At 40.2% G+C, this 72,089-nt stretch overlaps 1 protein-coding gene across 1 annotated transcript; it reads left to right on the plus strand.

The window, feature by feature from the left end:
- Positions 1–7,915: 7,915 nt before the first annotated feature.
- BPNT2 (3'(2'), 5'-bisphosphate nucleotidase 2) lies at positions 7,916–22,731 on the plus strand (the record flags this gene model as incomplete). Its single annotated transcript, XM_079533593.1, has 5 exons — positions 7,916–8,296; positions 17,792–17,951; positions 18,850–18,945; positions 20,771–20,932; positions 22,296–22,731. The coding sequence occupies 5 exons, from the start codon at positions 7,916–7,918 to the stop codon at positions 22,565–22,567; spliced, it is 1,071 nt and encodes a 356-aa protein (XP_079389719.1). The 3' UTR covers positions 22,568–22,731.
- Between the last annotated feature and the right edge of the window lie 49,358 nt (positions 22,732–72,089).

Genomic DNA, 72,089 nt, shown 5'->3' on the forward strand with positions numbered 1-72,089 from the left:
ATCTGGGGGTCTTCCCAAATGGAGGAGTACTCCAAACTAGACTGAATGAGAACCAGACCTTTTCTAGTGAAGGCAAAGTTAATCCTATTAAGCTCTGTGTAATTCTTATAAAAGCTGTAGTTCGTGTGTAACTAGGAAGCAAGCAAGTGAAAACAGATTTCTCACATCCTGAGGAAACTTTCATGATGAGCAAAGCCAATAGGCATAAGACCCATTGCCCTCAGCAAGTTAGAAATGAAACACAGGTATTTTACCTGTGATAATTATGGGGACAAAAGAGTGGATGTGAGCACAGTGAGGCAGTGAGTGGTGCATTTCAGCAGTGGCAACACTGATAGTGGGTCACCTCTGCTGGTGCAGATTTCTACAAGTGCATTTTCATATATAGATAATTGATATCATATATTGGCCGATTAATGGTTGTTGAGATCAGTGAAACCAAGTAGTTACCAGTACATCTGGATTCCCAAAAACAACTTAGTAAGGACTCCCATTTCACTTTCCTCTAAATCTCAAAAATAAACTGTTGGCCATTTTTAGAGTATCAGTTATAAAAGTTTGTAAGTATTAAATTGTACTGAGTATTAAAAGATATAGGTTGAGAATAATTTTGAAACAACTGCTTGTAAATCATAAACTTTTAACAGAGCTCTCACCAATAAAAGACAATCATTATATTTCAACATTTATTATCCAAATAAAACCATCACCTCAGTACAACTGAGTAAAGTTCCCCCAAGCAGGTGTTATTCATGATTTTTTTTTTTTTTTAAATGAGTAGACCAATAAAATTCCTCATTGCCACAAACTGGAGAGCTGCTTAGGGAATAACAGAGCTTGTTCAAGCTCCTCAAATGTTCAAAGCAGAATTTCCCTTAAATTCTGGTCTCTGACACACTCAGAAAAAGTTCCTAGGCAAAATGCGCTGAGAGCCTTTGGGGCAGAATCCTGCCCTCTTCTTTGCAGCGGGGTATCCACAGTGAGGAGGCACTCACCACTAAGGTTTGTCTCATCATGCATAAAACACAAGTATTCCAAAGCCAGATGTTCATTTTGATGGCTGAGGCCAAGACTTCAAGACTGTCCTTTTCAAATAGATTAAATGCAGAAAGATCTAGATTTTACTCTCTTTGGGGTAACCATCTTCAGGTGTTCAAAGACAAATACGGGGATTTTTATTAAGGGTATCAGAATTCTTTTTTGAAGCTGCAATAGGAAGCACAGAAGATAGTTTCAAAGTACGGGACTTTGGAGGTGTACTTAGGAGCCTCAAAATGTTGCTGACCTTACTCCAAGCCCATGGCACAACACAGAGATCCTCAGGGCACAGCAAATCCATTTTACCATCCGAAAGAGCAGTGTAGCTCTCAGCTTGCTTGCCATGCCACATGTTTGTTTTGCCAGGCTAGCTTGCAGATGGATGAGTTCCCTGGTCCGGGTCCACATGTGACTTCACTTAGTGTGTTGGGAGTACACAGCTGGAGACAGCACAGTGCAGAGAGAGCAGACAGTTTTGGACTTGCATCAAGTTGAAAAGCTCGCATGGGCAGCACCAAACAGTGTCATAATAATGCTTTAGTCTTGGGTCTGTTCACTGTCCTAGTTTGCATAGGAACTCCAAAGATAGCTCTGCTGATGTAACTGCGGGAAGGAGTTTGGGGTTCACAAATGAGCAGTCATGGGCAAGAACTCAAAGGCCAAAAACCACGTCAGCTGTGATTCTCCCTGAACTACCGAGCAATCAATAGCATTCAGGATCATTTCTGAACCTGCAGCAGTGCTGGAAGTGGGTTATGTGCATTCTTCCTTAGAGTGCATAGGAAATGTGTGAACAAACTTCACGGCCTTGAGAGGTGCCTCTGTAAAGCAGCATGATGTTAAAATGAAGCTCTGCCTGGCTGAGGGGATTTTACCACCACAGTTCATTCTGGAAGAATCTGCTGAAATCCACCAGCAATTAAACCCCTTAGGTGATGCAGAAGTACAATAGTTTTAAAGAAGTCTCTCCGTAAAGCTGTGAAATGTGGTATTTCATTGCCTTGCACTTATATAGTCACCTCTTCCTTTGTAAATTGAATGAATATTTCACTTTAATGGATACTTCCAATTCACATGTAAATAATACTCTAATTTGGTAGCATTTATACTCACTTCACAGACTTGAAGATTTTGCATTTCAGACTAGAAATGACTATTAGGTCACTTCATATCATCTCTTTATCTTGGATCCCTAAAATTTACTCCACAGTATGCCAAGTAATTAACTTGATCAGGGTACAGCTTGTGTTTGGCAGCTGCCACAAATTCCCTTAATATTCCTGCAGTTCAGTGTCTTCCCTGCTGTTTTATCATCGTCACAATGGTGTCCTGACTGTCATCAGAAGACTTCTCTGAATTTCCTGATTTTCATAAAGCTTACTCTCAGGCTGTTCTGTACTGCTTCAGTGAACTTTGCTAGAGCGCAGGGCATCCAGCAGCAAAACCACATCTAACTCTCAAACTGTTCAGAATCCAAACAAAAGGATTTCTCTGTATAACATCAAAAATTGGCAGTTACAAGCATTTAAGCTTTTTGCACCAAGATCAAATATAAAAAAATCTCCTTCTCCATATTTCCAGTGGTCACAGTCTTCTCCCTACCCTGTATCTCCAGCTGTATCTATGAAGCCTCTTTTTATGTTACACATGAGCTTTTCCAGACAAGCTTTTTCTCATAGTTCTCTAAAGTTTCCACACAAATTTAGGGTTTTTCCTTCTAAACTTCTTCATTTCTCAGTTATTCAGAAGATATTTCTGCAGTTAACTTTTTAAAGACTTTTTCATTTCCTTGGGCATATAATTTTTGCAGCCTAGCTGTTAAGCTTCATACCTCACTGGCCTATTAACAAGACAGCAAAATTCTACCCTTTCCCTTTACTCTAAACCAGGTCTGACTGTACCATAAAGACAGCATAAGTTCTTGCAGCAGCACATTAAAACTTTTATAGTCAGATGAGGCAAACTGCTGATCTAATTTATAAGCACTGTGTCCATTAACATTTTTTCTGAGCATTTGGGCAAAGTGGCTTTTATTTAGATCAAGCAGGAATTTCCCAGACCATTCAAAAGGTCTTTGCAGACCCCTTATTCCCTTCCATTCCTTGGTCCTGGGGTCTCTCTTCCTGGAGCCTTACCACTGTCACCAGTGCATTGGATTTTGCATGCTGCTTTGCATCTCTCTTTTGCATCAGACATCCTCTCTTAGACTGGGATCTTCTGCTTTCTCTTAGGCCCTGCTGCATTTCATAATTGCCACCATGCCAGAACTAAGCCATAGCACAGAACTGGACTTCTGTAAGCAACATTCCCTGAATGCAGCTCAGAGCACTGAGATGCACACAGGGTAGAACAATCTCCTGGCAATCAGACAGCAAGAAGCTTTGCTGCATTGTTGCTGGCTGAGCATCTCAGTACCAGTGCTAAGTGGACCTGGAGCAATGCAAGGAGATAGGCACTGAGCAGCATGCACTGGAGGACTATGAATGTTAATTACAGCTCCAATTCTGGTAGTGTGGTCTGTTGCAAGCTGCAGGAGTTGGATCCTGTCCTGGTGAGGAACAGAGATGCAATTCCCGCATGCAGCACAGGCTTCTTCTTCATTTGAATTTGGGTCCATTTCTTCTCCACTCACCTGAGAACTGAGCTATGGGAACTAGGAACTCTTCAGTTCCTCAAGTCAATTCCAAGATCAAGACCAGTTAAGAAATTCATTCTAGGGGACTTTTCTTAACAAAGTCATCTCCTCTTCTTGTCTTCTGGGTAGGCAGCCATGCCTTGGGCGTTTAACCAATGCAGCAACTAGTGTGCTTCACCCCCAGCAGTGCCCAGCATTGTTGTCATCACTATGCTACAAACTCCTCCCACATTTAAAAATGGACCCATTTAACCTGAACCATAAACATTTTATTGTCAACTATGAAAAACTGAGCCCCTGTGCTCACAGAGATAAAGAAAGCTTGTCTAACCCACAGACAAACATAATGGATAAAACTGAGCAAGACATCACACAACCCATCCCTCTTAATGGACTACAGTTGCACATTTGATCTCACCTAACATATTATGATCTATGAAACCATACTGTACCTTGATTGATATTGTATTTCCTGATATAGCAGACTTCCTTGCAGAGTGACTGTGGGTAACTCCTTAAGCCAAGGCAGTCACTCTACCTGTCCTGATAAGTCATGAGCTGCAGCAACCAGGGAACTTGGTTGAGCAAGAGTGGGCAGCAAAAGTGCAGAAGCATTAGCTCATTTCTATTTGGGATACACTCTAAAACAGAGACGTATGTCCATATTCTTTGCCCTGTTTGTTTCACCTTTGTGCTTCAAACACTTTGCAGTGTTCTAGTTTTATTTTAAATGCTACTTTAAATAAACACCTTAAAATTAAAATTAAATCTAAAAATCCTCAAGTTTAGTACATCCCTGCACAATGCTCCCGAGGTTCTCATCTCACAGAGACAACCAGGATATAAGAAAAACTAGAACTGGGGCTGCGACTGTAAACAAGATTGGATGATATGGTGTTACAACCAAAATTACCTGGCAAGAGCAGGAAATGTAAGCAGAAAAGAGATGGAAAGAAGGAAGAAATTGCTTACAGAAAGTCAGCAGTGACTAGTCAGAGCTCCCCATATACACTGCACCTGGGTGATGCCCTCATATGAGACTGAGCCTTCTGCTAAGACTGCAGCTGTCACAGTGCCCACATGAACATAGGTACTCTCTGATTTACATAAGGTTGTTATGGACAAAAAGGATGCTAGCATATTGCCTACTGGTTAGGTGATTACATTCAGCAATAGACATGGTGAATGCTGAAAGCCAGCAGTTAGTACATACAGTACCACTGAAATAAAGAGCACTTTGTGCACTGTTCACTTCACAGCTTACATTAGCATCAGTATTTGCAAGCTATATTTACCACAGCCATAGAAATCTTTGCGGAAAGTAATAAATCCCTTATTTTTCAATGTCTCTGAAAGGTCTTTGCAAACTTCAGTGGCTTAAAAAGCTGAATATTTTACTGTCTTTCCATTAAACAAGAAACCAGCTCAGAAAGCAGCAATTAAAAAATAAAAATAAAAATAAAAATGTCAGGTTCTTTCCTCCCCCTAGATTTCCTCCACCCGTGGCTTGAAGTTCCAGTTCACGGAGCATATGAACAGTTCCTGACAGCATCGTAGGGCACAGCTGCCTTTTGCATTGGCCAGCATTTTTAAAAGGGACACAAATTATAAGGGCTGCTCTGAAAGTAATGTGCTCTATTTTATTATGTTGGCCAGCAGTATCAGAGACAGCTGTTGGTGGTATGGCAGAAGAAGTTGAACCTTCCCACCAATATTTGGTTACATTTTCTTGCCAGTGACAGATGGCAGCAGAACAGTCTGACAAAATGGGATCTGATGTGGAAGTACATATGAAACAAAGGTGTGACACTGAATTCCTTTGCACAGAAAGAATGTCACTTGCTGACATTCATCAATGCTTGCTGAACATTTATGGAGACCAACTAGTGGAAGTGAGCGCAATCAGACAGTGGGTGGTGCGTTTCAGCAGAGGTGACAGCAGATTACATCCAAATAACTGTGTACCAAACTGTGTATTGGTTTCAGTGCATTGGTAACAATGATGACAATGTTGGAATATCACAAAGTTTGCACCAAGTGGGTCCCATGAGTGCTCCCATAGGAACAGAAAAAACAGCATATGCAAGTTTGTCAGGATCTGTTCCAAAAATATAGAGCTGAAGGGAATAGTTTCCTGGATTGTATCATCACTGATGATGAGACATGGTGGTATCACTACATGCCTGAGTCTAAATGGCAGCCCATGGACCAGCAACATGTGAATTCCCCATCTAAGAGAAAGTTCAAGACACAGCCCTCACTGGGTAGTGATGTGTGTTGTCTTTTGGGATAGAAAATGGGTGGACATTCTGGACTTCCTGGAACAAATCATCAACTTTGAAGCTACATTGCAACACTAACTAAGCTTGAAGGCTTGAACTTCCAGGCCAGAGAAGAAGACAGCTTTTCCCTTGTAACACTGTAATATCAGACCTGGTACCAGTTCAAAGACCATGGAGCATATTGCCAATCTTGGCTGTGCTATACTACCACATCCACTCAGTAACCTGTATTTAGTGCCTTCTAACTTCTGTATGTTCAGTTCAGTGAAAGATGGACGGAGTGGACAACATTTTCCTAGCAATGACACCATCACAGCAGCTGTGATAGTGGTCACCTCCACTGGTGCAGATTTTTACAAGTGTGGCCTACAGGATCTTGTTCATCGCCAGTGAAAGTGCATAGTTAATGGTGGTGCCTACATAGAAAAATAGTGTTTTGTAGCTGAGAATTTGTTGTATTAAAAATGTACTCTTTGTACCTGTTGTATTTTCCATAGGAGGCATTACTTTTGAAGCAATTTATGTAAACGCCCACCTACGCTGGTCTCATGTTCATTGCATACACAAGTTTACTCTTTCCTAATACTCACTGTTGCTGTAGATATTGGCATTCATTATTACTGTATGAAATTAGAATCACAGAATCACCAAGGTTGGAAAAGACCCACAGGATTACCCAGTCCATCCACCTACCAATAGTTCTCACTAAACCATGTCCCTCAACACAATGTCCAAACGTTCCTTGAACACCTCCAGGGTTGGTGACTTCACCACTTCCCCGAGCAGCCCATTTGAGTGCCTGACCACTCTTTCAGAGTAGTATTTCCTAATGTCCAGTCTGAATGCTGAATCGTGAATTCAAAAAAAAGGCAAATGAACAGGGCATTCTTTCAAGCTGTTCTGTTAGAGAACCAACTGCACAGGAAAAAAAAAATCTTAAAGAAAAATAGGAAAATGTGGACACTCCAGTTATTGCCTAGTAACCTAGAAAGTTAAATACCAGCATTACTAAGAGTAAAATCCAGCTCTTTTGAATCTCATTTAAAATGTAATGCTTTCTTTGGTTTGTAGCCCCTGCACAGCAGCACTTTGGATACAGTGCAACACATAGTATGCAACCACATAATTGAAGGTGCTGTTGAAACGGAAGAGTTAAGGGGGAGATGATTCAGCACCTTTAGCTTGCAAGGGTAATCTTACAGTGGGGCTAAGCTTTCACGTTGTTAATTCAGGTCAGATATTAGGAAATGTTTGTTCACAGAAAGGGTGGTGAGGCACTGGCACAGGCTGCCCAGGGGAGTGGCGGAGTCACCGCCCCTGGAGGTGTTCAAGAAACGTGTAGATATGGCACCTAGGGACATGGACACTTCTTTCCAGAAAGGGTTGTTAAGCACTGGAATAGGCTCCGCAGCGAGGTGGTTGAGTCACCATCCCTGGATGTGTTTAAAAACCGTTTGGATGTGGTGTCAGGGACATGATGTAGCAGAGGGTTGTTAGTTAGGGTAGTATGGTTAGGTTGTGGTTGGACTTGATGATCTTTAAGGTCTTTTCCAATCTGAGCAATTCTATGATTCTATGGTTACCAGGTACGGTGGTGTTGAGCTGATGGCCGGACCGGACAAAGTCAGAGGTCTTTTCCAACCTCAGTGATTCTATGATTCCAAAAGCTTAACACCTCCAAGAAACACAAATCGGTACGAGCATAGCTGCACAACACACCCCACCGCTCCCTCCTCTCGACCCCCCCCAGGCGATCCCACAGCAAAACCCCAGCCCCGGCCGGCCGCCGAGACATGCTCAGTGCTCACGACGGCGCCCCGCCCCCCCCCTGACCCGGATACAGACAGGCTCCGCTCCGCCCCAGCCCGCTGGGAGCTGGAGCCGGCCGGCCCCGCCGCGGCGGAGCGAACCGAGCCATGGGGCCGCAGTGAGTGCCCGGTACCGCCCTCTGCGCCCGGCCATGGCGCCCATGGGGATCCGCCTCTCCCCGCTCGGCATGGCCGTGTTCTGCCTGCTGGGGCTGGGTGTCCTCTACCATCTCTACTCCGGATTCCTGGCCGGCCGCTTCGCCTTCTTCATGCTGAGCGAGCCGGCGGCGGGCGGACCCGAGGGATCCCGCGGTTCGGCGGCCAACGTGGACCTGAGGGAGCTGCTGGCCGTGTCCGTGCTGGCGGCCGTGCGGGGCGGCGTGGAGGTGCGGCGGGTCCGCGATGGCAACGTGCTCAACGAAAAGGCCAAGGGGAAGACACGGGAGGGGGCCGAGGAGAAGCTGACGAGCGGCGACCTGCTGTCCAACCGCCGCATGTTCCACCTGCTGAGGGCCGCCTTCCCCGCCGTGCAGGTAGGTGGGTGCTGCGTGCAGCCGCCTCTCGGGGAGCGACACGTGTCGGCGTCCGGCTGGGGACGGGGCGAAGGAAACGCGCTTCTTTTCGTGGTTGCCTTTGTGGCGGTGCCACCTCATCGTCAGTGGGAGGAAGGGGTTGGGAGGGTGAGGAGATCCAAGCCATTCTAGCTCCTGTGACTCCGTAAGCAGGCATTTAGTCAGTTTTCAGTGCCTGGTTAGAGGGTCCTTTGGGTGTGTGTCTCTTCGTAAAGTGCTGTACGGACCACATTCACTGTGAAACCATCAGATTGATGGATCGTTGATGTGGAGTTGTTAAGTTCTTCATCTTTCTCTACAAGAGTATTGGCACGCCTTCAGGCCGTGCTCTGAAGGTGAATGGTTTGTCTGTCAGCGACAAGCTGCCTTAAGAAACTCTGTGTTGAAGGAAAAGTCCCGGATTGTTATGGTGTGACTGCGTGGCTGCTGAAAGTAACGCATTTTGACCCCTCTGTAGGAGGAGGGATTGCCTTTGTGTAGGTATAAAGGCTTTCTGTGTTAACTGAAGGCTGGGGATTTGCTTTGGGATTAGAGCTTGGTGCAGTGCTTGCTCTGTGTGTGGCTGCCTGTGTGTGCCCCTCTCAGGTGACGGTTTGACATGGGTCTTTTCTCCTTGAAGGACATGAATACTTAGCTTTCCATGCTTGAAAACAGTGTTTTGCTGTATTTTCCAAGTAGACAGCATTTTCTGTTATCCTTCAAAAACTGATGGTACTCCCTAAAGCACAGATATGTTCACAAATTCTGAAATCAATCACGTTTATATACATCCCAGAACCAGGTAAAATTCAGGTGTATGACTTTATCTTCTCCCCGGTTCTCTACTCTGTTAGATTGAATGAGCTTGAGAGTTTAAGAGGATGAGGAATAGTGAGTTTGACAAATCCTTCAGCTGATTTAATGTTTCTAACTCTGACAAGTCATCTCTGGGATATTTGAAGTATATGATCTGAATGATAACACCTTCTTTCATTAGGTATGTAAGAAATATCTACCAAACTGTGTATGTTGGTAAAACATGCTGTCTCAGGCTGTAGCATGCTGAAGTGGTGAGGCTCTGGCACAGAGGGGTACATTGTGGATGCCCCATCCCTGAAGGTGTATAACGCCAATTTGGATGGGGCTCTGAGCAACCTGATCTGGTGCCTGATTTAGTGGTTGGCAACCCTGTGCACAGCAGGACGATTGGAACTGAATGATCTTTGAGGTCCCTTCCAACTCAAGCCTTTTCTTTTCTTTTTTTTTTTTTTTTTTAAACTATTTGCATGTTACAGTACAAAATTTTCAGGTGTGAAGACAAGATCATCTTCATCAGTAATTCTGTTATGTACCTCTTGCATCCTCTATTTTAAATTCCTACTGTTTACGGAGCAGAACTGTAATTTGTGTTGATAACGATATGAAGTTTTTCTGAGACATCTTTCATGTGAAGCAATAAGGCCGCAGCCTTATCTCCAAGTACAGACGGACACTCCAGCATAAAGAATGTTGCTCAAGTAAAATAGAAACCCTTCTCTATTTTTGCTCGAGAAGACAGTGGTAACAAAAGAACTGTCACACAAAAACTGAAAGAATTCAGCAAAGTTTGTGAGTAAAGCAAAATACTGATTTACTTGCATCATGGAAGCCCTAAGCTTAACGGGTATCTCAGCGTTAAGCTCATGATAAATTGTGGCTTTCCAATGTTTAAAAATAACTACGGGGAGAAGTCATTTGACTGAAATAAACCGAAGTCAGTGAGCAGTCGTGGATGTCCTGTATCATGCTGCTTGGCAGAGCACAAAATGTGCAGTCTGTCTGAAGTAGAACTTCTTCTAGGGAGTGGTTATTAAGAGAATGTAGGAAGAGCTAGACCTTCACATGTGGAAGCTGAAATAAATCTGGGTGGATTCTCACAATTCATTTAGTTGTGATTTGAAAATATATGTATATATATGTATCAAAATTTGAGGGGAAGAAGAGGGGAAAAATGATTAATACATAAAGAAAATGTTTTGCAAGTAATGCTGTTTTCATTTACAGTGTAACTCCACTGCTTACATTACCAGTTTTGTTTGATACAAATGTATGTATTTGCATTTAAAACCTGTTGCAGCAGGGTTGGATGAAACGGAAGAGCAACAGATCAATTCAGTTTTATGACTGCATAGGAAATGGAACAGTACTGTGTATTGTTGCTATACCCCCCCAACAAAAGGCACGGGCGGGTGGCAAGTCCTTTCTAACTCAGATATTGGCCAGGGTTGTCTCAGTGCAGTCAAGTGCAAGCAGTGAAAATTTGCATCTCCTATGAAGCTTGTGTGCAGGTGGCTTCAAAATGCATTTCATGGTCAAATATGCACAATGGTTTATCTTGATAAAATCTTCAACTGCAGCCACAGGCTTGAGATTTATCCTCAGCAGTGTTGTCTTCTTCTATTTGCTTGTCATGCTAAGAAGTACTCAGGGGTCTGATCCAGCTAAAATCATCTCTTCTGATTCTTTCTACTTTACCTATTTACCTTTTCTGGGTTACTTCACTGTTTGGTTTTTGGGTTGTTTCTCCATGCAGCTCAACTTACTCCTTGCCCAGCATTTGTGAAATAAGGACTGGCTTTGGGAACTGGGTGAAGGCTTTAAAGTGATGCTCAAGCCAGCCCTGATAAAGGATGGAGCGAGTGAGAGGAGAACCTATGATTCCAAATCCAGTTGGAAACTGCCAAGAATCCTGGATATGCTCTGCCTGGAAGATCTGCTCTGTTTGAACAGATGACTTGTTCAGGAGTTTCATTAGCATTACCCGCTACAAGAATTTATCTGAGCACTACATGTCAGGGTATTCTGTTTTAACAGTGCTGCCTGTGTGGAAGTTGGTGTTGGAAACTTGATATCTGAATGCATCCAAGGTGAAAAGTGTAAAATAAGTAACACTTTAAGAATACTTAAATGCTTCACTTTGCATTGCGGCCCTACTGACAGACTGCATCAACACATCAGAAGGAACAGTGTACTTGCACAAAGGGGTGGGAATGATTTACTAGGGAGGTGCATTCTCCTTAAATGTGAGCTTTGGCCAAAGTCCTGTTCTCACATTGAAAAAGCCAGTTTTAAAGTGGCACACATAGTTCTGCTTTTTTGCTTCTGCACTACACTGCCATGACTTTCACAGGATGCAGATTTCAGTCTTGCTAACTCAAATGATCTCTCCCCCTCGTTAGGCAGTTTGTGCTTATTTTTGACCAGTACTTTGATATTTTTTCTCTGTAGTTGTGCCAGCTGTATGTCTCGTTTTCTGAATATTGAATATTGAGCAAAGAAATGCCCTTATTTTCTTCTTGGTTTATTGTGACTATAATGGAAATCAAGTCTTCTCTTCCCAGCCTTTCCCTTTAAGCATCTTTTCATTGGTCTTGACGCTGCCCTGAACCTAATGGTTCTTTTATCTATTTAGAATAGAGTAGAATCATAGAATCCTTAGAACTGGAAGGGGCTCTTAAAGGTCATTTAGTCTAACTCCCCTGCAGTGAACAGGGACATGCATAGTTAGATCAGGTTGCCCAGAGCCTACCCTTGAATGTCTCCAGGGATGGGACATTTGTCATCTCTATGGGCAGCCTGTTCCAGTGCCTTACCTCCTTCACTGTTTAAAAATAAAATAAAATAAAAATACATATACCTTGAGTAAATCTACCCTTTTTAAGCTTGAAGCCATTTCCCCTTGTTCTGTCACCATAGACCCTGCTAAAGAGTCTGTCCTCTTCTTTCCTGTAGCTCCCCTTTAGGTACTGAAAGGCCACAATCAGGAGCCTTCTCTTTTCCAGGCCTAAGATGGCAAGCTCTGCATCTGATAACTAATTCAGTGGGGTAAGATAGGTATGTCAAAGGACTAGATCTTAAGAACAAATGCTACTTAGATTTTAGAAGGGTTTCGGTGCTCTCCAGCGTAAACACAGTAATTTGTTTCTTCTCGTTGGAAGAAAGGCATTCTTAGTTCTTAGGGCTTTAAGAAAGTTGACATTCTTTTGGCCATCACAATCATGGTGATTACAAGCATATTTGTAAGTAAAGCAAGAAGCATGAATGCTAATCTGTATTCTCATCAGTAGGTGTTGGCTGAGCATACACTTTCTAATATGGGTTTTACCTGATGCTCGTTGACTCTTGCTGAGTCTGTACCCAAAATGAAATTAAACCCCCAACTTTATGGTATCAGGCTCTGTGATCATATCTTTGCAGGTATAATTACCAGTAGCACTGTGCTTGCAGCAGGGCTATCTGGTCTGTCAGCTGAGCACCTGGAGCTCTGTGCTGGTGCAGTGCCTCACAGAACACAGAGCTCCTTGGAGCTGCTGTGTACGTGCTGTTCTCTGCTCCTGCGTGGCTGGGGTCTTAGGTTGACAAGTGGTGCTGTGGCACTTACAGCAAGCCTGTCATTCCTTTCTTTCTGTTGAACTTCTGTCTGTGCAGAACTGTGAATGTGAATTTAGTGAAACAATTTGTGGACTAACGAGGGAGTGACGTTTTATTACTTTTATTGTTCTTAGGTTTTAGTTGTTTCAACAGGTGTAACTCCTGTGATCCGTGCAATTTCCTCTGTTGTATTTCTGCTATTTTTACCAACTTCTATTCATTGTAAGTCAGGATGCAAGAAAATGAGGCAGCTTTGCCCTCTGGTACAATTGAGGGAGAAGTCAGCAAACAAAGGTGAAAGAGCCCAGCCTCCAGTGTGTGGGAGTATGTCCCTTCTCAGAGCTGGGTGGTGATGGTGGGACGTGTGTGGCTGTGCAAGGGAAGCTTCGGTAAATGGAGTGAGCTCAAAGGCTGCTGAGGGAACCTTTCTCCTCTGAATGTTCTTCTGAAGCCTAACCAAGTAACTGATCACTTGAATCACTTGAATACAAATGGCCAAGTTCAGTTTGAATCTTAAGTGTGTGTAAGGCACACGTTGTGTAATGACTGACGAGTTGACTGTGTCTGTTAAGCAGAGCTAATGCCCTAAGAAAACAGAAAAGTGAAGTCAAGAACCTGTTAGTGTTTTGCTGATGTTCCTGTGTGCTGCTTCATCTCGGTCTTTAGGCATTTTGTTTCATGTTCCTGTTTGAATCACAGGAGTTACCCATTCAGCTGATCACTCTGTTCTTGAACTATTGTACTTGGAATTGTAAATTCACAAGTCAGAATATGAGTACATCTTGTTGTTACCTGAACTGTCTTGTTTATGTTGAGTGGAATAGTAATTGTTTTCTATACTAATGAAAAAGCATCAAGATTTGGAACTGAGAGCACTTTATTACCAGATGGGGATCTAAAAGACTTTCAGGAATAAGCACATATGTAAGATGGATTGCTATTTAAATCTAACTCTTAAGAGTAGGTGATAGCAAGCGTAGAAACTTGCAACTTTATAGTTAGGTATGTTAACAGTTTGAGAGTATCTTGCTGGAATAAACTTTGGCTAAAGCATTTAGCATTGTGGTTGTTAATCTACCATAGCTGAAGATTTGGCAGTTGAGTCAACTGCGTATCCATATCGCTTCAGAAAAGGTTGAAATTTAAGGTCACAGCCTTTGGAAGCTTCCAGCAAATAGGAATGGCAGGTAGGAACTCAACATCAAGCAGTAAAATGTGCCATCATATTAATACAAAGGCACGTTTTCCTGGTATATTCTCTTGTATTTAAAGTAAAAGAAGAAAAGTTCCCAGTACTAAGGACTGGTGATTCTCTGTAAGGCAACATTATTATACAGACCTATAATACAGTTTCCTAACAATAAATAAATTTCGTATATGCAGGTGGTGGAATGGCTGTGAGTTTCTGCGTGGCCTATGACTTGTATTCAGCCGAGGATGCAGAATAAATAGTAATACTGGTAGAAGAGTGAGTGACCCAGATGACTGTTTCTTTCAGGTGGCTTGCAGAGGAAGAGCAGAAAATGGAACTAGTGTCACGGGGTCTATACGACCACAGCACTGCTATCTTTTTTTCCACTGTTTTTTTTCTGGCAGATTAGTTATGACTGTTGCAAGAGACTGCACTAGCAATATAAATGCTGCAACATCATGGGTTACACAATTTTTGAAGTAGTAGGTGTTTCTCTGAAAACAGTACCTTTTAGATACTTGCAGAGAATCACAGAATAGCTGAGGCTAGAGGGGACCTTAGGGTCCTTCTGGCTCAAGCCCTGCTCAAGTAAGGATACCGAGAGTAGGATGCCAGGCCCATGGTCAGGTAGCTTCTGAATATCACAAAGAAGGAGGTTCCTCAGCCTCTGGGCGAAATCTCTGGTGCATCTCAGAGAAAGAAAGATGCGAGTCATGAAGTTCACACTGCCACATCCTCAGCACCATCAGCCACATGTGGATACGGGATTTGACATTGGAGGTGTCTTTAATTCCAAAGATGCAACGCAGTACTTCATATCAGCTGGGCTAGCATTTTAATTCCAGAACTTAGCCTTTGAAACCAAAAATCTCAGCAACTATTACTGTGCAAATCTCTAATTTTACTGTAATAACAAGTGTAACGAGATATTTCTTTCCTTTTTATAGAATTGATTCCAACTCTAGTAACTTTTTTGGAAGCAGCCTTTGTTCTGCATTCTATTGAGGAAATGTATTTTGTTGCCAGTTTTTTTCTTTTCTTGTTAAAATGCAATTTCTTATAGAGGTGCCTGATATGCTGTAGCAGAACTTGAACTGCCTGGAGGTTGTGTTGAGCCTGCCAAGTCTGTGGAGCTACTTGTTTTGACTCTGCAGAACGGTTCCCCCTGGAAAAAAACACAGTCATCAGGTTGATCGTACAATGACAGATGTTTAATTTGTAAATGTCATGGCAACTTCAAGGGTTCTGCTTGGCGTGTAGTGCTTCAAATACTGGTTTTACATGAAAAGACAGCTATGACGTGGCTGGAGATGTTGAAGTTTTGCTTGCTTCTTTATTTTTCAGTCCTCTTGAACAAGATGGCCTTTAACCCTTTGCTAATAATCTGTTACAGCTGAGATGTGTGGTGTCTTTTCTTGTCAAGTAAATTCAGTGAAAATCCTACTGATACGAAGTCTGTTATATTCAAACGCAGAATTAAAGAATGATTTGAGTTGGAAGGGTCTTTTAAAAGTTACTTAGCCCAACTCCCATACAAAGACAGGGACATCTACAGCTACATCAGGTTGCTCAGAGATCCATTCAGCCTGACCTAATCTGATCACTTCTTTATTTTCATTGTTTTTCAGTGTCACTTATCTGTGACATCTATAATAAGTTTGTTTAGTTAAAGGATATTCATCTGCTTTAGCAGTTAGATATCTGGATCCAAGCTAATATGATTGCAGACTCCTCTGTAGTCAATGAGGTGAAATAGGTGGTTGTAAGCGGTAGACACCTCGCATCCCATGTCTGCTTGACATTTTGACGTGGCTGGACATCAGAACTAATCAATAAAAAAAAATCATTTTAGAATTACATTAGATTTAGCTTGCCTCTAAACTGGCTTTTCTGATATTCTGGAATGTCTTAAAAGTCCAAGTTGAGTACACTTAGGCATTTAAAAAACACATCTGAGCAACAAGCTTCATTGTTCTAATGAATAATTAGTGGACTGATGCATTGCTGAAGGCTTCTTATAGGCTGAAGCATGAAAGGCACAGTGATAGAGCCTTCCTTTTTACTGTCAGTAGAAAGAACAAAGAAGTACCAGTCTCCTGATGTAACTGAGGTGCTAAAAGGAAATGAGTTGAATTTATCTGAATTTCGTTTGGCATTACCTTTGTTCAGTTATATTACAGCTCTCCTGTAAACCATGCATGAAATTGTAGTAAGCTAGTAAGTGTGAACTGAGGCAGGTTGACCTGTGTAACCCTGCGTGAGGAACTGTGGGGGCATATGTTTTGTAGTGTAAGATATCATTATGTACAGTATTCTGTGTCAGATGAATCTGTTGTGACTCAAAGCTGTCTTACTACTTCAGCTGAAATTACAGTACTGGGTTTTGCAGAATGTTCATCCCTTCAGCAGAATGAGGTCGCGAGTTGCACTAACGGACAGAGCTCTGATCTCCATTCTGAAATAGGCAGTCTCCACTATCAGTGTGGACTGGGACAAGTGGATTGAGAACGTCCCTATGGAGACAAACCCGTGGCTGTTGGTGGATAAAAAGCTTGACATGAGCCAACAGTGTGAGCTTGCAGCCTGGAAAGCCAACTGTACCCTGATCTGCTTCAAAAAAGGGATGGTCAACAGGTCAAGGGAGGAGATTGTCTCCTTCTGGTTTGCCCTTCTGTGTCCCCATCTAGAGTATTGCATCCAGGGTCCCCAGCGCAAGAAAGACATGGAGCTGTTGGAGCAGGCCCAAAGGAGGGCTACAAAGGTTATCAAAAGGCTGGAGCACCTCTCCTATGAAGGCAGGCTGAGGGAGGTGGGCTTGTTCAGCCTAGAAAAGGGAAAGTGCTGGGGAGACTTCACTGTAGCCTTCCAGTACTTGAGGGGAGCTTATAAATAGGAGGGAGATTGACTTTTCAGACTGGCAGGTAGTGATAGAACAAGAGGGAACAGCTTTAAGCTAAAAGAGGAGATTTAAGTTAGGTGTTAGGAAGAAATTCTTAGGGAGTGGTGAGGCACAGGTTCAGAAGAGTTGTGGATGCCCTGTCTCTGGAGGCATTCAGGGTTTGGTTGGATGGGGCTCAGGCAGCTTGATCTGATGAAAGATATCACTGCCTGTGAGGGATTTAATTCTGTGGTTCTATGTAACACTCTCTGTTCAAGAATAAAATTCAGTAGGCTAGACAGCAAGTGACAGCAAGGTTAAATATTATTAACTGCTGTTTATAAATGTTATTTCTAGGTTATCTTCGTTTCTCGGCCTAATCTACCCTAAAGACAGATGAGGAATGTTACTGACTTGTTTATAAAATAAAACGCATCTGACAGCTGTGTAAAGGTTAGTTAGCAGCTCTAGTTGAGCTGCTTATATTGCTAGTCATTATTCAATCCCTGAAGCAGGAATATAACCTAGGATTCTTAATCCCACGTGTCATACTACAGTCTGCAAATTACTGATAAGAATTGTACACTTGAATCTTTGTTTACTGGTCAGTGTAAGTACAGTATTAGATCTCCACTGTAGCTGTATAGTGTACAAGCATCCTGAACTGAATATTCTGCTTGTATCTTTGACGCAACTGCATTTAAATTCTGAGTAAAAGATAGAATTCTTACAATGGGAACACTCCATAGGAAGAGTTGAAGTCAGAATTATGGTGTCCAACTGTGGTGTGGTTCACGATAAAACTGTGTATTGTGATTTTTTCATTACTTGTAACATGATGTTAGCAACTTGTCAGTTGCTGAAAAATGACCAGTGTGTGCTGTTGTAGTTTGAGGTGAAGGGAGAAACAGATGCATACAAGATTTTCTAACTTTTCCACTTCTACAGTTGCTGCATCTGATAAATTAATGCACCTGCTTTTGTTTTCTTATCGTAGATAAACTCTGAGGAACGTGTTGATACAACTGATCAGGAGACAGTCTCTTGGGATCGCAATATTCCTGAAGATATAAAAGAAAAAATACAGCCTAAAGAGGTTCCAGCAGAAAGTGTTACTGTCTGGATTGATCCATTAGATGCTACACAAGAGTACACAGGTGTGTAATTCTAATGTTTGTCTTTTTACTAAAGGCAAAATGGTAAGTATTTAAAGTGGCATCTCTAAATACTGATACGTATTTAGAGTGTGCTTTATCAAAGCTGATGTGTTACACTGAGCACATTTTTATAATGAAATCTGTACAGCTGTCACACCATAGCATTACTTTTATGCGTTCCAACTCTGAAATAACTGAGGAATTCTTTGCAACAAAGTAATTACTAAAATAGATGGTAATGTCACTTACAGGTTCTGCTGGTACTGCATGTCTTGATTTCAGTTATTACTGTGATAACACTAAGCTCAGAATTTTTTTGTTCCTTTCTGTAAAGAAAAGAATAAACGAATATATTTAACTTGATTAAAATGACTTCTTGTTTCTGACTTTTGAAAAGGATATATAATTCAGTCTCTCTTTTTCATATGTTCTAAGATGTCGCTTAAGCAGCTTAAGGCAATACAACTGAAATGTATTTGAATGTATTTGAATGTAGCTGAATATTCTATTGATACAATCACTTGTAAGGTGAATGTTTTTCAGTGTTTGAATGTTTCAGCTTTGAAACTATAGAAGATGGAGTATGGGGCATAGCAAGGAGAATTTAAGAGCACAGATTCTATGAAGATACACACTACGTAAGATAATTATTAGCAGTGGCTCTAGTATGAGCACAAGGTACATCTACTGAAGAAGAAAAACTGCTGGGGAACTGGGAGCCTGTAAAATCTTTTGCTGTCTACAAAGTTATTTGAAGATCAAACAAAGTTATGTAATTGTACCAGTTAGAAAGTAGGCTAGTCTTTAAAGAGCAATGTTTATATCATGTCCAACCTGCTTTTTTTCCTGCATTCTGAACATCTGTCTATGAACTTTCTTCCTTTCATTTTGCCCACAGAGGATCTTCGGCAGTATGTCACAACAATGGTTTGTGTGGCTGTAAATGGGAAACCAGTAATAGGAGTGATACATAAGCCATTCTCAGCGTATACAGGTATCTTTATCCCTTTGTATATTTCTGATCTCTTCTGTCATAGTGTTAACTAAAATTCAATGTTTGAGAGAAAATCTCTGGATATAAATGAGGAAAATAATACTTGAGTGCAAAAGAACAGCACTGCAGACCTCGGATCCAGAGCTGTCAGTGTGCTGTGAGGCCCCAAAGGAAAATGCTGTCTCTGTTTAATATAAAAATGATGCATTTAAAACAAATGAATAAATAAAAAAACAACTAATGGAAAATATGTTTAACAATTAAGATTTCTTCAATAGGAATGCTTGTAGGAAACCAAAGAAAATAAAACCAATATACATGCTGACTGGTCTTGTATGTGCTAATAGTCTTTAACAGAACTGCAGCAGAACTTGGGTCTATGAAATTGCATCCAGAGATAAATGAAAGATCTTAATGGCACCTGTTCCTATGTATCAGGCAAGACTGTCTAAGATGGCCTTATTGAGTATCTGATGTGTTTTATTAAGGCATATTCCTGGCCTAATTAAGTCATTAGTACTAATGAGGTATCAGTGAAGATAAGTTCACATTTGGCACTCTGTGGCCATGTGTACTTCTGAATGCTTCAAAGTAGTTTTAGTGTTCACATCTCATATAGTATACGCTTGAAAGAAGAATTTCTCTTCTTGTTTTTTCCTTAGGCAATACTGACCTCTAGCGTTGTGAAGTTATGTTCTTGCACAGGAACTGATTTAATGTATGAATTTTGTTCTCTTTTGTGCTTTTTGAACACTTAATATTTTGATCTAAACATTTTACCTTCTTTAAATGTGAACCTGATTACCAGTCATAGAATGATAGAATCACCAAGATTGGAAAAGACCTCTAAGATCATGCAGTCCAACAAGCACTGTTTTCCATTAAGCTATGTTGTTTAAGTATGTGCTATATTTTGGTATTCTTTAAGAATCCTGAAGGGCTTATTGGATTGTATTTTCTAAGTATCAACTTGTATGTAAATAAATGTTTTTCAGCACTGTAATCTTGAGGATTTAACTTGTTTAAAAAAGTCTGACATGTTCAGACATGGCATCAGATGAAATGCAATTAATTCTGTCATTCTGCGTGAAGAGTTTTCATTTTCCAAGCTGGAAGTAACAGCATGTTGTGAGTAGAATTGTTCCTAATAGTACCACACCAATACAAAGCAATGAAAAAGTCACTGTTGTCATTACACACAGCTCAGTCTGTTGCTGTACAATGTGGTCCTCTACTGAGATGCAATTGCTGGTTAGTCTGCTAAGTAAATGTCAAATTAATGGTTAGGAGATGCCACCTACGAAGCTTGGCTTTGAATTGCATGATGAAATAAGTAGTAGGTTGCATATAATAAAACCAGTCCTCCAAAATGCACTATCAAATGTTTTCACTTCCTTCTTTAGTATTATTATCCTTTGTAGCAGTAGAACATAAGGTAACATTTTTGCTGTCTTTTTTGAAGGGTTGTTTTTGGTTTTTACTGAAGAATTGTTTGAGGAGAAATTGGATCTAGATCTGCCTCAGAAATGTCTTCTAACTTTAATGATTTTTCAGTTGCAAGCTATTTTTGGGATTTTTTCCGCCTTATTGTGCACTTGAAAGCATGATATAGGAGTAGTCCATAAGCACAAAGCTGTGTGTGTGGAGCTGTTTCTTTTTCTTTTATGCTTCTGTGCACATGTGGACTTCCCTCAGTCAATCCTAAATTTTGCTCTTACAGAGGATAACTGAGTCGCTTCAGTCTTCTCCAAAGAGTGTTCTTTTATCTGTATGCTTAACAGAGAGCTTTTCATAAAGCTTAGTGGCATTTGTGTTTCTCTTGTAGCCTGGGCAATGGTGGATGGTGGGTCAAATGTAAAAGCTCGTTCCTTCTACAATGACAAGACTCCAAGGATTATTGTATCGCGCTCCCACGCAGGAAAAGTGGAGCAGGTTGCACGGCAGACTTTTGGAAATAAGACTGTGATAATCCCCGCTGGAGGAGCAGGTTTGGTTCTTTAAACGTTCTATCAATTTTATTGCTTTCAAACTATTTGAAGGGGTAGCCATTATTAGACAAAAGGAAATAAGTGTGACATGAGTTCTTTCTCCTCTTTTGTTCATGTTCCCAGAAGCAAGCGCTCAGCAGTAGGGACACAGTATCTCTTGAATATAGAAACCTGAATGCAAACCTGCTTCAGGCAGTTTGTGTGTATCTTGCCCTGGACCAGAGTGTGCTGTTTTGGTCCTGTTGAACATTGGTATACATTCACTGAAAGTGCTGATGCCTTTGTGGAAGGTAAAAGAATGTGTGACCAAATAAAGAATTATGGAAGAGAATCAGTTGGTTCCTAGATAACTAATAGTACATTAATTAGACAGCGTTACAAGAAAATGCCATTAAAGATTGATACTATTGCTTTCATTTACATCAGGAAATAGGAAAGTGTTGTAACTGAAGACCATTGCTATCTGTCCTGTATTCAGTCTGAGGAGTTTTTAGCTATGTTTCATAACCTTACACAATATCCTTTTGCATTTTACTGGCATAATGCAAATATATGCAATATATTGCTTCGCTAGTGTAAAGCAATGGATGTTTTTAGATCTCCAAAATCCATACAAAATTTGAATTTTACAGAAATGTGTCTTTTTAAGTCTTTAATGTGGAAAGCTAGAGAAGATGATCTTGTTCAGGCTCTTGACAGTGAATCTAAATCAATTTTCTTATGACAGAGGTGATGAAAGTGCATCTGATTATATTAGGCCTGGGCTTAACTCTGCAAATGAAGAAATTGTTTAGCAAAACAAAAATGATTGGTTGAATAGCTGAAAAATTTTAAAAAAAAATATCTCTGTAAAATAAAGAAAAGAATGCTATTTTAAGCAATAACTTTGTACTATGATAGACATAAATGTCCCTGGACTAAGTTGCTGTGACAAAGAGTGGTGTATATCTATGCATCTTTCTTGTAATAAAAAGCCAGAAAAAGAAGTAGACTTCACTGTAATATAGTGATCAGGGAATAAATATTTGAATGTAAGAGCAAAACTGTGTTTGAGTTTATAGTTTACTTCTTTTAACATGTGTCTAAATAAGTCTATGTAACACATAGGTAAAGTCTGTCTAAAGGAATCTTGAAGTGTTTTTTGTTCTTATGGGATTTTTATTTCAATTTTCTGTATAGGTCAGATGGCAGGCAGGTTTATTGGTGCTTTCAATGTTGTACTGCACTGGCAGGATATATACTTCATGACATCACTTTCCTGTATTTTGCATATGCAAGTTATTAACAGTTACTGTTAGGTTTTTCCTTTGTGTGGAATTGGAAAATGTGGTTTAACTTTTTTATTCTGACCAATTATTGTAGGTTACAAAGTGCTGGCTCTCCTTGACGTGGCTGAAAAGAATCAAGAAGAAGCTGATGTGTATATCCATGTCACCTATATTAAGAAGTGGGACATATGTGCTGGAAATGCAGTGTTGAGAGCATTGGGTGGCCACATGACTACTCTGACGGGTGAAGAAATTAGTTACACTGGCTCAGATGGCAATGAGGGGGGACTTATAGCCAGTATCAACATGGACCATAAAGCACTAATTGAAAAACTTCCAGATCTGGAAAAAACATCACACAAATAAATGTGGTTGATGGAGAAATACAAGTCATGCTTTTGTAGCCTCCAGATGCTCTGTCTAGAGAAGCAGGTTTGAAAACTTGCTGGGAAAGATGAACAGCAAAGCAGTTTGGTGAGGATGTGGGGACTGTATCATGCATTGGGTTTTCTCAGTGATGGTATCTAAAAAAAAATCAACAATAATAATAATAAGCAGAAGTAGGAAGAGGACTGACTGCCTCACACCTCAGTTTCCGTGTCTTTTTTTTCTTTTGGACCATTTTCATGCAGTTCTTACATTCAGGGAGCATATACGTTACATAGTTGTGAACATAGGAGAATTAAAGAGAAATCCAAATTGATTCATAAAATAACCTAAGTAGTTCTCACAGGAATTGCTTGGAAACTTTTACATCATGTTACTGTAGTTTTAGTGACTCCTTAATGAATTAAGTAGAAACAAAGATTGATTTATGTAGGTGTTTGATAACTGTAAACAATCTAATAGGAAAGATGACCCTGTGTTCTCTATCCCCTGAACAGAAAGCACAAGAAGATTGACACAAATTTATATGCTGCAACAGTCTATCTTTTGATAGAGTGGCACTCTTTCTGCTTTTGAAGAGGAAAATAAAAAAAAAAAAAAAAAAAAGAAACATTCTGTACTATTTTCACTTTCTCCTGAAGATTTAAACCAGTTTAATTCAGATGAGTTGTGAATGTCAGTGTTTTATTTATTAGTGAAATTATTTCCATATACCTTTTTAGAAGAAAGCAATGCGTCCTTGTATAGTTTTTTAACTGTTAATTCTTGTCCTTGCTGACTTCTCTGTACAGTGTTGAAGATGCATGCTGGGTTTTCCTCTGATGTCGGTCTTGTTCATCACTTGGTGTTTGTACTTACAGAAGCATCCTCTTCAGTCAGTCTTTATTGTTTGTTTGTTTGTTTTTTTCCATCTTTCAGTAGAGCCACACTCATATGGAATGGCTGATTGGTTGATTCCCTTTACAATATGAGCTAAAAGTAGCATATTTTTTTTTTCTAGAACTTCCCAAAGTGACTTTCTGTCTTCTTAGATTAAGGGATATTCTTTTCTGCTGTAAGTTCTTGAGCCATCCCAAATTACTTATGGTTACTTAATTTATACATACGTAGACTGTTTTCTGTTAACTTGAGTCTATTCAAGCAAGCTTGAAGAACAAGTGGCACTTGAAGTCCACAAAACCTTACTGAAAAATGCTCTTTGTGAGTCCAACTTGCATGTAGAATGTGGGCCCTTTGATACTAAGTGCTGAATTTTAGAGTATCTCTAAAATAGGTAGAGTTCTGTCTACATTGGTTTTGTTGTTCTGTGCACCCCTTTAAAGGATTTCAGAAAGTTAAAACAAACCTGTTATAATTATCAGTAGGTTCCTGTTTCTTCTCACAAAAACTAAAATACTTAATTAATACAAATACAAAAAAAAAAAAAAAAAAAAAAGGGTGTTTCAGTTTGGCTTTCTAAACCAAATTCTCATGTTTGTTTTCATCTTCTTTCACCATCCTGCTGTTCTGATCAAAAAGAGGTTTTTCTCCTTATGCCAGCTGGGGAATATGCGACAATACGTCTTTCAGTGTTCTTCTTGCTTGCATTCATGTTTCCAAAAGACCTCCTCAGATGTTGCATAATTACAGATACAGACTTTTATGTTGTTAACTTACTGGCAGGGTTGACTGATTGCTTAGTCTCACTAGCCTTTTGGTACGGGTAGATTTTCTTCTGATTTTTTTTTTTTCCCAAAATTGATACTATTGCTGCTATTTGTGCATCACTTTTACACATGTAGGTAATATATGAAGCAACTTAATTTCCAAGTTAAGTTTAATGAACAGCTATATATGCTATGATGGATAAGTGAATATACCCCTTTAGAAAAGAGGCTGATATTTTTCAACAAAACTTTGTTGAGCTTCCAAACCTCAATGGAAAATAAAAGTCCAGGTATTTACCAAGGCATTAGTAATGTTTTACAAGATTATTGCAGCTTCCCACCTCTCCCCCTCCCCCACTCCCACCTCATGCTGATAGAAGTGGCTTGAAGCCTAACAATAATTTAAAAAAAAAAAAAAAAAAAAAAAAAAAAAAAAAAAGCTTTTCTACTTAGTAATTAAAGAATTTGGATTAAATTATAAGGATGAGAAATAGCCACAATTGGCCTGGTGTTAAAATTTGAGTGTGTCACAGAGCTTGGATGCACAATATTTAGGATAATTAATGCTTGTAGAAGGTGTGATTGTTTTAGATTCAGATTGAAAGCATATGTACATTTACCTTGTGAAAATGTAACTGCTTTTAATTTGGGCAGGATTCTATCACTTGCTTGCGTAAGTTGTGAGCAGGCTTAGCTTCAGCATAGAAATGAAGAATAGCATTACATATTGTAAAAGAGCTTACTGGCATTTTAGTTGAAGGCATACAGTGTTTGCCTCAATTATTTTTCCTTAGGAAGCTGAAAATGGTATGAAGAAGAGCCCCAGTTCTCCTTTCCTTTCTCCCCTATGCCAGCAAAAATACCTAGTTTTTCATCAGGAAGATGTTTGCTTGTTCAGATCTGCTTGTATTCTAAATTGCTTTGTTAGATGCAACCACAGTGTTTGATACCTTTCCACTTCTGGCCTCTTTTTGGCCCAGTCTCATTTCATCTGCTAGTGCAGGAAAGGTGGGAGTGAAGTCCCCATTTAGTCACCTCTAGCACAGCTGGACAGCTTCCAACTCCCAGTCTGACTGAAAGAGAAGCTGCCTGAGTGAGAGCATATATGGGCTTCAGGTAAATACTTGGTTCTGATGTAAATGCAACTCTGGCACAGAATAGCAGGCGTTCAGAAGTGCTTGTGTGGTACACATGTGCCAGTGTACTTTGTTTATATGTTGTTAACTCTGTACACCTATTTATTTGACCATACTTACACTCAGTTCTAAAATATTTTGCAGAATGGCTGAAATGCACGTTTCTCTGGGGTGCGTTAAAAAGAGCATGGCCAACAGGTTGAGGGAGGTGATCCTCCTCTGCTTTGTGACGAGGTTGCATTTAGTGTACTGTGTCCAGTTCTGGGCTCCCCAGTTCTAAAAAAGACAGGGATCTCCTAGAATGAGTCCAGTAGAAGGCCACAGAGATGATAAAGGGCCTGGAGCATCTTCTGTATGAAGAAAGGCTGTGTCACCTGGGTCTCAGCCTGGGGAAAAGAAGACTGAGAGAGGATCTGGTAAATGTTTTTAAATATCTAAAGGGAGGTGGGAAGCAAATGGGCAAGGCCAGGCTCTTCTCAGTGTTACGTAGTAATAGGACAAAGAGTAATGGCCTAAAACTTGAACATTGGAAGTTCTATACTATCATGCAGAAGAACTTCTTTACAGTAAATGTGACAGAGCACTGGAACAGGCTGCCCAGAGAGGTTGAGCATTCTCCTTCTGTGGAGATGTTAATGACCCATCTGGACGCCTACTTGCATGACCCTGCTTTAGCAGGGGGTTGGACTCAGTGATCTCTTCATGCCCTTTCCAAGCCCTGTGGTTTTGTTACCTTAAACAATTGCTCAATGTATGTGAGTCCTACAGAGGTATATTTTCAAAAAATAGTAATTAAACAAACAAACAAAAAACAACAACAAAACAACTTTATGGTACCATCCCAGCACCAAACAAGGAAAGTAAGAGAATGCATTATTTTAACATTGGTTTTCAGATGGTAATTTTTTTTTGTTTGAGTGATTATGATTACGTGAATTATAAGTGAAATTATTCTGAAGTCATACATATTTTCTCTTTTTCATTCTGCTAAAAAGATTGGATGGTAGCACAGATGATACCTAGTGCTGTACCTTAAGTCTTGACGCACATCTCTTGAATGAGTGTTTCCTGAATAAATGGACACAAATAGGAAGATTGAATATTGTACTCAATTGGTTTTGAATTTAACCTATCTGCTAAGCTTTTACAGACAGATCAGGATGAACAGCACTTAAATCTACAGAGTGCAAAGCAATAATGAAAGCAGTGAGCAGAGATAGCTTACTTGGATGATGAATGAACCATGCAGATTGTTGCGACAGTTCATATAATTGCTTTTCCTGTACAGTCATTAAGAACAGAAATTTTCAAACTGGCTTTATGTATGAGATTTTTATTATTATTTTAAATTGCCAGTTGTTGGAGATCAGATATTGAGTGCAGTCAGCACTGGAGGAGTTCCTCTCTGCTTTTTTGTTGATAAACATAGATCTTGACATCCTTGTAGTATCATCTTATCTGTTGGAGTTGCATAGCAGTGGTGTGGTGCTGCATGCTCCTGCCCTAAACACACAGAACAAGTGCTCTGCACTCCTCAGAGGGCTGCAGTGTGAAGGAACTTGCTTATGCTGGGTGTCTGCTGGTTTACATCCCTTTTTTTCCCTCCTGCTTTGGGGGTCAAATTTCCTAAGTAGAAAAAACAGAGGGGAGAAGGGCAGGTGACTTTGGGGAAATCGTAGCAGAGAATACTTATTTTGATCTCTTGATTTAAGTTACATTTTGATTACCCTTTCAGAGTTTAGATAATTGTACTATTGAGATTAAACTAATCTGATAAATGTCTGTGTGATTGTAGGCTCTGGCAGGGTGAGGGGGAAATATCTTTAACCTAGAAAGCTTGAACAGCTTCTTTACAGGCCAATCAAACCAAGCCTTATTTCAGCTCTGACATACAGACTGAGGTCCATGGACACAATTATGAATTAAAAATTGCCAAAATATTCATACTCTGTCTTCTGCCCTGCCACCCTCCATGACAAAACAGCTCTGAATGCAGTTCACCATAACATAAGCTGCTGGGACAAGCTGGTAGTAACTGAGATCTGAGACCTTCTGTGGGGTGTGTGTTACAGTGGGGTGCCAGCACCTGCTGTGAGGGTCTTCCCACCTCTCATGCTGGTAATGCCACTCGCAGTTCATACCACGGGGCTGCTGAAGCCTTATGCTTTGTGGTTTTCTGATGTTAGTGGGTAGCCACTTTGCTCTTTTTGCTGTTCTTTGTTTGTCTGTGCTTTCTTGATCCTTGCTTCTTAACCCATGTGAACAAGAAAGACAAGGGATCAAAGGTAGAAGCTTCTGGATGAGAGGACAACAGCAACAAACTCACAAGTGTATTTTATCCTGAAGCTGGTAATATTTGGGACCAACGTCTAAGGTGCTAACCCAACAAAAAATGGTAGATAGTGATAGATACCAGAAAAACAAAGGCAGCTTGAAGAGAATGATTGGCAGCAGATTCCACATGATTGGCAGCAGAACATGCAGAAAAGATATAAATGGTTTAGGAAGAAATTAAACTCTTTTAAAATGAGGGAAATAAAATTGTTTTCTGGTGAAACATTACAACCATTTGGCCTATCTGTTCCCTTGGGTGCAGAGCTGCGTTGCTTAGGAGGGGTTCCGCTGGCTCACTGCGAAAGGCCTGAAGTACCTTCCCACTGATGTCAGTGAGAGCAGAAGCAAGCCGGACATGATGCAAACAGAAAGCTAAGCGAAGTTGGGAAGAGTTCAGCTTCTGCCAACAGAACAAACAACCTGGGTTGTGTTAAACTCATGTCTGGTGGCTTATTTCTGCCTACATTACTAGATGGAAACATCATCCAAGTAGCTTAAGATTCAAATTTTTTTTGTTTCTTTGTGGTCTGCAGCTGATAAGAGCCTACCTTCATATTATACTGTTCTCAGTCCTGGTTGCTCCTAATCTGTAATTTGTGTTCCTCTTCCTCCCCTCAAACAACCACCAACACTGGCATTTTTCCTCTTGTCCCACCAAATTGTGTTCCCATTTTCCTACTATGTGCCAAATTAAAATGACATTTCTATAAATAAAATCTCTGAAAGTATTGGACTGTGAGGATGTTTTTCTGTATGTTGTCTTTCTGTTGGGTATTTCTCACTTCTTTATGCTCCAGATTCTTTTTCCGGTGAGTTCCTTCAGCTGTGCTATGGCTGTGTTTGGCTTTCTACCTGAGGAATCGTCGATGGCTTCAATCAAGTTTATTATGAGTGTAGAAATTTCCACTGATTTGTTTTTAATTATGATGATGGATTTGTATAATGGAAAAGGAGTTTTTGGAAATTTCACGTTTTTTGGATCTGAAGAAGTTCCCCAACACTCTTCCAAACTATCTTATTTTGCTCAAATCTGCTTCCACATTTTCCTGCCAAACTCTACCATGGGTACTTTTTTTTTTTTTTTCTTTTTTTTTTTTTCCTGTTCCTGCATCATTCTTCATAAATGAAACCACAGGCTAAGTCAAAAGATGCTTTAATATCTCACATCAGCATGGCATGTTGGCCATGATTTTAGACCCCCCAGAACTGAGTGGCTGCATGTGGAGGGCTCATTGAGAAGAGTCCTGGGATCATGCAGTCGACCAAACTGTTGAGGAGAGTTTGAGGGATAGAGCTGGTTTGCTTAAGTCAAAAAGATGCTGAGGATCACATAACAGTACAAGTTGCTGAGCTCTAGAGCCTAAGACCTAGACAAAATGTGAGACAGGAGCTATATGTGAGTGTTTTCAGAGCTCTTGTATGTGATGTAATCAGGTAATTAGTCTAGTATATGCCAGTAATTTCACAGAATCACAGAATGTTTTGAGTCTTCCCATCTTGTGAAGTGTGTGTGCAGGGTTGGATGGGAGTTCACAGGTTTCATATCAAAGAATCAACCTGTGCTTGGACCTGGAGAAGACAGCCACCAATGTAGGTCCCAGTCCAACCTCACCACTGAGTACAGCTTACTCTCGGTTGGCTTAGAATCATAGAATTGCTCAAATTGGAAGAGACCTTAAAGATCATCGAGTCCAACCACAACCTAACCAAACTACCCTAACTTAAAAACCCTCCGCTAAATCATGTCCCTGAGCACCACACCCAACAGTTTTTAAACACATCGAGGGATGGTGACTCAACCACCTCCCTGGGGAGCCTATTCCAGTGCTTAACAACCCTTTCTGTAAAGTTTATCCTGATATCCAACCTAAACCTCCCCTGGTGCAACTTGAGGACATTTCCCATCCACCTGTCACCAATGAGAAGAGACCAACTCCACTCTTGCTGTGAGCACCTTTCAGATATTGGAAGAGAACAATAAGGTCTCCCTTCACTTTCACCTGACCTGAGCTGGTACAGAAAAAATGAAAGCCCAATAAAGCAATCAGGAAGGGCTGTGGGAATGCTTTGCACTTCGGTCAGATGAAATAGAGTGGGCACCGAACACCTCCACTATGTGCCTAGGCTTTGTGGCTATTTACTTACTGCATACTTCAAGTAAAATGACTCCAAATAACAGGAATTCTTCCAAATTATGTGGTGTTTTCTGAACGAAAAATACAACCAGAGTTGTGCTATAGTCCACCTTAATTCACTTTTGTGAAACCATACAATAAATGAAGTGGCCAGTAGAGGGCTCTGTCCTTTCATGAATGCCCCGAAGAGCCAGAAAAACTGAAAACTATGAATTCACCTACATAATTTTTTTTCTTTTCTTTTCTTTTCTTTTCTTTTCTTTTCTTTTCTTTTCTTTTCTTTTCTTTTCTTTTCTTTTCTTTTCTTTTCTTTTCTTTTCTTTTCTTTTCTTTTCTTCCCTTCCCTTCCCTTCCCTTCCCTTCCCTTCCCTTCCCTTCCCTTCCCTTCCCTTCCCTTCCCTTCCCTTCCCTTCCCTTCCCTTCCCTTCCCTTCCCTTCCCTTCCCTTCCCTTCCCTTCCCTTCCCTTCCCTTCCCTTCCCTTCCCTTCCCTTCCCTTCCCTTCCCTTCCCTTCCCTTCCCTTCCCTTCCCTTCCCTTCCCTTCCCTTCCCTTCCCTTCCCTTCCCTTCCCTTCCCTTCCCTTCCCTTCCCTTCCCTCCCCTTCCCTTCCCTCCCCTCCCCTCCCCTCCCCTCCCCTCCCCTCCCCTCCCCTCCCCTCCCCTCCCCTCCCCTCCCCTCCCCTCCCCTCCCCTCCCCTCCCCTCCCCTCCCCTCCCCTCCCCCTCCCCCTCCCCCTCCCCCTCCCCCTCCCCCTCCCCCTCCCCCTCCCCTCCCCTCCCCTCCCCTCCCCTCCCCTCCCCTCCCCTCCCCTCCCCTCCCCTCCCCTCCTCTCCCCTCCTCTCCTCTCCAAGCTTTGTGAGATTTTAAGCACACAGCCACTCCACCTGCCACTTCCAGTTAACTGCTCATGTCTGATTCTGTTAGAGGAACAACTGCACTTCCATCAGTTTCACTTCTTCTGCAGTTCAATCTCATGAAAATAACATCATTATTCCTATCCAACATCAGCATGGCTTGATTTTCTGCTTGGTATTGCTATCCAGTCAAGGGAAGGGACTGTCCAGCTCTAACCGCACTGGTGTGACCTTTGGCCTTTCCTGCACACAAGAACTATCATACACTCCTTTATCCTTTTAATGTTGTATTTTTGCAGCAGCATACTGGGGCCTGCTGAAGACCTCTGTCATACTGATCTGAGCTCTTTCTGGCCTCTACTAGCAACAGCTCTTTGCTCACTGATATTTTCTCGGCTACTTGCTGCTGAAATTGTCTGAAACTTTTTCTTATTTCTGTCACTGACATTTGTTGTCTTTTTGTTCATTTCTCACACGGAGGGAAAAAAAAGCAATTTTCTCTTGCAGTACTTTTCTCCACAACTGTTTTCCAGTCTCACACCAAAAAAAACCAAAAAAAAATATGTAATATTATTGCTCTCTTTGCATTGCTTTTCTTTGCACTAGATGGACTTCTAATGACTGCTGCCTTCCTGCTTGTGAAAAAGAAAATATCTACGTCCACACGCTCTGCACAAAGACATAAAGTAACTTTGTTCTGCTCTTGGCTTTTGCAGTTCTTGAGAGATTTGGAGAGAATCCACGTGCTACAGCCTAAACCTGTCATCAGCTGAAGGCATTTTGCTCCTGTGGGGAAAGCTAACATAAATAGGTCCCTGCCTACCAGAGGTATGGTGCAGATTCCAGAAAGCCCACAACAACAATGCGTCAGAGAAAATATTAAAAAGCTATCTTAATTTTAAAGAGAGATGACAGACAATGAAAGAAATAGATTGAGATTTTTTTAATATAATACTTAAAATATATAAAAGCTAAGTTTTTCAGTGGAAATGCAGTGCTTTGTATCACTGACACCTGCAAGCACTGAGCCTTTCTTTTCCCTTGTCAGTCACAGTCAGCTTTTGCAGTGAGGACTGCCCTCTGGCTGCATCTTATGACCATGCTCTCTGTGTCTACGTGAGAGAATTTTTTAGTTCTAGGTGCCGATTGGAATCATCAGAACAACATCCTTGATGATTAACTCCAGATTTGTTTCCATGTCTAATACTATCCCCTATGAAAACTACTTTAAGGACAAACAAAGCTCCCTGGAAAATTATCTCCCTGATACTCAGTCTGATACAATGGTGTCTGTTGCTACCTGCAATTTGGCATGATCTCTGTAGCTAAGAGAGAAGAAATTTTCCTGAGGCCATATCTGCTGAATCACTCAAAAAAGGATAATGAGAACACTTAGTACCCATTTTTGAAACTCCATATAGGAGATTCAACCTTCTTATGAAAATTGCAGTTGAGGGACAAAAAGAGCATGAATAATTCATATATTCCATCATTCCCTATTCCATGTGAGAATGTGATTTGAATTTCAGTGGCTTAAGTCCTTCTCAAATCATATGTCCAGGGCAGGAGGAGAAGAAGGAGAGGGAGAAAGGAGGATGATACTGGAAATGAAATTAAGATTGCGTTGTATGGGCTCAGTTCAATATTTGAAAGCAAAATTAGATGAAAAATTATGATGATAATGTACTGACAGCCAAGAAGAAAATTTATATTAGTAGCATTTCATAAAACTTTTAAGCCAAAATAGGGAAATCAATATAGCTTAGCCAAACCACTTACATTTTTATTTGGTTTGGTTTTCTTTTCTCTTGAATGACATCTGTTAAGCCAGAAATTCTTCCAAATTGGAAGGTTCTGTCTTGTATGTGTCAACATTTCAGTATCATGAGGTTGATATGTATTAGGAAAAGCACAAAGGGTTTCCTTCTGTAATAATAAACAAAGATGTTTACAAAGATGATTTCATTGTTGGAAGGCCCATTCATTTCTGTTTGTTTTTGCTGTCCTTGTGTGTGTGTCTGTAGGAAAAAAAAAGTGAAACAAATAATACGAAATAAAGATTTTGAAGATTGGCAGTGCAGTTTTTGCACTATTTCTAGAAATGTTTTTCTCTTCTTGGAAAAATCTTGTATTTTACTCTATTAAAAACCTCAACAGTAGCAGATTTCCCATGTCAATGCTTCTTTAGCCTTTGAAGTTTTTTTTGTTTTGTTTTGTTTTAATTTTACTTTTTCAAAGGTAAGCGTCTGAACAATACTACAAATATCATATTCTGTCCCTTTTGTTAACACTTCTGCCTTCTACAAGTACAGAATGAAAATGGGCAAGGGACTACCTAATCTCAATGTGATCATATTCATCTTTGAGAGGTTAATTGTAGTAGTCCTTTAAAACGTGTGCCTTGCCAAGAAGTTACTTGAAATATACAGACAACAGTCTTGGTGTTGAGAATCTTCTGCCCAGACAATATGAAGAGAGGCTTGAGCTTCTGTGTCACTACTATGGTGCCCTCTGTCATGGAATGGATGGAGCATCTCAAGACTGATGCACTTAAAATGTTCCAGTTTTTATCTCAAGGTATGGCTGTGTTTTTCTGCAGGAGTAACTCCTGAGTTTCCTTTCTGTGTGGGGTGTTAGGAGAGGTACATTTCTGAGCATTTTTGTAAATGAAGCTGTTAGCCATCTGAAACTTCAGAGATAATGCTTCTTTTCTCTTTTGTTTTAGAGCCCTTAAGGACTCAGTGCAGTGCACACAAAAAGAACAGGAAACACATCTGTGAAACGATTTATGTTACAGAGAAATGGAAAGCGAAGAAAAAAAGTCTGTTTTCAATTCCTCTCTTATTGTGAAGCATTAAATTACTTGTATCCGATCTAAAAACCTTTTTTTTTTTTTTTTTTCAAATTACCACTTTCTCTTTTCTTCTCTTGATGCATTTCCATCTCAGTAAACAGTGCTGGGAGAGGATTAGCTGGGAAAGGGTTAGGCTGACGTTAAGTGAACTTGAACAGCCTTAGCTCTTTCTTCCTGTGCTACAGACAGTAAAAGTGGAGGCAAAAGTGCATTTAACCAGGGGCACAGCATGTCCTCCACTTTGCAGATGAAGGGACTAAATTGCAGGGAATGAGCAGGTCTTCCTCTTTGCAGCTATATGCCTGCACTTTGGGACTGGCCTGGCTTGTGTGCTCAGAGAATAGCTGATCCTCTTCATTCAGATTTAGAAAATTTAGGATTACACTTAGAAAATTCATTTTGGAGTGTGGTATAATGGCAACTTGAAAACTGGGCATGAATTTATACCTCCATTGATGTAATACACTCACTGCTCTGTCCTTGCAATGAAGTTCAGCTTCACCACAAATTTTCACTATTGCAAATCAGTATTTTGAGAGTGCTCCTGTATCGCTCAGTCTCTCAATATTTGTAAAAGAGAAGCAACAAAAAATGATGTTTGAAATGCATATACGTATTTTTTGTGAGATGAATTAGTGATCCTTTTAACAGATAAGCAAATTTATAGTGAACACCATAATATGAGTAAAATAACAGTATCATTGCAAAAAAAAAAAAAAAAAAAAAAAAAAAAAAAAGGCAAAACACATGCTAGGTCTATTATGGAGCACGAACAGTAGATTAAGAGTGACAGTGAGACAACACCCAAACACTGTGCTCAGGGATGACCCCCACCTTCCTGCAAGATTGCTTTTGAGAAATTGGAGAATCACCAGGAGGAGGCAGCTAAGAAATTGGTGTCCTGTAGCAGATGATGTACCTGGGAAGACTGATTACATGATTCTATGAAAAACTTCTTCACTATGAAGGTAGTGTGTTGGGGAAGAAGTCATGGGATCTCCAAACTTGGAAGTTTTCAAGATGCAGCTAGACAAAGAAGCAGTGACCAGATCTAAGGCTGGTGATAGTCATGCTTGAGCAACCTTTTGGAGCAGCAACCTCCAGAAATCTTTCACCCAACATTTATTAAAAACTTTGAAAATTCCAACTAACTGTGGGAAAACTCTCTCACAGGGCTATTGGATGCCTTAGCATTATAACAGACTTGCCATGGTTAAAGTGCACTTCTTAATGTCTTCTCTAAAGCCATGAACATCCAGTCTTTCTGCAGATCATGGGTCAGTTCAGTAGTGGATGACTACGGAAGGAGAACACCTGTAGCTTTATGCACAGCCAAAGGAAGTTTGAATTAAATCTTTGGAGCAGACCTGAATGCCATTATTTTTACTGTTGTTTTTTTTTTTCTTTCCCCCCCACCCCCTCCCTCCCCCATATTATTTGCCTTGTAGCTTTTGTTTTATTTTTTACTGCATATTTCTTGCTGATTTTTTTAACAGTTCAAAAGAACATAAACAGGAGGAGTATATGTGAACTTCAGTCTTAAACAGAAATAGAGTATTTGCTGCCAATGTCTGTGAAAGTGAGTTACTTCCATAGACTATAACAAAGTTCAGACAAGCTAGGAAAACAAATAAAACAAATTAGTAAGGAAAGAAAGCATACAAAACCAGGACTATTTCCAAATTCAATTGGTTATTAGCACATAAATATGGAGCCTGATAGATCTTCATGTGTTCTATGGAGTGTATGTCACCTTAGAACTGCAGTTGTTCAGTTGCACTTTTCCTGAGAAGGAAAACTTGGTTTAACTCTGCAGATGCCATGGAGAAAACCTTCAGGAAAATGCCCTCAGAAATACCCCATAAGGTCTCAGGTCAGCTCCTAGCTACTTAGAGGAGAGAATGGCTTCACACCTCTCCTATTCCTTTCGCTCTTTTCCATCTCCTTCCCTACCCTCAGCACCAGGAGTGGGTTAGACTCAGAGCAAGAGCAGCCCTAGCCCTCCAATGCCTTCTTGCTGCCTTGAGCACTCCCCATCTCTGTGCAGATCTCTTTAAGATCTGAAAGGCAACAAAACAGCTCATGTGAAATGTCTCAGGTCAGGGCCAGGCAGTCACTAGGAGGGAGGATGCAAGAAGGCAGCAGCCGAATTTCTTGCCTGCCACCACACAGCCTGCATGATGCTGATCTGCTGCTGCTTTGTGCTTGCGGCTCCTTAAAGGTAATTGTAAGATCACAGTCTTTTTCTATTTCTATTGAAGTGAAGAAGCAATGTATTGCTCTTCAGAAACAATGTTGTATTAGTCTCAGAAAATTTTTCACTTTCATCATTCTGACCAGAATAGTTCAGTATACTAACAGTTAGGAAGTGACCATAGATCATCTTCACACCCTCATGACTAATCTCATCAAAAGAGTTATGGAAGAGGTTTGTGCAAGGAGGGCTTCCACAGCTCTCATACAGCTCTCGAATGTTCCCAGGCCACTCCCTGAGGATGCTGTTTGCTGTTCCAAGTTTTGGGCACCAAGTTTTGGCTGCATCAGTGACAAGTAGCTGGAAAACTCCAAATGACTGGCTTTCATTGCAGATTTCATTAAAACAGAGCATCTGGCCCAATTTTGTTCATTTCTGATTAACGTGTTCAAAGATATCCACCGTATTTTCCCAATCCGATTTGCCAACATTCAGTATCAAAATGTGTGCCTTTTCTCCCAGTTGATGACAGTTAATGATTTCAGAAATGTCTCTTTAGCAATGAACAACTGAGCTGCCTCACCTGCTACCGTCACAGTGCACATTTCTGACTGAACTGAGTCTTTTGGGATATAGTTCCACTTGCCAGGATCTGCAGCTGCATCATATTCTCCTCTGTCTGCCTTAGATCTTTGCCTCCAATGGGGCTTGAGCAAGAAAGGAAAATCATGAGCAACATCTTCTTTTGTAAGTACTGTTGAGTGAGGATAAAATGACAAACCAAGGGAAAATAGGAAGATTATAGAATTACAGAATCACCAACAGTGAAAAAGACCTCCAAGATCATCTAGTCCAACCATCCCCATAGAAGAGTAACATATGAAGAAAAGATATGCAGATTAACTTTCTTTTCTATAGATCCCTGTAATTAGAGAAAAATATTTCAGCTATTGATTGATCGACGTTTTTAAAACTGCTGCTGTATTTTTAATCATGCACTTGCATCACTTACAGTATCAATATATTATGTTTCCTGAGATACAGTAATAATTTTGAGGCTATGGTCATATGCATTTCCTGGAGACACTCTTTCAGATTAATACCATTGAAACCATTATTGATAATAGTTTCTAATTTTTTTTTTTGTCTTTTTCTTTCTTATTAAAATTGTTAATAAACAGAAGCAAACCTCCCTCTTTATTCCTTGCTATGCTGCTGCATGATGAGTGAGTTATCAAACTGTGCCACAGAGGGGAAGTAGAGTATTGTTGTAAATCCATGTCAGCACAAACATCTGCTGCTCTCTCATGGAGTTAAAACATCATTAATAAAAGCTGAAATTCTGAAACATTTCCTGTGCCAATACATATGTATATTTAATTTAGAGAGAACAAATAAATGCTTACTCATCTGTATTGTAAATGCTAAGCTTCCCATTATTTCTCTTTCCTTAGTATTTGTTACAAATGAGAGCACTCTACCTGGAAAAAGAATGCTCTTGGCTTGGCTCTCAGGTGGTTTGTAATTTGCTGCTCGACTTCAGGAGAGTTTCCTTAGCTTTCTGCTGCAGTGTCAGGATTGCAACATAAAATGAAGACTGTTATTTTAGAAGATACTCATTAACTGCTAAACAGGGCTTCCTTCACTGCAATGGCTGACGAGGAGGAAAGTGGAAGACTGATGTTGGTGGAACTAAACCTTCATTATCACCTAAGGAATATTTATTCATGCAAATCATTCCTATGAACAGGCTTGCAGGTAGGACGGCACTACTGCATGATATTCCCTATAGTCAGACCTGTACACGTCTACAGAGGTGAGTATGAACCAGAGCAAGCTATCTCTATACATAACATCTTTAACAAAAGCTTTCAGTTATCAGGAGAGCGTGGAAGTTATTTTGGCTTGGGTCATGCAAAGGAGGTTGTGGCAGAGTTGTGTGTAAGGTGTGTGCCAGCTTGTTGCTTCTGCTTTCTAAGGACAGCGTGTGCTTCAGAAATTTTGAAATTCACCTGAGATGTTAGCAGTCTGGAAGGCTGCAAAGTGTTTGCAAAGAGCTACTTTGCCTTAAGCAAGGATGAGTCAATACAAATGCACATATAGCAAGAAAGGTAAATAGTAAAGATAAAAAGTGCATAAGTTATTTCTAGAAGTCTCTGCTACAAAGAAAAAAAAAAAAAAAAAAAGCTTAATTTGGAAACTAGATCCTGCTAACGCCATCAGATTTACTGACGCCATCATATTAATATTCTTATTGTTTTAGAATTACAAGTGCATCAATATGGAAAGATAAGAATAGATCTGCTGCCCCTGTAGGGACTGTAATGTGTTCTACAATAAGCGTAATAAAATCAGTGCAGCCCCAAAAAATCTCATGTGGAAAACTCTTCCCATCAAAGTGAATGGAAGGAATTCTTCAGCACAGATGCTACTACAGCAGGACACATTCAGGACTGATTCAGCCACACTACAGAGGGGTTTGCTAACAGACAGCAAAAGCCCACTTCAGACTTGTTTCATAATTTGCTGTCTGGTGAAGGCCAATGCAGAGAGAAGGGCTGTTGGTCTGGGTGAGGCATTAGTCACTTTACTGATTTGTCCTAGCTGCTAGCAGATTGCAGGGAGCCTTGAGAGCCTCAGGAGCAGGAGATTCATCTCAAAAGAAATAAAGGAGTTGGAACACCTCTGCAATTATGAGCTAGAAGGTGGACTGTTTTGCACCCTGCCTGCAGCATGGTTTGAGCTAGACTCTTCCCCAGCCAGATGCAGGACAGCAGCGGGTAGTAGGTGTGCGCCCAGTCAGGATTGAGGCCTTCCATCCCAAATGCAAGAAGTAGGATCTGTTCCTCTAATCCCCACAGTGAGTGACTCATCACAACAACACTTTGTGAAGCCCTAAGGGGAATGTGATGTACTGATCTGTAAGCATTGGGGATATGAAGTTAGCCTTTTTGCTACCATTAACTGATGGTCTGTCAAATGATGCTAATGACTACTTCTAGTCTACGATCACACCTCTTTCTAAGATATTTCCCAGAAAATGTGTTTCTCTTTTGCAGGCTGCACTGTAGCACTGATATCTTGGTCTCTATGAGTGCAGAAAGTGCTCAGCTGAGGCTAAACAGGGCTCAGCAAGAATAATTTTCCCTGCCAGGATGAGGAGCTCTCTTTTGTTGCACTGAAGAGCACCAGAGCTTGTGCCATTTGCATCACCAGGGCACATATCCACACCTGTGCTCTGAGAAGCACAGCCTGACTTCTGGCTCCCCAGCTGGCTCATCTTCAACTTGTTTGTTTTTCTGGAGGAGATGGATAAAGACAAAGCACCTTCATCCCAAAGCTTCTTTTCCTTTGCTGTGCTACAGATGATAACTCTTGAAAGTGCAGGTATTTACTATTGGAAAGGCTCCCAGAGGCACTTCTCAAGTTTTTGTATCAGAAATGCTAAATACTTTCAGAACGAATATTTGTATCTCAAAGGCTTCTGTAGTGATCAGGACACTTTTTCCTTTCTTTAGAAGCATAATTCTAAGTAGTATACCAGAGGCACAGCCCACCTAGTAGTTCACTTCAGGCTGTCAGTTCTCTGCTTTGGCATAAACCTCAAACAACAAGGAAGAATTTATGTGATTCCTCTTGCTTTCCCACAGCTTCTGATCCTTCACTGGCTTATACAGAAAACCTGGAAATCACTTCATAATCCCAAAGCCAGAGGCCAGTTTTTTGTGCAAATCCCCATCTCTTTGATTTCCAAAACCCATCCTGGCTATCCTCTCTTTCATGATATTTTATACCAATAACTTTACACCAATACTGCCCACCTGCTGTGTGTGGTAGGGTGGGCAGGGTTCTCCATGGCGCAAGCAGCAGAAATAGCCCCTTTTTGACTTTTTCCCCTGTCTATCATAATTTTACAGCAGCCCTGAACAATTCCATTCTGTGCCTTTCCCCTCTCCCCGCTTTTTGTGGGGTCAGGGATCTAGCAGTGCTTTTTGGATTGGCATTTTGGCCTTGTGACATCCTCTTCCTTGCTGCTTGACCAACCTCTCATCTTTCCTTTCAATTAGGAAAGATTGCTGTGCTGATCCGATTGCCCACTCAGCTGGAGTGAGGCCAGTCCCTCATCACTTAAGCTCTCCTTGATTGCTTCCTACCTAAGTTTTAACACAGAGCTTTATGCAAGAATTTGAAAATCAATCACAAAGTACCACAGACTTTCAGAAAGAGAAACTTAATTTTGATTTGTAGAAAACTGTTGTAGTGAAGATTATTTTAACAGAAGAATTAAGTCAGAGAGTGTGGTAAAGCTTCTGCTTTGGTTTTTTGGTTTGTTTTTTTTTATTATTGTTGTTGTTTTGTTTGTTTTGTCTGTTTTGTTTGTTTTGTTTTGCTTCAAAAGCCACTTTAACTCCACTGCTTTATTCAGATTGTTTTCATCTGTCTTGCTGCCTTTGCTTAGGCAAGCTGTAAGCAGAACACTCGTGTCAAAACAGAATGTAAATTCAACTCTTTGTACAATACTGGAAATCTTTTGTGCTTCCTAAAGTACAACTGCTACAAAGAGAGGAGTTCTAAATAACTGTGACTCTGATGGAATATACCAGGATTTCCTGAAAGCGTTCAGTATAGATGATAATATTTGTTTTGACTCTATGTGGATTTCCCACAATTCTGATTCCAATTGGGGAAAACTTTGCATTCCTGTCTGTCACAGTTTTGAGTTACTTCTTTACTTCCTCATTTCTAGCAGAAGGTGGTATAGCATTCAGGTCTCTCCTACTTGGGGGTGGAAACTGTGCCTTCCAACAGAGCAATGCAGCTATCCCACACCATATGAGATTGAAGGTTATAAGCTGGAAATCAAAGCCCTTGACATCTCATCTACCTTCCATACCATACCATGCCTTCCATCTACCTTCCATAAACAATGCTGTTAGCCCTCTTCAAGCTAGACACATCAGAAAGGTGACTCCATCATTATTACAGGGTTAGAGAATATCTCTGATGATAGAAAATAAAAAATATTTTTGTATCAATTTGTTCAATGCATAAAAGAATTACTAATTAGTTTGATTCCATATTTGTGACCTTTGTCCACATTCTGAATTAAGGCAGTGATTTTAGGCAGACAAATCTATGTGTGTCCTGGGTCACTGTATTTGGGATTTTGCCAATGCTCCCACAATGATGCACTGCAGTACCTGCTCAGGCTGCACCTCACAGCACTTCAGATCCTCAGCATGTCCACAGTCACTTTTCATTTATGAAACAATTTCAGAAGGTGGAGCTATAATTAATAGTTTCTGCTCCTTTTGTAGCACTGGTTTTTGTTCATTGTTAAGCAAAATCAGTTTAGCGATGGTAGCGTTTCCCAGAAAGGTCAACATGCTGTTCATCTGTAACAATAACCCTTTTCTCCCACGTTTACTGAGCAAAGCCCTCACACTCAGTCCCATGAGTTGTCCAGTTTAGGATAAGTAACCAAGAGCACTGCTGAGCATACTGCTGTAGCACAGTTAGCTCCCCACAGCTCTGCCTTAGGCTATGTTAAAGCAGCTCTAGGATCTGACACCACACACTCGCACCTGCCCACTGTGCCAAATTTCTCTTAAGGAGCATTTCCATTGGCCATGATCATTTCTCTGACACTGAGGGTCACCATGCAGAGCACTACTAGGGGAGAGGAAAAGGGATGCTCAGTACAATCTTATGTATTTTCCTTTTTTTTGGAAAACTGTACAAATTTCTCGTCATTTTCATCACTGCCATGTTTTCAGAGAGGGGTGGAGTTGTTAATACTTCAGATCTTATCTATCACCTTTTGCTCAGTGGTGGGGACTTCAGCATCACCTGAAAGAACACAAGTGCTGAAAGCTTTGTTGCAGGAGCACAGAGCTGTGCAGCTCCCTGCTCCCTGCCATTTAGTTTCTCCTTTCTCCATTCTGTGCATTTTCTAATGCATGTTTTTTTCTGAAGTATTGATAGTTTTAATCAGTCTAACTTTCTGTATTTGGGGGTATTATTCAGAGAAAAAAATGAGTTGTTTTTTTATGAACAGTATGCAGCATTATTGGAGAAAGGTAGCCTTTTATACTCTTGGAGGGAAGTACCTTATGAATTGAAAAGTGATTAGTGGTAATCAAGGAGGACACGTACCATGACAGTGGAATTTATCTAATAAAGCTAAGCAGTAAGAAGTGCTTAATAAAAAATAAAAAATTAAAAAATATCAAATGGATTAAATCAATAAGAACAGATCAAGAAAAGAAGCTTTCAGTGTTCTGCTCTTGTGTCTATGCCCAGCATTAAGAGCTGCAGGAAGGGCTTTGCCCTGGGCTGCTCAGTAGGATTGAATTTTCTAAGAAAATTGGGAAGAAACTGTTCCCCTTTCCCTGACTTGGCTGACAATACTAACAGAACTTTCCCCTTGTCACCTGCAGGACAATAGATGTTAATTCAGGGAGAGCAAGCTCTGCACTCCCTCTTTCCTTGTTGCCCAGGAGCAGATCCCAGCCTTCCTGAGGAAACTGCTGGTGTGCAAATTACAGGAGGCAGGACTGAGATGGAGGATGGACACAATGGAGGTTGTCTAGTACCACACTTTGGAAGACGTACCAATGGATAAAATAACACCCCTCCTCCCCCGTATCAGGCTATGAAGGCTAGCAAAATAATCTACAGCAAGCTTCAATTCCCAGACATACAGCAGCAGCTCAGCATTTGGAAAATGAATAACAAAAGCAAAACAAAAACCAAACTGCTCCTGAAAAAGAACCCCTCTAGCTTTACCAAATCACACCAGATTATAGTGCCCAGTCCAAAATGAATGCTGACACGTAGTTACTCCAATGTCAAATTGAATTAAAGGCAGCACGTATGAGTCAGAACACTATTATTATTAATATTAGTATTTTATTATTATTCTCTTTCTCCTTTAAGCAACAAATAGGAGTTGAGAAATATTTCAAAGAGGCATTTCAAATCCTGCTCTTTAAACATTCACCAGCGTTGTCATTTGCCTGGAAGCGTCAATGCCAAAAAAGTTACCATGGGAACAGTACGTGGTTCTGTCGTGCCTTTGATGTCTGTAGTCCCAGGGGTGAAAGACTGAATCGGAGTCCTGAACTCTGGCAATCACACCTTTATTAATGGATGGGGAGGGGTGATGATAATGGGGGACAGAGCTGTATTAATAATGTAAGCTCTACCTTCAAGTGTCATTAGGTGCACCAGTCTTTTCTACTAAAAATAACCAAGTAGCCTCATGACTCAGATTAAGGGACCATTTGGAAAAAAAAAAAAGAAAAAAGACTCCCAGAATAAACCTGATTTGTGTTCCCTAGCGAAGGCACTGCGATTGTTCTTCATCCTGATTAATGATTGCTAGTCTCAGTTGATGTTAAGAGAGAATATTCTGCATCCCCTCATTTCTTCTGTTATTTGGACCTTAAGCTTTAAAGAAAGTTTCTTTTTAAGTCTATAGTTCTTTGAATATGTATCATATGAATCATATCCAATACAACAAATGCTCCTCGCCTCATTCTCTTTAGGAAGAAAACAGAAAAACTCAATCTGAAACTAAAGCATCATGCCTGATAAAAGAGGCACAGTATTTTATTTTTAATAGCTAGAAGGAAATGTAATACATTATTAAATCTTAGTCATTGCAATCATCTCTCTTATTTTCTATAGAGATTTTGAAAGGAAATACGGCAAAGAATTTCATCCTTAATTTGTAAATGTCCTGACTGTAATACACAAGTAGTTTGTTTTAAACTGCTCTGACACAGTAATAACTTTACTAGCAGGAAGAAAGGCATTACACTTTCCTTAAAAAACACTGTGTAAGAGGTATGTCATTAAGCATATATATACTTTAAGTGTAAATTGCAATGTCAAAATAGCCATTTCAGGATCTCACTGTATCTGTCTCAGCATCACTTGCAAACGATCTTCTGTGCTCTCATTAATTTTGTAAAGTCCAAGTTGATTATAATGTTATTTCCTCTTAATGGGTTCCAAATACATATCTTCCAGGCTAAAAAGAGCTCAATTCAGTCAGTTCTGGACAAACGAGCAGCTCTGAAATGTGGAAATACTCAACACAGTGTGCAAATTATGTCAATTTTCAAGTGGATCACAGTCCTTTTAATGTTTGTTATTATTCCTCTAATTAAATATTTTGTCTGCATCTCTTGTAATTTAAATATCACAGTAAGTTCCCAGTCTTTCTGCTCACGTATTCTTTTGCTGACACTTCTATAGAACTGATATTATTTTGTATCCACTTATTCCCACCTAATTTGTATGAAAGAGCGCAGGCAGAAAGCATGTATTAAGACATGCCTGAAAAACAACTGCTGAGGCTCAGACTTATGAGCACGGAGACTGCAGAAAAGGTGGCTTGAGCACGAAAGATAAGAAGAGTAAAGTAGACCAGAGTGGGTCAATTTTAGCTGAAGAAAACCAGAACAATTTACGACTCAGGTGGAGACATTAGAAATAATCAGATCTGAATAAATTCTTGACTCATAGATGGTCCCAAAAATTGCTTGGAAGTAAAGGTTAAGATTTTCTCAATAATACTTTTCCCATGTTATCGTTAGCTGTATTACAATCCTGCTTCAGAATTCTAATCTGCTCCTCGTGGGTGAAATCCCTGGGATTTTTAGAGGATTGAAGTGTCTGGTGGCATAGGCATTTGCTAGAGAATGATGGTTATGAGTAAAGTATCTCAATTTCTAGCAGAACTTAAGAACTGCTATCAAAAAGGCCTATGTGTATGAATAGATGTGTATATATGCATTTACATGTACATATGTGTGCACATGTATATGTATATATGTATACATATATATAATTTTGAACACAAAGATGCATGACTTAGGAGCTTAAATATAGGATACTCCTGTTTCAGTCTAGGTTCTATCTGACAGAAATATGTGAGAATGTGCTTTGTGGTAGATAGGCAGAATATATGCCTTGTGGTATGTAAGCAGCAAGTCCAGGACATGAAGTTATGTTTGACTAACCATGCAAGTGCTGCAGAAATTATTTAAACATGCATGACTGACATATCTAAAATATGCTGGACTTAGTGGGCACACACTGTAGACACTGCTCTGGGACTTCCACCAGCTTAGTCTGATGCTCTGCTCCAAATGAAACTACAGGAATTCCAAGAATCTCAAAGAAATGGTTAAAATTCACTTTAGATCCAGACTAAATTTCCAGATGAAAACTCAAGGAAATACCACCCTCCTGATGACCCTATTAGTAAGACACCTTTGTGCTTCCATCGTGCTAAAGCATGGGGGAGTTCCTATGGACATGCATCTTTCATAATGTTTATTAGAAGAAGTAATGTAGTCCTGCTATTACTTCATGCAGCAGATTTTGAAGCTCTACAATTACAAAGACGGATAACTATAATCTATACATTTTGTTCCTTTTCTTGCCTTATTTTGCACTAAGTGAATGTATATCATTTGGAGACCAGAATGCATGAATACTAAAGACTATGTTTCTTACAAAAGTCTCCAGTAGAGAAAATCAGAAGAAGGAGAAAACAGACACCAATGAAATGCATAATTTTTTTACGAGGAAAGGTTGAGGGAACTGGACTTATTTAGGAAAGGTTGTTGGAGAAGGTTCCGGGGAGACCTCATTGTGGTCTTCCAGTACTTGAAGGGAGTGTATAAACAGAAAGGGGAATGGCTGTTTATGAGTAAGTGTCCTATCAAAGTGAATTGTGATAGGACAGGGGGGAACGGTTTTAAACTGAGACAGGGGAGGTGTAGGTTAGATATTAGGAGGAAGTTTTTCACTCAGAGGGTGGTGACACACTGGAACAGGTTGCCCAAGGAGGTTGTGGATGCCCCATCCCTGGAGGCATTCAAGGCCAGGCTGGATGTGGCTCTGGGCAGCCTGATCTAGTGGCTGGTAACCCTGCACACAGCAGGGGGGTTGAAACTAGATGATCATTGTGGTCTCTTTAAACCCATGCCATTCTATGGTTCTATGATTCCATGATTCATAACAGCTCCTTTTACAAGTCTGAATAAAATGAAGGGAAAATTTTCCTAGGACTAACTTCTCAAATGTTTGGAAAGTTACCACACTCATTCACATCTTACAAATTTCATGTAAACCACTTTTGTTCTGTTTCATTTTGCTTCTAAAAGTCATTTTGAAAATTGAAGAGATTTGAGCCTGATCTAACAATTAACAGTCCTGGCATGTTTTAATAGGTTGTCTTATTTGTCTCTCTGGGTATGTATCCTTGCACAAACAACCCTAAAATATGATTAGTTAAAAACAATAAGCTTATTAGTCTCTATTACATTATGTATTTCCATTTCTTGTCACTGATTCTATTAAATCTTTGTGGAGAAGCATTGGCAGTAGCAAACCATCTGACTAAAACTACCCGGGAAAGTGATTCTCCTGTTGTCCTGCATTTATAGCAACTTTGTAATGGGAGAAAGTATAGTAAGATGAACAATTCGAAAGACTTGGGAAAGACAACAAAACCAGTTTTATGCCAGGCCTATCCCTGGTTCAGTGGTTCTGCAGTGAAATAGTGCTGAGATGACATTCCAACTGCAATCAGTGAACTTCTCTGAAAAGAAGAATCAAACATTGTACAAGGCCTCCCCAAATTGTACTGAATATCACTTGGACCAATACCAGCACCAAGAGCACAAAGCTTTCCTTTCCCTGCTTCCCCTCCATCTGAATTTATCAATAAATCTGCACATCTCAGAAACAGGTTTTTTGCACTCAAAACTGGAAAAACGACCACCTTAATTCCTGTCCATACAGAGGACAGAAACTGTCAGTCTTTAAAAAAATTGCAGGATACATTTTTGATACCATCCCTTTTCAAAGCAGCTGTCAAGGTTCAGTGCAGTATTTATGAACATTTTTAAACTTTTTTTTGGTTTATTAAATTATTTCAATTTAGTATATATCTTCCTGTGTTCTGTGTATGGAGGTGGAGTTTTTGTCTTCCACGTTTGCAGCTCTTCTGTGATTCCAAGTGGTATCCGTACTGCACTGCAGATTGCACTCATTTCTGTATGAACATTAAGGTATGTTTTTTTTAGAAATGAGCAGGAGTTGACATGAAGAATAGTAATGAACCAAACTTATTGAGTTCGACCTTGACATCCAAAGCCTCTCATAGATTTTAAATGTCTTCATTGTTCTATTTTAGAAACATGAACGCAAATACAATGCAAGTAAAATACGGTAAGATGTGAAGACTAATTTACAAGTATCAGTCTAGGGATAAGAATAAATGAGAAATGCCTTTCACTGCTCTTGATCTGTGTTTTCATTTGAGTCTAGAGGACGGTATAACTTTAGAGAAGCGGGATGAAGTACTGATTCCATTATATTACTTCTAAGCCATTACAATATTGTATTATAGTCAGTAGCTTCGAAAGAGTACTCTCATATCTGAGTTCAAATTGGGTTCTTGAGTCCCAGTTGCACTCTTTGCAGGCACTGATCTGCATACATATTTGCTTCTCATGAAAAATGTATGATCTGTATTGTGAGAATAAATAAAGAGAAGGGAAGCAAAGAAGTTCAATTTTCAGCTAATTGCCGTCTGTCTGACAGTGCGCTGTTTCAGTTCTCAGTTGTCCCTTGGTCTCTGTCAGTGCAGTTTCATATTTTCTCAAACATCCCAAGCTTCAGTGTGTAGATTCAGCCTGTCTCAGATGAACTGCCCTATGGGTCTTGTTTGCAAAGGATTTTCTGAAGTCAAAGGGACTTTGTGCAACTCTGGAAGCAGAGGGAGGATATTTTAGTGTCACATCCTGCCTGCGAGGGGAAGGAAGAGGTGAGCAGATTTATAATTTGGTCCTTTATATTTAACTTTTTAAAAACAATGTGGATTAAAATGTGCCAGGTGATGTGGCAACTTATTCCTCCTTCCCACCCAGTGTCTTTCTGAGGTGTGCCACCCTCCCTCTGGCGCGGCTCAACAAGAGGCCTAGAGCTTTCCAGTGCTAAAGACTTATTTTAGAAAACCTCTTACAGGGTCAACAGTGTGGTGTCTTCAGCCATCCCAGAGAAGTAGAAACCATGAAGGTGAACTGCTTCGACATTCCCGCTCCCACAGATGAGCCTAAGTCCACAGAAACTGTTAGGAGATAAGTCTGGAAAAAGGACGTCAAGATCATGCACAGAAAATCTTAATGTATCATTAGAGGATAAATTTATATTTAAATTGTTTTATTTTCTTCTTTTTTTAGTTTGAACAGTACATGGCATTCTATTCAGTTCAGGAGAGATGTTATTACCTAACTTGCAGAAGCAAGTATTTTTAAGTGAATGCAAGGTACATTTGTGAGTTATTTAATGTCTTTATGTAGTTTGCATTAGTTATCAAGAACCTTGGAAAACTGTAGGTAAAACTTTGCAACATACAACGCTTGCAGTGTGAGCCAAGCTATTTTGCTTTGATGTCTCTGTGACCAGGCTCTGACATGATCTCAGGGATAAGCATTCTTACTAAACAGGGTATGGATAGCCTGTGAATAGCCTTTTTCAAGTAAGTATGAAGTTCTACCATGTTCAATTGCCTCATTTTAGCTTTTCTTATCAGCAGTTAAATAAGAAATAGTGACCCTCGCCTCCCTTAAATCAACTGGAAAATCTGTGCTCCATCTGAATGCTATGAAGTCTTTTCTCAATGCAGGGTAAATTTTCCAGTGGAAACTGTATTCTGCTGGCCATAACTTATTACACTGCAAGTAATTTCTTGATTTTCTCTCCACTGTTGGATAATATTTTACATAAGGAAATACATCTGCCTAAATCACAGGTGGAATCACATCCATTTTCTATGTTTTCATTTAATGTGTGGGACATTAGTGAGATTCATCAAGGGTAAATGTATGCCATTATACAGCAGCCCAGTCTGTACACTGAACAGTATGATAGTAGTTATGATACCAGTAGGTGTTCGAAGATCTGCACTTCAAAGATGTGCCTATAAGATATTAGGAAGGACAGTCTGTCAGGAGGTGCCAAGTGACTGACAAGGAGAGAGTCTAAGGGCACACAGAGAGGGCACCCTTGTCAGTAGGTCACTGATACACGGTTAGATATGAGACTCAGTCAGAAATGCTCCCTAAGGCATTTTTTTAATTTCGGTCCAAGCTTTTATTTCTTTTATTCCCCATAAATAGTATAAATAGTTACATATGCAAGTATTATATTCACAGACTTTACCCAGTCTTTTTTAAAAAAAGAACTCCTCTGCCTTTAAAACAGGTCTAGAGGCTTCCATATTACAGAATGTTGGCAAACAGCTACTTTGCATGTAATTTTATTAATGAATTCCTAATCAATTGTGCTGACTCTATACAGCATATTGCAAAGAAAAACTTCTTTTCAGACAGACTATTTTCATGAGTTTCAAATGTTTTAACACGAAGAATTCAACCTAGCAACATTTCCCCTAATGTATTCAACAATAGTTTTTAAGAAACTAATTTCTTCTGAAAGAAAATATTATCTTCTTGGTTTAAAATCTCTCTGTAGTTTCTGAGCTAAATCTTCTTCCCAAGAGAAATGAAAAGACTATCAGATTAGAGGACCTGTATTATACAAACTATTTGGAGTGCCACCCTGTTCTCCGTAATCTCTTGCAAGAAAAGCAGATGGTATTGACTCCCATTTCTGTTTAACGTTATCAGAAATGGAAATAGAGTATTCCATTTCTATATTTACTTTCTCAATGACTTTTTAGATTTTTCATTTGTCTGTGGGGACTTACACATGATCCCACTGCAACATGTGCTTAAAAACCTACCATCTTCATAACTAATTCTTACAAAGTTCTTTATTCTACCTTTTATGTGGCTCAGGAAATGTTAAAAATTCAAGAGAAATCCCACAATGGAGCCCTAATGCTGCTTTGACTGATGTAAGAAAGGTGAAGTACTCTACCTGTAGGGCTTCATGTTTTACCTTACATGTTTTTACCAAAATGTTCCTTGTGGAATACTAATAAATCTGTTTGCTAGAAATTGTTAACACATGGATGCTAGATAAATGAAATAATTTTTAGTTTTGCTTTTCTTATTATAAATACTTTGCACTATATCACTCAAAGGATGTATTAAAAGCAAGAATTTTCCATGAGGTTTATTATGACAGAAGGAATAATCTAAACCTGTTTGTTGTCAAAGTTGAATTTTTAGGCTTTGTCTATGAAGTAGCAGCAAATTTATTCAAGGTATGAATATCTGGTATGTGTTAAACCTTGGTAGACTTTTGCTCACACAGTTTCACTCAGGATTAAGTGGTTTGAATCGTTCAGAAGTAAATTAAATTTGATATTTCCAAGTATTCCCACTGACAGGTCTAATGGAAGTTGCTCAGTGAGCTTTAAATTTAAATCTTTAGTTAATTCAGTTTAACTTTCTTAAATATCTCTGTAGAAAGAAAATATTAACGAAATAAAACACTGATTTGTTCTCTTATGGACTTAATAACAAAGAAGAGATTGGATTCTCATTGTGATCAGTATCAATTTGATGTGGATTACTGTTGGGCTGGATAATCTTTGAAGGTCCCTTCCAAGTGAAATGTTCTGCTCTGTTCTATTCTATTCCATGTCTTTCAAATTTTGTATTGTTTTGTTTTGCTCACGAAATGTACACTGATCCCTTCACAAAGTCTAAGCATGATTTTCTTTCCTAGAGTACAACTTTCCAGTGGCCACTGCTGATAGTCAAGAGTTCTCTGATCGGAAGCATGATGTAGGTCACACCTCACTTTCAGTTGTCTCCCATCCTCTTTTCTGCCCCTGTCAGCTGCTTAGACCTACACATGAACTCCAATTCCTGTTTCTCCTTATTTTGTATATTCTAGGGGATAAGGACACATCTCAGTACCAAAGCCATCTGCTGCATGGCTCCATTTCTGAACTTCAATCACAGTGTAGAACAAGTAGCTGAAAGTACTCAGTGGAGGAACAGATTTCCTTTCACAAGGTGTGGTTTCAAGTTTGAATGAAAACAATGCACTGTTTCACTACCTCAGCATGGACTCAGAAGTAACCCAGAAATTCACTATGTTGGCAGTTCCTGGGAAAGCTGAAGATCAGCTGTCTTTACTGTAGGTTGAGGAAAGTCATAAAGAAATCAGTGAAGATATCTTCTGCCAAAGAAATGTTGGCACTTGCTCTGTAATATCACACAGATGACTTAGGATGCAACAGACTTCGTCTGGATGTGCTCTCCAGACGGGAAAGTCAGAAGTATTTCTCCTGGATTATTAGCAGCAAACAAACAGAAGGAGGCTTACTAGTTTCAGCTCTGTTCGATATTCTGAAATCTAGATAAATCCATTTGGGCCAGAAATCGGTACAGAAATAATGTGGAGCAATTTTACTAAACTAGCTAGTTGGTAGATAAAGAAAATAAGTAGTTAAACGCTAACATTTTAAACCATCAGAAATGTACATGTTTTAACTAGTTTCACTACAATTGCATTATTTTAGTAAAATATTTTGTATACTGTTAATTTGAGAGGTATGTGTTCATGCTTTTACAGCCTCACTGAATGCTCTCTAGAAGTATCATTACCTAATTTGAAGAAGCCATTTCTAATATTTTAAAATGAATGCAAGATACATTTGCAAATTATTTTTGTGACATTTTAAGCAATATCAAAATTGCTTAAAAGAGCATACACTTCACATTAACTTTATTTATTAGCAATCTTTGTCAGTGGCATAAATAAAACCCATTTTGAAACAGGCTATATTTGTTCCGTAACTATAACTGATGATCTTCAGGGAACTGAGAGGATGTCATTTTGCACTTTATTCTGTAAAATATTTGATGTTTTGCTAAACCAGAATCACGGTTGTAGGATAGTACCGATGGATATGTTAAGAGATACTATGTTATAACTCTTCGACACTCGTTTCAACAATTTATACAACTGAAACCAAGAATGTAATTTTGATGAAAAAAACAAAAATCATGCCTCCAAATATTTACGTGTATCAAACTTTCAAAGAAAACATTTCAGAACATTTTAAAATACAATGCATATCTTCTAAGTCTTAGTTAAGTGTCAAAGAGTATAACTCTCCAAGAGAATCATCCTAGCTAGTAATTGCAAAATAACTGATTTTGTTAATATTCTACACAAATCATTCCATACATGTTCATACAATGCAATGAGGGTAAATTGGAAACTGGAAATCTTTCCAGGGCTTCCAGTCCTACATAACTGTGTTTTGATCATATTTTCATTTAGTCATTAAAATGTGCAGAAAACAGAGATGATAACAGAGCTAAGATAAAAAATGGTAGAGATTTGCACGCGAAGTTTGGAAAAAAAAAAAAAAAGCTCAGTTTTTTAATAAAAAAATACAAGTAATTATTGTTAATCTCTTAGCTTTCTTCAATTTAAAACATTAATTTTTAAGACTGATTTTTTTGCAATGAAAACTTCACAATTGAAATGTCAGAGAGCTTATGTTTTGAAGGGAAGGGTTTTAACTTTTCTGACATCGCTTTTTTGTCCTTTCCACTCTGTAACACATTTTTGTTCAGACTGTCTGGGACAATTCGACAAATATTCATGAATACTTCTGATCATCCAAAAGCATGATTTCTATTGAATACACTTAGTGAGTAGAATAAAACTAACAGAGCAGAAAACCCCTTTCCCTGCAATGAATTTTGTTCTTCCAGACCAGCTTTCCTTGGGGATTATGACTTTGAGACAGAGGCAAACTTTGCAACTAGGAAAGGTGCAACACATACTTCCTTCCCAAACTGATTTTATTTATGGTTTTTATTTATGGTATGTATGGTGATGATCAGCATTTTTCTGAAGTAGAAACTTCTTTGATAAAGAATTGTTATTTGAACACTAATCGCTTAATGTTTCTATGGCAGCAAAACCAAGGTAACTCTCTAGACTGGGGGTTATTTAAAATGCCCGTGCCTGGAAAAAAGAACCAAACAAATAATTCCCACTGTAAGATATGTCATTGCTATCTATTACTAGCTCTGTCTGAGATTTTACCTTTTTTCCCCATCTGTTGCTACTCAGGTATGGTGTTGCAAGAATCCTCTGCTCTTGGATCTTAACAGATGGATCACTTACATGATAATTAGTGCAAATTTTGCCTGAACTTCTCAACATACAGATGCTTACTGAGCATTAACATTTCTGTTCAAGAAATGATCTGGAGTGTATTGATGTCATTGGACATTAGAGAAATTTCAGAGGATTTCAGGTAAGTCACATAATGAGAAGCCTCTGCTTTTGTTTGGAATTACTTTAAGAATTAAAGTCAACAATGATTTTTAAAATACTAGCGCATGAAATGGGAATGAAATGTAAAGCACAGAAATCACACTGAAATAATAAGCAGTGAACTGGACTGTCCTATGCAAGATACTCAGAAAACATGGTGTGGGCAGAGGTGTTGCTTATAATTGCCTTGCTGTTTATGAGGTAAACCAGTCAGAAAGAACTGCTTTAGTAAATAAGCTGCAAAAGCAATAACAAATATACAGTGTTAAAAAAGAGAACAATAAAAAAAATAGCATTTAAGATAATTTATCTCTAAGACAGGACAATTTGAAAAACATGATTACAACATGTAGGAGAAAGAAGCCTGAGGTAATTAATATGCCTCTGGTCTGAAATTTGTTTTGCTCTACTGTGAATGCAAAAGTACTATGAATCAAGAAAACTTTATCTTCTTGAGCGAGGGTCTGCCATTATAAAACATTTTTAGAACAAGAACACATTTTGAGGCTGAAGCTCTGGGCTTTTTAAATGACTAAGCAAATAAAAAGTTTTGCCTGTCCAATTTTATTTCTCTTGTATTCACAGAAGTTGCTGAACAGGAGAACTTAGATGATTGGTTCAGAAGACAAAGTGTTCGTGCAAACAAATTACCACAATATTTGAGTAAACCTACGCCCACTTAAGCATTTAGCCACAGGAATTGTACGTAATCTTGAAAATGTGAATGGTTCCATCCATCTTCTTGCTTGCCTCTCACTCCAAAACCACAGCAACTGATAGGTTTTGTCCCTAACAATAATAAGAAGCCACAACAGACAATTTATTGGTTCATTATTCTTTGCTCTCTTTCAGTTATCTTTCCATTTTGTTATGTAGAAGTAGAAAAATGCTTGCAGAGGTCAATGTCCACATCAGATCCTCATGCTGCTACCACAAAACAAAGCTTACTAGGACTCATGCAGCACCTTTCCACATGCATGGGAACTCCTGCAGCTTCAGTCTTCTCTGCAAGAACAACACTTGTTTTGGGAAAACCCCACAGCCACATTCTGGGAATTCCCAACAACAGACAGCTTCCTGAGATAATCAACATAGCAGACTGAGACCAGAGCACAGGCTGGGATGTTTGGGAAAGGAGTTTTTAACCCACTTTTGGGAGTAGAGCCCACAGCCAGATGCGTCTTTGGAATACTTTGCATTCAGACTGCATGATCTTTGTCCAAGAATATGCGTTGATTGTACTTCTCCCCTGGGTCATTTCAACAAATATAGTTTTTTAATGGTCATATTAGGCTCAGACAGCAATTTAACATTTCAGAAATTAAGGTTAAGAAGTTTAAGAAACTAATTGCTATCTTTTGGATTTTTAGGAATTTCTTTCCATTTTTTTCTAGAGTCTGTTATTCATTTGTCAATTCTTTTCTGTTAATCTGGTGTGGTCAGACTGGAGAGGTGTAACAAAAACAGCAAGTACAAAAAATTTCTGTGGTTCAGAGAAAAGCCAACCTCCTATCTGTTTTCAGAACCCAGAGGTGAGAGTCTGAGATCTGACATCAACTATAGGTGGTGTGACAAGGTCAGTGCAGTGGTCAGCTCAACGGTGTGACCAGACCAGCAGTTATGTGATAAGCTTGTCCCCACTGCTGCTTTCAGTCATACGTCATTTTCTTTTTGTCAACTTGATCAAGAAGTACTGGAGAAATACTTCAAACAGCAAATGAAAACAGTGCACCTGTGAGTTCACTGAACACATGGACCAGCTCTTCTGACCTGCACAAAAAGTGGTTGGAGGTGGAAGCCTTTCCTGTGAAACCACTGGGTGGTCCAGCATCTCCAAATAATACGTTTTATAGCCATAAATTCCCTAGATTTCACATCATGTTTCTGAAGAAACATTCTGGTGTTACAGAGATTCATGAACCTTGGACAGAGTATGACTCAAAATCTGAAGAAACCCTTGTGGTTCCCACAGTGATTCCAAAATAACTACAGTATTCGGATATTTTCTCATGGAAGACATCTCCCATTTTAGCAGACATTGTACTATTTTTCTGTTAGAGTTTTTTTTTCTTCTAGTGAATGTGTTAAGAGAATGTCAGGGCACTGATAAAATTATACCCTGAGCAAGGACATTCAAAACTTAGTGACAAATCTCCAAACTGACATTCCATTATTAACATTTGCCTTTTTGTTTCTTAGTTACTGCTGTCAGAAGTAATGAAAGAGTGACAGGGGTTTTTCAACCCCAACAGAGTTCATTTGTCCTTCAGACCTTCAAGTGTGCTCTAGTTGGCAGAAATGGCAGAAAATAAACATGTCCTAAATAACTAATGAAGAAAGTATATTAAAATAAATATAGCAACTAAATTTTTACTTTTAAATGCTATCAAGGCACAAGTGATGTCTTAATCAAGACTTTCACTTCTCTTAAATGTAATGATCTGAAAAATAATAGATTAGGTTTTATTCTAGATTTCACATTTCTGGAAATTGCATTTCAAAATTGAGCCAGTTTAAAGAACACCACACCAGCACTGACTTTCCTACATAGCAATTTTAATCAGTATCTCAAATTTCTTGCTAAGTTTCAGTAGTATTGTTATTGAGATCTCTTAAATAGATTATATGTATCAAAGAAACCTATCCATTGGGATAAAGGATTGATGATTATCTAGTGAAGGAGAAAATCACGGGAGACTGTATCATTCTCCACAACTCCCTGAAAAGAGATTGTGGCAAGGTGGGTGTCAGCCTCTTCTCTTGGATAACAGTTGTAGGATGAGAGGGATTGGCTTTAAGTTGCATCAGGGGAGGTTCAGATTTGATGTTAGGAAAAATTTCTTAGAAAGAGTGGTGAGGCTTTGGAACAGGCTGCCCAGGGAAATGGTGCAGTCACCATCACTGGAGGTGTTTGAAAAATGTATAGATGTGGCAATGAGGAACATGGGTTAGTGAGAATGATGGGGATGGGTTGATGATTGAAGTACATTATCTTAGTGCTCTTTTCCAACATTAATGATTCAATGATTCTATGATGCTGAAATTCATAAAATTAATAAAAGACAATAAAAATAAGATTTTTTTTTCTAAGTTTTTCAGCTACATAAATTGATATTTTAGAAGCAGGAACTAATTGACTTGCATCTAGTTCAAAGTATGTTTTTCCTACTTTGTTCCCCTTTCTTTTTGTCCTACACACTTCATCTCCATCCGTTTCCAGTTTTCTGAGAGCCCTTTGAAAGCGAAGGTTAACGACATTAACGAAATGTCTTTAACATTAAGGTTAAGGACATACACAAAAATTGAATGGAAATAGTATGTGCTTATATTTAGCTGTATAAGATATTTTCAAAATTTTAAACAATATCTAGGGATTAGAAGTGTGAAAAAAGTAATATTTTGAATACATATGCCTTTAAAACAAACGTACAGCTAGCTGTGATCTGGAAAAGGAGAGAGGCAGCGGGTAAGATTTTCTGATTGGTAATTTATATCTGGTTTATTTTTGAGTTCAGTTAATTTTCACCTTTGTTTCTTGACAAATTTAAATGAAAGCAGTCAGTAAATAGAAAGGTCATGTGTGTCTTTCAGAGGTTTCACCCTGCAGTTTGGATAAAAGCAACTGTGCCACAATCTCTGCTCTTGAGCTCATAGTTCCCTGCCATGTACAGATGCACACTGTCAGAGTTCAGCTAACTAACAAGGTCATCTACTGAACACTGCAGTTTCTGCATCCAAAATGCTGGTAATGTCCCTTAATTACTTCTACTGACTAGCCGAAGTCTTTACAGTTTTTGAATATGGTAGCCTTTTATGAGTTCAGGTCAAAAACTAGGTTAGTAGATCGTGGCACGAAAATTCAATTGCAGCAATATTTCTATATAGACACAGGAATAAAATAGGATATAAACAAGCCCGCCCAAATAGACAGACAGTCAGAGAGATGATAGATTATAGATAGATAAAAATTCCCACAGATATGCTTGATGTGTGTAAGCATATCAGAGTGCTTATGAGCCAGTCCATGCATGTCTGAAAGCCTGATGTTGGGGCTCTAGAAAGACATTGCAGTATAGTTTGTAGGAGGCTGGATGCACAGTGGGATAGTACTCCTCACCCACAAAACTATGAACCATGGTCTGCTTTTAGGGACCTGTTCATTGTCAGATAGGAGTTCAGTGAAAAGAGCTGGTAGAGCAATACAGTAGCAATGGCTTTTTACATTTGTGTACCAGAAGGTACCTCAAGTGAAGAGCTCATCTAGAGAGCCCTTGAACAGAGGCAACTTTTGGTTCAAATGCTGGAGATTTAATTGGACAGGAGAATAGTGAGCAGTTTGGGCTTATTAAAAAAAAATAAATCCGATGGAATACATGGAAAGAAAAATGTATTCAATTGCAATAGAAAAATCAAATTTGTCTGTTAATTGTTTTTAAACTATTCTATTCCCAGTGGAGCAAGTGATTCAACTGCATAACTTGCCCTTTTACATGTAATTAATACAATGAAAATACAATGTAATTCTCAGGGAGAATTACAGCTGCAGCAGAAATACCCTGGGAAATTGTCCTCATGGGCAAGGGTGTGGAGCAGAGATGGCAGATCATTAAGGAGGCTTTCCTCACAGCACAAGAGCTTTCCATTCCTAGGTGCAGCAATTCAGGAGAAGAAGGCAAGAGACAGCATGGCTGGTCAAACTGAAGAGCAAGAAGAACATGTACAGCCAGTGGAAATAGGAGCAGGTATTGTGGAAGGAGTATAAGGAAGTTAGGCTGTGTAGGAATGGGGTCAGGAAAGTCAAGACCCAGCTTGAATTGAAGTGAAGAATGCCAAAAAGAACAAGAATGGCTTCCAGAGGTACCTCAACCAGAAAAGAAAGTCCAGGGGGTCATGCCCCCCTAATGAGTGACACAGGCAGGCTGGTAACAACAGACAAGGAGAAGGCTGAGGTTAACATTTTTGCCTCAATCTTCTCTGATAACTGCTCACCACACAGCCCTCAAACATTTGGTTTGGTAGGAGGGGATCAGGGAAGCAATGTCCCTTCCACTGTAAGTAAAGATCAGGTTCGTGACCACCGGAGGAACCTGAACATCCACAAGTCTATGGGTCCTGATGAGATGCATCCCAAACTCCTAAGGGAATTAGCTGATGTAGTCCCCAAGACATTTGCAATGATATTTGAAAAGTCATGGCAATCAGGTGAAGTCTCTGGTGAAAAAAAGGCAACATCATGCCCATTTTTAAAAAGGGTAAAAGGATGACTCTGGGAATTACTGACATGTCAATCTCAGCTCTCACCAGGGACGATCATGGAGCAGATCTTCCTGGAAGCTAGGCTAAGGCACATGGAAGGCAAGGAGGTGAACCGACATGACTTCACCAAGAGCAAATCCTACCTGATCAAACTAGCAGCCTCCTATGATTGTGTAACAGCAAAAATGGACAACGGAAGAGCCACTGATGTTATCTATCTGGACTTCAGTAAGGCCTTTGACACAGTACTCCACAACATCCTTCTCTCAAAACTGGAAAGGTATGGATTTGATGGTGGACTGTTCAATGGACAAAGAATTGGCTGCAGGATCAAGTCCAGAGAGTGATCATCAATGTCTCAATGCCTGGATGGAGATTGGTGATGAGTGGTGTCCTCCAGGTGTCAGAGCTGGGGCTGATACTCTTAAATATCTTCATCAGTGACAGTTGAGTCAAGTGCATCCTCAGCAAGTTTGCTGATGACACCAACCTGTGGGGCACAGTTGATAGATCAGAAGGACAAGATGCCATCCAGAAGGATCTAGACAGGCTTGAGCTGTGTGTCCAGGTGAATCTCATGAGGTTCAACAAATCTAAATGCAAGACCTTGCACCTAGGTCGAGGCAACCTCCATTATCCAATACAAGCTGGGGGAAGAAAGGATTGAGCCCAGCTCTGCTGAAAAAGACCTGGGGGTACTGAGAAACGGGAAGCTGGACAAGAGCCAGCAATGTGCCCCACAGCCCAGAAAGCCAAACTTATCCTGGGCTGCATCAAAAGGAGCATGGCCAGCAGGTCAAGTGAGGTGATCCTGCCCCTTTGCACTGCTGGTGAAGCCTCGCCTGGATTACTGCATCCAGATGTGGAGTCCTCAGTACAGGAGAGACATCAATCTGTTGAAGCGCATCCATAGCCACAAAAATGATCCATGGAATGAAACACTTATCCTACAATGACAGGCTGAAATAGCTGGGGCTGTCCAATCTGGAGAAAAGGAAGGCTGCAAAGTGACCTGATAGTGGCATTTCAGCATCTAACAGAGGGCTACAAAAAAAAGGAGACAGACTGTTTAGCAGGGTCTGTGGTTATAGAACAAAGAAATGGTTTCAAGCTTAATGAGGGTAGATTTAGATTAGGAAAAAAATCTTGTACAGTGAGTGTGGTGAGTCACTGCAACATTTATGCATTGATGTGGTGGAAGCCCTAGCCCTGAAGACTTTGAAGGTGCAGCTGGATAAGGCCCCAGGCAAACTGATCTAACTGTGGCTTTCCTGTTGACTGTAGGGGAGTTAGACTAAATGGTCTTTGGAGGTGCCTTCCAACTCTATAGATTCTATTATTCTATAAATTAGTGAAATTCTAACAACAATTGAAAGATAACCATCATCTTGAGGTGCAGCAATTAGCTGTTGGTGCTTTATTTACATCCTTTTCAGTAGAATCTTCTGAGATTCTAGATAAACCCTTGTGCAAATTCAGGAAACAATGGAGCCCTGTGAAATGGCTTATGTGCACACAGTCATGCATACACAGACCTGCAGGGCTTCTTAATTGGTAGATAAAAGGATGAATTCATTTAACACTCTATATGGGGAAGATCAGTGCAGGGTGAGATGCTCTGATCTGTCATGACAGTCATTAACTTGCAAGCCTCACATTGCCTGAGTTGAGATTTGAACTCCCAAACCATTACTCTGTTCTTGCATGCACTTATAAGACTTCTGGTTATATTCTCAGAAATCATACGTTGCTAACAAGTCAAGTTTGCAAGTCAAAAAGCATTAAGTTCTGTTGTTTGCCACTTTGCTCTAAAGTGATTAGAAAAGTTTCATGCCTTCTACTGTGAAGCTGCAAAATCTGCTTTTTGAAACATCTCTTAACAGTCACACTCTCACAAGTATGCAATTCCACTTGCAGACCTGGTTTTGCTTAATGTGACTTTGTGATTACAGGGTGGAGAGGTTGCCCACATGTGGTTTGCCCGCTAGGATGGACATTCACTGTAGTATTGCTAAACCTGCCAAGCTGCAGAAAAGCACTCTCGACACACAAATCATAACCCCTGTTGCCTTTGTTCTACTGGGAAATTACTAAACACCTGTTGTATTTAAAGGTGAAATTACTGTGTCTGAAGAACAGAAGAAACATTTAATTCCACTTTGGCATTTGCATATCACTTTGCAGATACTGACTAATCACCAATCACCGTAGCTAAATGACATCAATAATTATTTCATAGTGTTTACACAAACCAGAAAATTAACTACAAACTGTGCTGTGCCTATGGATTTATAAGCAGATTTTTCTTTGTTTTCTTTGTTGCAAAAGATTCCATGAAAAATCCATGTCATGGCATTACTTTAAGCAATTCACACTGATATTGGAAGTGTGGCTCCTAGATAAAGGAGGTAAAAGAAATTAAAAAAAAAAGAAAAAAAGAAAAAAAAAAAAAGAGCTCTGACTTTGAGAAGATCTTCACAGAGTCCTAGAATCACAGAATCTTAGACTCACCAAGGTTGGAAAAGATCTCCAAGATCATCCAATCTGACTTCCCACCTCAAGACATTCTATGATTCTATGGTGACAACCCAGGAAAGGGAATTCTCTTAATTTCAGAACACATCTACTGAATGTGACATCAAATAAAGAAAAAATATGTCAATTTATGGTGTTTAAGAACTGGGAAGAATTATCTCAGATATTATATATATACATATTATTGTACATACAAAGCATTTTCCCTCTCTTTTGCAGATTCTGTTAGTGTAGTCCTGTATAGAAAGGGCATCAGCCACTCCCATTCTGTTCCAGTGGTGCCCTATAGAGGTAAAAGAAGGACTGAAAATAGACAGAAACCAAGAAATGGATTGGCTTTTAGTTCTTTGGGGGATTTTTCTCTCCTATACTCACCCATGGAATTGATTTGAGCGGAACACATGCTCAGAAAACATAAATTCAAATGAATACAAATAGAAATGAAAAAAAAACAAAACAATAAAAGCAAGAAAAAAAAGTTGATTGACTGTGTAGAAAGTTCATAATTTTCAAACATTAGGTGTAGCTTAGCAATATGAAGTGAAAAGCTTGAGCTGGAGGTTTGGACCAGATGATCTCCAGAGATCCTTTTCAGCTCCAACCATTCTGTGATGTGTTGATTATGTGAAAAGAACATTCTCTAAATAGATTCCAGGGAAAAAGGGAAATAACTGTTTCAATTAAAGAATAGTGTTTCTGCAGCATCACAAGTATTTGCCAAGCACCACTGAAGTGGTCACAAATTATATCAGAGGAGGTTTAGATTAGACATAAGGAAGAACTATTTCTGTCAGAGAGTGGTCAGGCACTGGAATGGCTGCCCAGGGAGGTGGTGGAGTCGCCGTCCCTGGCAGTGTTCAAGAGGTGTCTGGATGAGGAGCTGTGAGATATGGGTTAGTGCTTGTGGTGGCAATGGTGATGAGGAGACGGTTGAACTAGATGATCTTATAGGTCGTTTCCAACCTTTCTATGATTCTATGATTTTATGATTCTAAGTTTTATTGGTACTGCAAGGCTAAAATCTTAGTAGCAAAGGCTCTGGAGTAGTTTTTTAAATGGAAGTGGCAAGTGAGAAGTGGCAAGAAACATTCTGTGTTTCAAGATAGAGCTCAGTAAATGTAATAACACTTTTTCAATAGTTCGACTGACTAAATAAATTCTTCGCTATCAGGTCTTTGTCATGCTGCCAAAACAAATAATTACTGTATTTAATAAATTCCATGCTTCAGTGCTCTGCTGCTCATCCACACAGCTCAGGAAAGCTTTCTTCTGTCTTTATATATAACAAAGCTCCTGAACTGTCACGCAGTAAGGATAGACTGCAGTGGTGCCTGCCTGTAGCACTGGGAAAGGATGAGTTTGGTTCCTATTTTTATTTGAGACTGAACAAAGGAACAGAGATGGAGACTGGAAGGATTACTTGAGGAGAATCCCCGGGGCTTCACATTTCTCTGTAGAGTGAACATCTTTGTTCCATATCTTAGGACCAGCTGAGCATTTTCTCAAAAATAAGTAAATAAGCAAATAAATAAAAATAAAAAAATTGTGGGATATTATCAATATCTGTCTTCTGCTGTCCTCCTTTGGCACACTGAAGGTTTATCGGTGCTAGCTTTTTGCTCTAAGTAGCTTACGATTTTTATGAACTACAGCAGGACATTTTGTGGTCTGTGATTTACAGAAGAAAGAGTCCCAATACTGTACAACCTGCTGTATCAATGGCACTCACTTGGGATGGTGGAAAAAGACCCCGTGTGTTCCCCTCTTCTGCAGTCGTTCTCACAGTCCATGTTCTGCAGGAAGAAGCAGTATGCCTCCTACCACTACAGTCACTCCACCAGTTTTAGCTCTTGCTGCTCAGACTGGTTCATCTGTGTTCATGGGCAGCACACCTATGCTTCCATTTGGTACAGCCAAAAGTCCTCTGAGGGTTACTGCTGTGCTGACTGCAATCACTGCAACATCTCTGACTTGGTCTGGCCTTTGCAGAGTCTAAGATCTTAGCGCATCTTCAGCAATAAGTCTACTTCATCAAAATTGTGACTTTATCTGACATTTCACCATAAACAGTCTTCTCAGTCCTACTCCTGGCTTCCACAGTAGCTCATCCATACTTTGTCATTTATCACCTTCCCTTAGGAACCAAATTAGCAGCTAAAAAAGAAATATTGGACCTCGCCTAGGTTTGGAGTGCCTCGTCTCTTTTCTACCAAATCTCCAGTCACCAAAGCCTCACATACCATTACGAGTTGCAATAGTGTGTATCTGCACCAGTGTAACTGCAGAATAAATGCATTTTGATTTCTTCTGACTGAAGATGTACTTTTGGGCCCTGGGAAGCTCCAATCAAGCTTCTGTTCAAAACTGAAATGAGTCGGAGAAGTACGTATCTCCAGCTATACTGTGGAAAGCTCTGTATTTAAAACATGCAGTAGGGACTCTATCCCACAGAATGAAGAATTTGATCTTCCACTTTCACGGGATTCAAGGGTTCACAAAGAAAAAAGGATGCACATCTCATTCAAAGCACAATGAGTGCTTTGTTTCTTTTCTCTTTGTTCCTCTCTCTAGCTCACAAGCCTGAGAACTTACTTGTTCTATACTGTCACCTGCTTTCCATATGAGAAAACTATTGGCATGAAGCAGAAATTAATGTGACAGGAAGAAATGAACTCTAACTGTAATTTGCATTAACTAATGCAATACTTAAAATTTTGCCCTAACGGTATCTCCAAACACCATACAATAATTAAAGATAACATTGATCATAGCCTACAGAGCAATATATTAAAGTACTTGATTTGGAGGCTCTAATAGAGAGCAACTCTGCAAGTAGTCTCATTAACTGGCACTTTTCAACGCAAATAGCAGCAGAGTCTGATTTTAAATGCCACTCCAGGAGTGTAACTGCCTGCAGTATAACACATATCATTCTGACTATATTATTATTTCTTTAAAATTTGTCAGAGCTTAACATTTGTGCTTTCCTTGAAACACAGCTCTTCTGTCACCAAGTTCTGATGATTCATTTTTCAAGCTAGTCTAATGATTGACAATAGCCAAGTATTCTCTTAAATTATGGATACAAATAAATAGTTATGATTTTGGAGCACAATTTTCTAACTTTTCCTAGATAAAGTTTGGTCTCTGTGTTACTGGGGTCTGTTCTTGATGACTAAACAGCTTGAGAGTTCATACAGGCATGCACACATTGAGCCAAGAAAGGCATATGCTTGCATACTTAGTGATGGATCAAATGCTTATATATCTTTTTTGACCACAAAGGCTTTACACTGAGTCATTAGAGACTATTGGACAAATAAGGATTGTCAGATCTTATGTGTATAAATATTTTTAAAGTGTCACAGCCATCACATTAGAAGAACTGATCAATTCAAAGGCTTGAATTGATGACTGCTACGTAAAACAGGAATCTGGGTAGGAGGCTTGTTTAAAATAATGTTTTACACACCAAGTATCTCTCATTTTGACTCCTGAATTCCAGGAAAGTCATGCCAGGTGTAACATATGTCCAGCATTTAAAAGCTTGAAAAATGTGTATTACCAATAGTTTTCATGATAAATGTGCTGTTCTGTAAGTTCTTTGACCTCAGGGATGTGAATTTGATTCTAAAAAAAAAAAAAAGCTTTTATTTTTCTAGATATGACAAAAATGTAACTGTTGCAACTCTATAAACTTAGCTTTTGGGGATTATAAAAATTTTCCTGATCGGTGAAATTTATTTGATCTGTCCTTTTGAAAATGCTATAATAAGGTAAGTAAATCCAAGGGAGGAGGTCATGGCTTTTACATAGACTGTTATTCTGTTTTCTGTTTGCACCCTTTCTTATTTCTCTTCATCCTAAAATATACCACTTGAGAACTAGAGAAAGAGCTGCCTTTTCACTGAAGTAACCTCAATTGGTACTGACCTTCAATTGGTACTAATAGCATAAAGGCACTTGTCTGCATCAAACGGATTTAGAAATAATTTACTTTCATTCAAATGCCCAGAGAATAGAAAATGGTGTTTGGAAGGGACGAGACTGTCTCCTGGAACTTTTTAATTCAGCTTCTCATTCTTTTTAGGTGTGGATAGTGGTAAGCAGAGCTCTATAAAAGGTGATTTGTAGCCACTGGCCATTGTTTTTCAAATGCTGCCTGATTTTTATGCCTTAATACTGGGCTCCAGAGCAGATTATTTCCTTTACGACTTTCTTACAGGACTTGCTACCACTATGTTTAGTAAACTGGGAATTACTATGTGGTACAAATTTGTAAACCAGATATGCAGCCAGACAAGATGCTTGTGTCAGACAGATGCCTGGAATTAAAGACCTACTAAGACTACTGTCCAATGGATTTGCTAATACATGAGGCTACCTAAAAACAAAAGGCACTTCCTAAAAGGGCATCACAACATTCTTGGTACTTTCACATCCAGACAGAAAAAAAAACACCAAAACAACACAAAACATGCAGCATGACTTAATCTAAAACTCATCTACCCCGCATATGTCTTTCGCTCATTTTGTATGTGTAGCCCCTTCAGGTGCAGAGACAGCATGACCTCTGCCTTTCTGACCAAAATCCCATATGTAAACACTGCCTTCTGGTATACTGGGACTTTCACTGTAAAAGGATGCAATTGGATGCAAAGATGCATGAGATTAACCTGAAATCTTTTCACATATGCTAAACAGAGCAATCAGTGGAAGGTTGATGTGGTTGGATTTCTCTGTCTTATAAAAATCTTTGTGGCTTTGAGGAAGAGTTGAACTTCTGGGCACAGCAAAACTGAACACAGATTAATGATTGCTAGAGAGGCTTTTTCCTCCTGATACTTCACTATTATGCTTGTAAAAGCCTCTCCCTATGGGCCATATTTGTATCTCAGCTCTGCATCGTTTTCTCTAGCATTTCTTTCCTGTCAGAGTAAAATATTGCCCAGCCTTTCCATATCACCCTACTCAAGTTTAGATGGTTCTAACACTGCCTCCAGGGTTTGTAAGAATTTAGTCAATACTCTGGAGAAAGGTGATGTAAATATATGGGAGGAAGAAAAAGTTAGATGCCAAGATAGGGTATGAATATTACAATAAAAGATATCACAGTGCTTAAAATCAAATAGATAGATGGGTAATATTTAACATTACTGTGAAAACATTTTGCAGTCAAAGGATTTTCTTTGGTGCTGGGTCCGGTATTGTTCAACATCTTCATCAATGACCTTGATGAGGGGATAGTGGCCACCCTCAGCAAGTTTGTTGATGATACGAAGTTGGGAGGATTGACTGACACACCTGAAGGCTGTGCTGCCATTCAGCAAGACCTGGATAGGCTGGAGAGCTGGGCAGTGAGAAATCAGATGAGGTTTAACAAAAGTAAGTGTAGAGTCTTGCACCAAGGGAGGAATAATTGCATGCACCAGTACAGGCTGGGGGATGAGCTGCTGGAGAGGAGCTCTGCAGAGAGGGACCTGGGTGTCCTGGTGGATGACAGGTTGGCCATGAGCCAGCAGTGTGCCCTTGTAGCCAAAAAAGCCAATGGCTTACTGGGGTGCATTAAAAAGAGTGTGGCCAGCAGGTCGAGGGAGGTGATCCTCCCCCTCTACTCTGCCCTGGTGAGGCCTCATCTGGAGTACTGTGTCCAGTTCTGGGCTCCTGAGTACCAAAAAGACTCTTGGAAAGAGTCCAGCAGAGGGTCACAAAGATGGTGAAGGGCCTGGAGCATCTCTCCTATGAGGAAAGGCTGAGTGAACTGGTCTGTTTAGTCTTGAGAAAAGAAGACTGAGAGGGGACCTGATCCAGGTCTATAAATATCTAAGGTGTGGGGGGCAGAGTGGCAAGGCCAGACTCTTTTCTGCAGTGTGTGGAGACGGGACAAGGGGAAACGGCCAGAAACTGGAACATAGGAAAGCATAGAAAGTTCTGCACTAATGTGCACAAGAACTTCTTTACAGTGAGGGCGATGGAGCACTGGAACAGGCTGCCCAGGGAGGTTGTGGAGTCTCCTTCTCTGTAGATACTCAAGACCCTCCTGGACACCTACTTGTGCCAACCTGGTATAGGAAACCTGCTTTGGCAGAGAGATTGGACTCGATGATCTCTGGAGGTCCCTTCCAACCCCTATGATTCTTTGATTCTGTGATTCTTCCAGAAGAAAACTAAGATAAATAAATAAATCTCAAGTACGGACAGTTTTGGTAAGAGTGATCCCCATTATTGATGAATCATTAGGAACGTGCAGCTTTAGCAATCAGCACTGCCGAGTGCAGGTTTGTTTATGAATCCAAGGGAAATTCTGTGGCTCATCTTCTCACTGACCTGAGAACACATCTGGGAAATTCAGGTCTGCAGATGGAGAGTGAATTCAATGATGTTGCTGGAGACACTGAAAATGTATTAGTCCAAATTTTCTCCCGAAAAAGGGCACCATCATAACACCTCCGGAAACAAGAATGAGTCTAGATGGGAAAACACTAGTCTACAGGAAAAACACTTTTACCAACTGATAGTTGTACTGACAGAGAGCTATGCAGAACACCAGTTTTCATTCCATCTTCACAGGGGTCTCTGTTACCAGAAAACACAGACTGCAAAGGTTTCTGCATCTATCAAAATTACAGCACACTTCCATTGCAATTCACACTGAGTGCTGAACAAATCTGTCAGACAACACAGGCCTTATGTTTATTGCTGTGGTCATACACTGTAAAAGGTATAAGACATGGCTGGAAAATGCATTTTGTCCTTTTCTTCCAGGATCAACATAGAGTCCTAACCAAATAATTTTTCTCCTTAGAAAAAGAGGACAGACACAACTTCCAAGCAGGAGAAATTAAAAAAATATGGTGAATGACAGAACTGATAGAAATAAAAATGAATATTTTAAGTAAAGTCAATTTTACCCAGTAACTGCTCATACCTAATGAGCCTTGGGATAGTTCTGGCAAACAATCTATACAGATATTATTTCCTCTAAATTTAAAGCACAACATTTCAAACCTGCTAAAATACATCAAAAGTTCATCATCACATCTTTTTAGAGAAATAGAAACAGGTTTTATATAAATAAACATGTTTAGCTTGGAGAAGGTTCCGGGGAGACCTCATTGTGGCCTTCCAGTACTTGAAGGGAGCACATAAATAGGAGGGGGAACGGCTGCTTTGAGGGTGGATAGTGTTAGGACAAGGGGAAATGGTTTTAAGCTGAGACAGGGGAGGTTTAGATAGGAGGTTAGGTATCAGAGGTATCAGTGCTGACACACTGGAACAAGTCGCCCAAGGGGGTTGTGGATGCCCCATCCCTGGAGGCATTTAGGGCCAGGCTGGATGTGGCTCTGGGCAGCCTGGTCTAGTGGCTGGTGACCCTGCACATGGCAGGTGGGGGTTGAAACTAGATGATCATTGTGGTCCTTTTCAACCCAGGCCATTCTATGATTCTATGATTCTATCTTTTAGCATGACCAATCCAGGTGCAGATCTCAGCACTTCCTCTTCTTCATGCAGGTGGGGACCATCCTCAAATTTGTCCAGAACTTGGTGCAAAGCCTCTCTGCTCTCAAGGGAGTCAACACTCCTCCCAGCTTAGCATCAGCCACACGTTTACTTAATATACCTTCCAGATTATTATTGGAATCGACAGTGAAAACATTAAAAGAAATGACATTAAATTGGAGCCCCATAGAATCCCACAGGCGACAAAAAGGGCAACTCTCAGGCCAAAGCTTCCCCACACCCACATGGCCATGTTTTCATTGTCCTGGGACATTCTTAGGGTCACAATATCATGGCCTTATGATGTCACAAGCCACCTCCTAGCAAACTGCTATAAATACAGGGTTCCTGACATCAGAACACAAATTGTGACACAAGCCAGCTAACAAAGGCAGGCAGACTGGGGCCACAACTCCAGCCAGCCAACCTGCCAACGTGGGAAAGCAGGGGCTCCAACACCTGTTAGCCTGCCAATGCAGCAAGTAGGCAGGGGCTGCAACACCAGTCAGCCAGCCAAGAGAGGCAGGTAGGGGCCACGACTCCAGCCAGCCAGCCAGCCAAGGAAGGCAGGCAGGGCCTGGGACTCCAGATTTTCAGCCAGCCAAGGCAGGCAGGAAGGGGCTGCAACTCCAGCCCCTGCCTACCTGCGTTTGTTGCCTGGCTTGCTTGTGTCGTAATTGTTGTTCTGATGTCAGGATCCCTGTATTTATAGCAGTTTGCCAGGAGCTGGCTTGTGACATCATATGGCCATGATACTGTGGTCTGCCTTGGCTGGCTGACTGGCTGGAGTCGCCTCCCTGCTGCTTCGGTGGGCTGGCAAGTGTTGGAACCCCTGTTTTCCTGCATTTCCAGTTGTCTGGCTGGACTCACGGCTCCTGCCTGCCTGCATTGGCTGACTGGCTGGAGTCATGGCCCCTGTCTGCCCATCCTGGCTGGCTGGATAGAGCTGTGGCCCCTACCTACCTGCTGCCTTGGCGGGCTGGCAGGTGTTGGAGCCCCTGCTTTCCTGCCTTTGTTGGCTGGCTGTCTGGCTGGAATCATGGCCAAGACACCAGACAGACAAGGGAGGCAGGCAGGGGCTCCCACTCCAGCCAGCCAGCCAAGGCAGGCAGGGGCTGCAACTGCAACCAGTCAGCCAAGGCAGACAGACAGGCAAGGACTGCACCTTCAGCCTCTCAGCCAAGGCAGGCAGGCAGGGGATGCAACTCCAGCCATCGAGCCAGGGAGTGGCAGGCAGGCAGGGGCCACGACACCAGCCAGGCAGCCCACCAAGGCAGCAGGCAGGGGCCACATCTTCAGCCAGACAAGGCAGGCAGGCAGTGGCTGCGACTTCAGCCAGTTGGCCCAAGTCAGGCAGGCAAGGACTGCAATTACAACCAGTCAGCCCAGGCAGACAAACCCAGGCAGGCTGCAACTTCAGGCAGCCAGCCCAGGCAGGCAGGCAGGAGGGAGCCATGACTCCAGCTTGTCTTCCAATGCAGGCTGTCAGAGACCATGACTTCAGCCTCTCTGCCAAGGTGGGCAGGCAGGGGCTGTAACTCCAGCCAGCCAGCCAACAAAGGCAGGAAAGCAGGGGCCACAACACCAATCAGCCAGCCAAGACAGGCAGGCAGGGGCTGCAATTGCAACTATCCAGCCCAGGCAGGCAGGATCTGTGACTACAGACTGTCAAACAGCCACAGCAGGCAGGCAGGAAGGGGCCATGATGTCTGCCTTTTAGCCACAAGGCAGGCCAGTTTTGGAAGAACCAATTTTGAAAAATAAATATGCTTTCCTGCACTACTGATGTTTACTTTGTACTCATTTGTTTATATCGATTTCAGTTTGGTTGGAATGCTTATGTATCACTGTCAATGGTTTATGGGCTGGTTCAGCCCAGTTCCATGACTAGCGGGGTGGGGGGACCCAAGGACCCACGACCTGGGAAAGGGAAAAGGGGAAAAGGGTAGGGAGATGGGCCTAAAAACCAAACAGTGGCAACTATCTGAGGAGAAACAAACTAATTTATTAAATAAAATATCGAAATGCAAGGTAACACGCAATAATACAATATATTATAATACAATATAATTAGAATTGAAGCTAATAAATCAAACAAAATGAAAGAGAATGTCCAAAAACCAAAGGCCTTACTCTAAACTAGAGTGGTACAGAATCAGCAACAGAGACAAGCCAGATGGTCAAAAAGGAGAAGGAGGTTCTCGTGATCTACAAATGGTTTTTATCTTGAAACTAGATGATCGTAGTGGTCCTTTTCAACCCAGGCCATTCTATGATTCTGTGATTAATAAATAAATGTCTCTTTAGTTAGAGGAGTTCATAAGATTCTCTTTGCACATGGATTTCAAATCTGAGGAGAGGTATTAACTCCTACTTAATAGTACTGTAAATGGGCAAAAATTTTCAGACATAGAATTTATCATAAAATAGTTGTTGTAGTACTGCAGACTATAACATTTTTTTAAAAGTCCTGCAGGCCAGTCTGTCTGTTTTTGTAGCAACAAATCTGCATCCCAGGATTTTGAAATGTCTCCTGTTATGTTTAGATTAGTCAGGTCCTCTATTAGTTAAGGTCTGTAAACTGACATTTTCAGCTGATATCCAGTATTGACTCCCAGGCTGTCCAATATTTCCACCTGCCGGACCACCAGGCAAGGGACTCTATGTTGGGCCATTTTTTCCAGAGCTGACCTTCCTAGATGAGGAACATTGTAATGCTGACCTTTTTCTCCAATCCTTTCCATTCATTTTTTATATTTGTTAACACTTCTTTTGAAGAATACTTTGTTTACTACTGTGTAATCCTTTTCTGTGAGACTTTCCTGAAGCTATTACTTAAACATTAGATTGCTTTTCTGGCTTATCTGCTGAGAGCAACTGATGTCCTATAAAAATATCTCCAGTACTTATCCACACCCAATTTGAATTGAGGAGAATTGACTCTTTAGCAGGGTCTGTTGTCATAGAACAACGGGAAATGTTTCCAAACTCAAAGAGGGGTGATTTAGACTGGATATAATGAAAAAGTTTTTACAATAAAGGTAGTGAGGCACTGGAACAGATTTCCCAGAGAAGTGGTGGATGCCCCGTTCCTGAAGACACTCAAAGTCAGGTTGGACAGCGCTCTGAGCAATGTGATCTGTAGCTGTAGGTGTACCTGCTCATTGCAGGGGAGTGGGACTGAGCCATTAACAGTCCTTTCCACTTCAAACAGTTTTATGTTTCTACGATTCTATTCTACAGATATTCGTAAAAAATCTTCGTAAGAAACAAAATCCATTAAACCACTCATGTGCCTCCAACCATTAATGTAGATGCCATCTAGAAAGGATGCTGATTTCTATATAACATTGCAGATGCCCTGTAATCTCCAGAACTGTTTCCAAATTCACTCTTTGAGATAGTGCATGGCAGCATTGAGATACTTGAAAAATCTTCTGGATCTTTCTAGAGCTGAACTGGGGCTGTTAAAACATGAAGATATTTGTTTGTTTTGGTCTTTTTTTTCTGCTATTTAAAAAGTGATATATACCATACAAACAGAACAAAAATTTGTCTGGTCTGAAGTACTTCCTCTCTGCTGTGAAGAGATGTGAGAGTTTATAGGAAAACAAGCAAGAGTCTGCATGTAATTTAAATGAGGGAAACCAGGGACCTTCCCCTTCACCAGTGCTCCCAAGAATGCCCACCTCAGGCAGGTTTTTATAAGGCTTTGAGTAAGCCAAATCAAAGGACCTGACAACTCCCAGTTTGAC

The sequence above is a fragment of the Tetrao urogallus genome (genome assembly GCF_951394365.1).
Source record: "Tetrao urogallus genome assembly, chromosome: 3".
Lineage (NCBI taxonomy): Eukaryota > Metazoa > Chordata > Aves > Galliformes > Phasianidae > Tetrao > Tetrao urogallus.